Raw genomic sequence first — 69197 nt, 5'->3', positions numbered from 1 at the left:
GTGAGGCCTGAAGAGAGAGGAGGCAGAAAGACCAGCTCCCACAGTGCTATCAAATGTCATGCAGGCAAGACCCAACCAGGGTGGCCCTCTTGGGGTGTCTGCAGGAGCGGAGCACCTGGGCTGAGAAACTGGAGCGCCCCTTGGAGAACTAGTAAACACCGGGACCGGCACCGGAGCAGCCGGGGGAGTTTGTTCTAGTCTAGTCCTGCAAGGGGCCGGGGCTGGGCCTCGAACTCGCGACCTCCCACCGGTGCCGCGCTTCCTCCTGCGGCCGCCAGGGGCCGCTGCGTCCCCGCGCGCGAGTGACGCTCCGGGGCGGGGCGGGGCGGGCGGGTGCGCGCGCATGCGCCGTGCGCCCCGGCTGTCCTCCCGGCCTGGAGTCCCGGTTCCGCATCCCCGCGGCCCGGCCTGATGTACCGAGCACTGTACGCCTTCCGCTCGGCGGAGCCCAACGCGCTGGGGTTCGCCGCGGGCGAGACCTTCCTGGTGCTGGAGCGCAGCAGCACGCACTGGTGGCTGGCGGCGAGGGCGCGCAGTGGGGAGACGGGCTACGTGCCCCCCGCCTACCTGCACCGCCTGCAGGTGAGTCCGGCCCTCCCCTGATCCCCTGGGTCTGGGCTGAACCCCATGACAAGGCCGCAGGACCCCCCACCTCCAAGCTCCAGACCTCTCAGGGGTCTTCATTGCATGGGGGGCTGGAGTCCAGGACATCCCCAGACCCCCCAGATCCAAGAGCATTGGGTTCCCCAGAGCCCAAAATGTCACAGGAGATGGAAAGCCCTTGACAGCCAGGGCTGTCAGACTTAGCAGAAGAGGGAACTCTGGCACTGACACTTCTGGGAGCCCAGATTCTTGGGGGATCTAATAGCTGTGAATCCTCATCTGAGTGGAATTCAGGAATTCAGCCCAGAGAGTACGGATACCCCAATTTCCAGACCCCCTAATGGGCCCCATCCTTAGACTAAACCCTCCACCCTGATCCCTGAGCTCCATGGACACCACCTGTTTCAAACCGTCCTATATGTCCTCCCTTCCCCCCTGAGGCTCCTGGGGCTCTAGTCACCCTCATTCCCAATCACTGTCTCAGCCACCCTCTTACTAAGAGCTCTTACTAAGCTCTCCTCCTTTGTTTGGGATCAAACCCAAGGACTCACACATGCCCGCAAGGATGGTGCCACTGCATCTTCAGCACCCCACCCCCAGACTCCAGGCTCCCCACCTCTGCTTGGCACTGCTTGGAACTTGCGGTCCTCCTCCTAACATCTTCTCCCAAGCCTCTGACCCTGACTTTGCAGCCTTGCTTTTTCTGAAAGCGAGGAGGCACTCACTGTGTCCCGTCTCTGAATTGTGGGAGGGGGGGTCTGCTCCCATTGTGAAAAAGTGAGGCCTCCCCCTCCCGCTAACTCTGCCTCTTTCCAGGAGTGGAGGCCACTGCGGTGCCGGTGCCTGTTCCCCAAGAATAGCCCTGCTGTGGGGACTGGCTGGGGTGCCGGGCTCCAGCTGGTCTATTCTGACCACAGGGAAGCAGGGTCTGGAGCCTCCCGATGGGTGCCAGACACCCCCGTCCCGTCCTGATCCCAACCCAGCTCTGGACAAAAATAACAGGATAAATCTGGAGTCGTCATCTGGCCTCACCAGAAGTGGACCATAGCCCCCAGGGGTAGCCCAGTGGGGTAGGAGTGTGTCAAACCTGGCTTCTCTGGGGCCTCTTGGTGGCCTGTAAGGAAAATTCTGCCTCTTCTCTGTGCCCCTCCCCTGCTGGCTGGGAGCCCCTTCTTTTGCCACCAGACTGGGTATCTGGTGGGCATCTTTGGCTCTTGGCTTTGCTCTGCCTGTCCCCCTGTCTCTTCCTCCCCATGTGACATCTAGGTACATCCCTGCTCGGTCTCTTCATTTCTTTCTGCGTGGTCTCCCTCTCTCTTTTCCATCTTGCTTTCTCCTCTTGCCCTGCATGTCTCCTGTCTCTGCCAGTCCCTGTGCTACCTGGAGGTTGTCATTGAACTGGGCATCCATCTGTCCGTTCTTGTCGGGGAAGCTTTGCAAGTCTGTTTTGGAGTGACGTCACCTCGGTTCTGAGGCTTCTGTGTAGCCTGATGGGCCAAGTATGCCAGTGACAGGGAGGGATGGGCCTGGCTGGTTCCACAGCTGGCACCGCCTACTCCCCACCCATGTCATTGGAGCTGAGATTGGACCCCAGAGTCGTAGGGGATGGCACCGCAGAATCTGGGGCAGGGACCAGGTTGTTCTCTCAGGGCTCCCTTTGCCACAGACACAGAACTGAGCTGCTGCTTCCCAGGAATCTTCCAGGCCTGGAAGGAACACTCCTCAGACAGTTTGGAAAGGCTGAGGGATGTGGGCAGCAGAGAGAATGGAAAGAAGACCCCTTTTTTTGCCCATCCACGGCTTCCCGGACCTGTGAGGAGCTGCAGGAGGACAGAGTGGTTCTGGAGCCTGACCTTGGCTTCATGAAGGACCGGCAGGCTGCAGAGATTTTTCCAAGGCTTTTAGACATTCTAGGCTCCCTGCTTAGCATCTCAATCTGGACGCTGAACCCTGCCGAGACTGGCTGTGTTTGCCCGCCGCCTGGCGCTGGGCTGGTGCTTCTTGTGTTGTTTTGGCTCGAAACTCCCGATTTTTTGACAAGACCTGTTAGCAGAGGGCCTCGATTTTATTGGCATAATAAAATCCCAAGTGGGGGCCCCCATCTGTGGAGCAACTCCATGAGTGCCCCCCTACCTAGCTCTCTGCTTAGCCCACTTTGAAAAGCCCATTTCCTGGCCCTGTCAGCCATCAGCCTCTAGCCACAGTACTGCAGACTGCAGGGATGTGGGTCTTCTCTGCCCCAGCTTCCATCCAGGGCCGAATAACTGGTCTCCAGGGCTAACTGCCTCCCTCTGCCACCTCAGGGCCTGGACCATGATGTCCTCCAAGCCATTGATCGGGCCATCGAGGCTGTGCACAATGCTGCCATGCGGGATGGGGGCAAGTACAGCCTGGAGCAGCGAGGGGTCCTCCAGTGAGTGTTTTGGGGACCCAGTTCCCAGGGATAGGGTGGGGAGTTCCAATGATGCCTGGGGAAAGAGTGAATGGTGGACTGGGCTGGGAGTGACAGAGTTGGGAGCGGGTAGGCTGGCTTTGGACTATGTGGCCAACACACGAAGGCCTTGGGAGCTGTGAGGTAGGTAGCCCAGTCCTCATTCGCCTCCCCATCCCGCCATCAGGAAGCTGATCCACCACCGGAAGGAGACATTGTCCCGCAGAGGCCCCACGGCTGCCACCAACCCAGCAGCTCTGCCCCCGTCCACCAGTGACCATCACCTGGACGCTGCCAGGCAGCCCAATGGGGTCTGTCGAACGGGCTTCGAGAGACAGCACAGCCTGCCTAGTTCTGAGTTCCTCGGCGGGGCCGATGGTGGGCTCTACCAGGTAGGGTGGAGGAGGAAGGGAGGTGGATGAGGCCGAAGGCTTGAACGGGCTACCCAGAGTCAGTCTGGCCTGTGCCCTCCCTGGCCGGGGAGCTCAGGCCCTGATTACTGGTTAGGCTGGCACCTCAGAAGGCAGCTTGCCCCCCCCCCACAGATCCCACCACAGCCTCGCCGAGCAGCACCCACGACACCACCGCCACCCGTGAAGCGTCGCGACCGTGATGCCCTGGTGATATCAGGGAGCGGTAAGACTGAAAACAGCGGATGCGGGAGAGATAGCACAGCGGTAGGGCGTATGCCTTGCATGCGGCCAACCCAGGATGGACAGTGGTTCAAATCCCAGCGTCCAATATGGTCCCCTGTGCCCTGTGCCTGCCAGGAGTGATTTCTGAATGCAGAGCCAGGAATAACCCCTGAGTGCCGCCGCTGGGTGTGACCCAAAAACCAAAAAAAACAGGGAGCAGGGAATGTGGGTGTCCTGTGCTGGGAATGGTTATTGGGAAGGCTGGATTGGGGAGCACTTGGGGGTTCTGGCCTTGGTGAGAGGCTCTACCAGAGGAACTGGCTCCAGTGTGGACCTGGAACAGGAGGGCAGGGAGCCCGTGGCTGCCAGGACAGCATCTTCTCTCTGCCTGCAGGTAGCCGCAATGCCACGACCTCAGGGGGCAGCTCTGTGTGCAGTGGCTCCTCGGTCAGCAGCACGTCCCTGGACACGCTCTACACGGGCTGCAGCTCCACTGAGTCGGGGTCTAGCTGCTCACCCACGCCCCCTCCTGTGCCCCGCCGCGGCGCCCATACCACCATGTCCCAAACTCCATCTTCCAAGGAGCCTGTCCCGGAGTCCTCTACTGAGGAAGAAGCAGTAGCAGCCCCAGAGGCACCGGAGGCGGTGGCTGCTCCAAGCCCAGAGACCACCGAGGAAAAGGCAGCGGGCGAGACAGTCGTGCCCAGGACCATCGGTGCAGAACTGATGGAGCTGGTGCGGAGAAACACAGGCCTGAGCCATGACCTTTGCCGTGTGGCCATAGGCGTCGTGGTGGGCCACATCCAGGCCTCTGTGCCGGCCAGCTCCCCGGTTATGGAGCAGGTCCTCCTCTCGCTGGTGGAAGGCAAGGTGAGGGTGGACAGCAAAGCCATGTTCCTCTCTATCCTCAGCTGCCCCACCATCCCCAGCCCATTTTGTCCCTCTCATGCCTCCAGCCTGTCACTGACTGGTATTTGCTGGGCTCTAGTTCTGGGCTTTTACTGTGCAGGGTGCTAGAAATATGGAGGTGGGACCAGAGAGATAGCTTGGGGGTAGGGCATTCGCCTTTCATGCAGAAGATCCCCTACAGAATGGTGATGGGTGCCTCTCTGGGTCTGGGAATGAGGCAGTTTTCAGAGGTCTCCCCACCAGTGTGTCACATGCAGAAATTAACTGGAAGGCTGTAAAAACAGGGTGCAGGGGCTAGAGATAGCACAGCAGTAGAGCTTGTATGCGGCCAACCCAGGACAGACAGTGGTTCAATTCCTGGCACACCATATGGTCCCCCTGAGCCTGCCAGGAGCAATTTCTGAGCTCAAAGCCAAGAATAACCCCTAAGCACCTCCAGGTGTGACCCAAAAACAAAATAAAAAAAAAAAACAAAACCAGGGTGCAGAGGGGTGGAATGGGACTGATTTCTGGGCATGTTGAAGGCTGTGCCATGGGAACGCTCTTTGTTTGTTTGTTTGTTTTTGAGTCATACCCAAGATGCTCAGGGGTTACTCCTGGCTCTGCACTCAGAAATCACTCCTGGCAGGCTCGGGGGACCATATGGGATGCCAGGGATCGAATCTGGGTCTGTCCAGGGTCAGCAGCATGCAAGACAAATCCCTACCACTGTGCTATCACTCCAGCCTTTTTGGGAACACTTCTTTTGTGGGAGAGCAATAGGGCTCAGGCCCTCTCACGTCTAGGCTAGACACTGAGATGGCTGTGGTAGGGAGGGGACAGGGGGTGCTTGTCTGTCGCATCTTGGGGCTCATACCCTTAACCTATGGTTGGGGTTGACTGCTGGACTTGGGAGCCCTAGGAAGCCAGCTGGACCCTAGTGTGCTGAGCCCCTGGCTTACTCTCACCCTAGGACATGAACAGTGCCCTGCCCTCAGGGCAAGTGTGCCATGACCAGCAGCGGCTTGAAGTGATCTTTGCCGACCTGGCCCGCCATAAGGACGATGCCCAGCAGCGGAGCTGGGCCCTGTACGAGGACGAGAGTGTCATCCGCTGCTACCTGGAAGAGCTGCTACACATTCTGGTGCGGGGGCCACTCAAGGCATCCTCCAGTCCTGTGCCATCCCTCCCCTCACCAGGGCTCAGGACATTCTCCCACGTAAGTGGCCTGTGCCCACGGGGCCCCACAACTCATGCCCAGTCTGTTGCCCTGCTTCCCGTAGACCGATGCATACCCTGAAGTGTGCAAGAAAATGTGCAAGAGGAATGAGTTCGAGTCTGTGCTGGCCTTGGTAGCCTATTATCAAATGGTGAGTGGCAGCAGGGAAGCACTGGGGGACCGGGTGGAGGTGGGCACTCTTGGCACGGAGCTCATGGTTGGCCCTGCCAGGAGCACCGGGTGTCTCTGAGACTGCTGCTCCTTAAGTGCTTCGGCGCCATGTGCAGCCTGGATGCAGCCATCATCTCTACACTGTTGTCATCTGTGCTGCCGGTGGAGCTGGCACGGGACATGCAGACGGACACGCAGGGTGAGGCGAGAGTGAGGGAAGGGAGGAGGGGTGCCCGCCATTTCTCCAGGCTCTGACGTTGTGGTCTGACTCCCCGTAGACCACCAGAAGCTCTGTTACTCTGCCCTCATCTTGGCCATGGTCTTCTCCATGGGCGAGGCAATACCCTACGCGCACTACGGTAAGAAGCCGTTCATTGGGCTGGAGGGATGGTACAGTAGTTAGGGCAGTTTTTGCCCTGCATGCAGTAGTCCTGGGTTCCATCCCCGCCGTCCTTATATGATTCTCCCAGCACTACCCGGAGTGACTCCTGCGTTCAGAGTCAGGAGTAACCCTTGAGCATTGCTGGATGTGACCTATCCTCTAACCTCACCCCCACCCCACAAAAAACAACCTATTCATTGGCCTTTTCTTGGAAAGCCTCCCTAACCACAGCAGCAGGAACCAAGCCCCAAGGACCTCCTGAGCAGAGTCTGAAGGGATCAGTTTTCCCCCTGGGAGATTGGGTGTCTGGGAGGAAGCACAGGGTTTCAGCCTCCCGTGTGGCCTCTCTCAGATCACCTTGGCACACCCTTTGCCCAATTTTTGCTGAGCATTGTTGAGGATGGGCTGCCCCTGGACACCACAGAGCAGCTGCCGGATCTCTGCGTGAACCTGCTTCTGGCCCTCAACCTGCACCTACAAGGTGGGTGTGAGCGTAGTCAAGATTGGGGTGGGCTTGGAGTCAGAGAGATAGCATGGAAGTACGGCATTTGCCTTGCATGCAGAAGGACGGTGATTCGAATCCCGGCATCCCATATGGTCCCCTGAGCTGGCCAGGAGCGATTTCTGAGCGTAGAGCCAGAAGGAACCCCTGAGTGCAGCTGGATGTGACCCAGAAACCAAAAACAAACAAAAAAACAAGACTGGGGGCTTGGGGCCGGAGCCATGGTGCTAGTGGTAGGGCATTTGCCTTGAATGCACTAATCTAGGATGGACTGAGGTTCGATGGTCCCCCAAGCCAGTAGCGATTTCTGAGCACATAGCCAGGAGTTACCTCTGAGCATCACTGGGTGTGGCCCAAAAAACAAAAAACAAACAAAAAAAAGACTGGGAGGACTTTGGTGGGTTTTGGCAGGGGGGTGGCCCTGCAAGTTCAGCCTCTAGACACGCCTACACCCATGTACTTCTGCTTGCCTACAGCCCCTGACCAGAACGTCATCATGACTGCCCTGAGCAAGCATGCCAATGTCAAGATCTTCTCTGAGAAGCTGCTACTGCTGGTGAACAGAGGGGGTGAGGACCCCGGAGCCCTCGTGGCTCCGCCTCAAGGTCCTGTGACTCCGTCGGGTGACTCCAGGACCCCCGTGAAGACACCATCCCGACCCAGCTTCTCCCTACTGCCTAGATGACCCGGTGCGCATCTTCAAGCACGAGCCCCAGCCGCCTCACTCCGTTCTCAAGTTCCTGCAGGACGTGTTCGCCAGCCCCGACACTGCGACCATCTTCTACCACACCGACATGATGGCTCTCATCGACATCATCGTGAGGCACATCTCGGACCTGTCCCCCGGAGAAAAGGTGCCAGGCAGGGACCTTTGTGCAGATGGGAGTCATGTAGGCATGAAAGCAAAATGGGGGGAGGGCAGAATGGGGCGCCATGACCCTGACTTACCAGAAGCCAGAAACAGGACTGCAGCAGAGCTGGATAAGTCCAGGATGCTGCTCAGAAGCCATGGTGGGGCCTTGTGCTGAAGGAGCTGCCAGTGAGGTGAGCTGGTGGGCACCATGAGGAGAAGGCTGGCATTGGAGGAGGTGAGACAGGAAGTGGAGTGGACCCCCACTGTGACCTTGGAGAAAGGTCTATGACCTTAACAACTGACCAGGCAGAAACTGGGCTGGTCCATGGCTGCAGGCTCAGATGTGGTCTGGCCCAGAATGGCAACGGGCAGAGGAGGTTCAGGTGTTGACTAGAGGAAGAAAACCGTGGGGTCAGTTAGTGGGTTGAGGGGTCTCTGAGGATATGGAGAAGCTTAGGTATCTGATTGGAGGGGATGAGGGAACCATCTAGGCCAGGGGAAGGGGATTAGGAACACATCAGGGCCTATGGAGAAGGAAAGATGATGAAGGTTGGCTGTTCGGAATAGATAGGAAGGAAAGAATTAAAAAAAAAAAAACCTGCGTTTGGCGGGCAGGGACCATTCTTGGTGTTTGGGGAGATCAAACCCAATGCCAGGAATTGAAGCAAGTGCTTCCCCACTGAATCACATCTATAGATTTTTGTTTTAGGGCTATACCACGCTGTGCTTCAGGATCACTCTTGGTGGGCTTGGGGACCAAATTGGGTACAGGAATTAAACTGGGTCAGCTGCCTGCAAAACAAGCGCCCTTACCCATGGTATTCCGTCCCCTGGACCTCTGTACTTTTATTTGTCTTGTTTGGTTTTTTGGGACACACCCGGCAGTGCTCAGGGGCTACTCCTGGCTCTACACTCAGAAGTTGCCCCCGGCAGGCTCGGGGGACCATATGGGATGCTGGGATTTGAACCACCATCCTGCAAGCAAGACAAATGCCCTATTGCTGTGCTAATTCTTCGGCCCCCAGACCTCTGCACTTTTGACCAGAACACCTGGATAGACATTCAATTTTCTTTTCTGTTTTTTGTTTTTTTGTTTTTGGGTCACACCCGGCAGTGCTCAGGCATTACTCCTGGCTCTACACTCAGAAATCACTCCTGGCAAGCTCAGGGAACCATGTGGGATGCTGGAATTTGAACCACCGTCCTTCTGCATGCAAGGCAAATGCTCTTACCTCCATGCCATTTCTCCGGCTCCCAATTCCTTTTTTTATTTTTCCAACCCCCTCCCCGACATCCATGTTCTTTGCTGTTGTTTATTTGGTGCTTAGAATCAGCCCAGAGCTTCCTATATGGGAGGCATACACTCTGCTGAGCACCTTTTCCAGCCTGGACAGCAGTTTCCTTCGTTGAGATAAATAAGATGAGAAAGGGGCTGGGCAACTGGCTCAGAGGACTAGATAGCATGTTTTGTATGTGGAATCCCCAGGTTTGATCCCTAGCATTGCATGATCCCCCAACCACACACAGTCCCCAAAAGAAAGAACAAAAGAACTGGAGAGATTGTGTAGCAGATAAGACGATATTATCTTTTTTTTTTTTTTTTTTTTGTGGTTTTTGGGTCACACCCGGCAGTGCTCAGGGGTTACTCCTGGCTCCATGCTCAGAAATTGCTCCTAGCAGGCACGGGGGACCATATGGGACGCTGGGATTCGAACTGATGACCTCTTGCATGAAAGGCAAACACCTTACCTCCATGCTATCTCTCCAGCCCAAGACGATATTATCTTGCATGTGCCTGATCCAAGGTCAGTTCCCAGCACTCTGTCCAGGAGCTCTGCCAGGAGTGATGTGAGTGCAGAGCCGGGAGTAAGCCCTGAGCACCTGATGACCAGAGGAAAATAATAACAATAACAACAACAACAATAATAATAATAAACCATGAGTATATCTCCAGCTTTGGGAAGGGGGTGTGGAGATTTTAGTGTGGCGTGTGGACAGATCAACCACAGGGCTCCCTGAGAAGCCCAAGCAAGCCTGCTGGAAGCTGAGGGGATGAGCGGGGTCCTCCAGGAAGAGGATGAAGTGGGTAGAGACAGCTTGCAACTTGCAGCAGGTGGCAGCACAAGCATGGGAGTGGCTCCCACGGCCTCTCTGAGCCAGGACTCCCTTGGCCTGCCTCAGACAGTCGCTGTCTGGGATGACTCACTTTTATCCTCCTTTGTCAGCTACCAAAGATGGCTATGGCAGGTTCTTTTCGGAGATGGGAGATGGGGGTGCAGTCAGCATTGGTACTTCTGCCCTCAGCCCTGAGGCTCCCTAAGACTACAAGGCGGTTGCTGCCTGTCCCTCCCTGGGGTCCCTGAGCCTGCCTGCTCTTCCCCTCAGCTGCGGATGGAATACCTCTCCCTGATGCATGCCGTGGTCCGCTCCACGCCCTACCTGCAGCACCGCCACCGACTTCCCGACCTGCAAGCTACCCTGCGGCGCATCCTGGCCGAGGAAGACGCCTCGCCCCAGTGCCAGATGGATCGCATGATTGTCCAGGAGATGTGCAAGGAATTCCCTGAGCTGGGCGAGGCCCCCAGCTAGCACCCGCTTGCTTGCTGCCCCTCTGCGGCCCGGGCAGGGTGCAGGGGACCCTAAGCTGGACCCTGAGAGTATTTTGCACTGACAGTGTGAGGGGAGATGGTGGTGGTGGAAGGGACTAGAAACAGGGCCCCCTCACACCCTAGGGAGCGCGAATGTGAAGGGCCAAGTACGGGATTGGGAACCATATTCTGGGAGCTGCACTGGAATGGGGGACGTGTGAGCCGAAACCCCCGCCATCTCCCAGCAGGCTACACCTTCAGCATGCCCCCCTCCCTGCCTTCCATGCGTGCACACACACAGTTCTGTGGCTATTCCGGGTGGGCTTGAGCCCGAAGCCCCCCCACCCACACTCGACCCCCTGGCCTGGTCCATATCTGGGCCTGATGAGGCCTGGCCTTGGGGTGAGGGAAGACCCACCCACCAGCTCTGTTCTTTGCCTTAGCTTTGCAGTGAGTGCTGCTTGTGCGCCCCACCCCAAGGGGGTGCTGTTCTTGCCCCCCCTCCCAGGGACCCTGGTCAAGCTACTGCCAGGGAGCAGAGCCCTGCCTGGGTCCAGGCCATTTCTGGAACCTCACTGAAGTAGGGGGGGGGGGCACTCGGAGCCAACGACAGAATCTATTTTCTCTGTAAAGATATAGATTGAAAAGCCATGTGTATTTTCCTATGTGCTGCGACTCACCTTTGAAAATAAATGACAGACCTCTAGAAACAGGCTTCTCTTCTGGCCTGAGGGGGCGGGGCACCTGGGCAGAGTTTCAGAGATCCCCAACTCCAGTCTGAAGAGGTAAGAATGTCCCTGCAGGGGCCGGAGAGATAGCATGGAGGTAAGGCATTTGCCTTGCATGCAGAAGGATGGTGGTTCGAACCCCTGCATCCCACATGGTCCCCTGAGCCTGCTGGGAGTCATTTCTGAGCGTAGAGCCAGGAGTAACCCCTGAGCTACCAAGTGTGACTCAAAAACCAAAAAAAAAAAAAAAAAAAAAAGAATGTCCCTGCAAGGCTTGCTCCTCAAGGTCCCCTGTGTCCTGGACCAGCCCTCTTCCCTGAGTGCTCCTGTGCCCTGTTACCACCACAGCCAGAAGTGCCCTTCCAGGCTCCAGCTGTCATTTTCTTTGTCTCAAATGCCCCTGCTCTCTGGAAGCTTGATCTTCAGATCTGGTCTCACCAGAAGTGGCCCCTGCACGTCTCTGTTCCCAATGATCTTTGGGTTGGGAAGCTCACATCAGACAATAGGGCAAAAAGCATCTTCAAAAGTATATGGCTAGGGGCTGGAGAGATAGCACAGTGGTAGGGTGTTTGCTTTGCATGCAGCCAACCTGGGACGGATCCGGGTTTGATTACCGGCATCCCATACAATCCCCGAGCCTTCCAGGGGCAATTTTTGAGTGCAGAGCCAGGAGTAACCCCTGAGCACCACTGGGTGTGACCCAGAAACTCAGAAATCAATCAATAAATAAAGTTTAATAAAAAGTATATGGCTAGGGGCCGGGGAGATAGCACAGCAATAGGGCGTTTGCCTTGCATGCAGCTGACTCAGGATGGACCCAGGTTCGATTCCCAGCATCCATATGGTCCCCTGAGCCTGCTAGGAGCAATTTCAGGGCACAGAGCCAGGAATAATCTTTGAGTGCTGCCAAGTGTGGCCCCCACAAAAAAAGTATATGGCTAGATTTACTATTAGAGGGGAATAAAAATTTACTTTTTCTATTCCCCCAAAGAAGCAAAGAGGCTCACCATCTATGGGGAAGAGTCAGGAAGCCACAAAAAGATGCCAGTGAGAATTGTTTTCATCCATTCCTTCAGGGTTTTTTATTTCCCATATGGTCCCTTGAGCACCTCCAGATGTGCCCCCCACAATTAATTTTTTATTGCATAGTAGATGATGTAATTTGTTAAAATAGAAATTTGACATTTAATCAATATAAAATTATTTAGGGGGCCGGAGAGATAGCATGGAGGTAAGGCGTTTGCCTTTCATGCAGAAGGTCATCAGTTTGAATCCGGCTTCCCATATGGTCCCCTGTGCCTGCCAGGAGCAATTTCTGAGCATGGAGCCAGGAGTTTCCCCTGAGCACTGCTGGGTGTGACCCCCCCAGAAAAAACACACAAAATAAATAAATAAATAAAATTATTTAAATTATAGCTTAAATATGATACCTTCAAACTATTTTGACATGCATTCTTTTTTTTTGGGGGGGGGTTTCATACCCGGCAGCGCTCAGGGATTACTCCTGGCTCTATGCTCAGAAATCTCTCCTGGCAGGCTCGGGGGACCATATGGGATCCCGGGATTCAAACCACTGACCTTCTGCAAGGAAAACACCTTACCTTCATGCTATCTCTCCGGCCCCAATATGCATTCTTTTGTATTCATAGTTCTCGTCTGTCTTGCCCAGAAAGGGGGGGGGGATGGACAGTATAGCGAGTAAAGTATTTGCCTTGTATGTGGCTTTAGGGGATTTGGGGGGGGGGTTGGGATATACTGGTAGTGTAGCCTGTCAGGGGTCAGCCTAGGGCATCACATGCATTGTTGGGGTCAGCTGCCTACAAGGCAAGTGTGTTAACCTCTGTACTATCTCTCCAGACTAGTCCGTTAATTTTTACCCAAGGTAGCTCTCATGCAGTGATTCTGCACATCCAGTCACTGATCCTGTGACTTGTGGTCACAACCTTCTTTTGTCATTGGGATTCTGAGGCTAATGGGCTCTTACTTTACCAGTAAAACCTGGTGTGGTAAAATGCAGGCCTGGGAACATAGCTCAGCAACCAACCAAGATTGAACCCCAGCATCATGTAGACCCTCCAGAACAATAGGGTGTAGCCCAGGAGCTTCCATGCACTCCTCCTTGCTTTGGTGGTCCCTGGCACCACAGGGCACAGGCAGTGCCCCTAGTTAGCCAAATATGGCTGGGAATGGTCCCAGGAATTGCTGAACATACATGGAAGACCATAATAATAATAATAATAATAAATAAATAAATAAATCAGTAAGTGCAGAGCCAAGAACAGGTCTTCAGGAAGTTGAAGCAGGATCACCCATGATAGGACACTCATGGGAACATAACAGGATTCTATGGGGGAAATATCCTTAACTTTTGTTATTTGGGGTTTGGGGCCACACCTGGCAGTGCTCAGGAATCACTCTTGGTGGGTTAGGGGATAATAATCAATGCCAGGGATGGAACCTGGATTGGCTACATGAAAGGAAAGTACTCTATCCACTATGCTATCCTCTGGTCCACTCTTAACATTTAACTTCTAGAAAATGAGGCCTGCAAGCCCCCTGGACCTGTTTTTGGGCTAACCAATGGTCCCAGGAAAGTTGTTAGACACAACCTATTACTGCCCTGTCACAGAAGATGTTCTGCTTACTTTTTTTTTTCCAACTAGAATTGATTACATTGACTTCTACTCATTACGCCTTTCTTATTGGAGTGCCAAAGGCCGGGAACTTTGGATATTAAAGTTCGGAGACTAAAGTGCTCAGTGAAAAGCATAGACTGTGGGTGGAGAAACAGGAAAGGGTAAAGGAACTTGCCCGTGTGCCACCAAGCTGGGTTTGATTCCTATCCCTGTATAAGGTCCCACATGGTTCACCAGGAGTAATCCCGAACACAGAGCCAGGAATAGTCCCCGAACAATGCAGGGTGTGACCCAACCCCCTCCTGTCAAAAGGAAAAGTGGAGCATAGGTAGGTTTCATGCAAGGCCATAGCCTTAACTCCTGTACTCTCTCTGCAGCCCCTCAAATAGTCTTTCATATTCTTTTGTTGTTGTTTGGCCACACCCGGCAGTGCTCGGGTTTACTCCTGGCTCTGTGCTCAGAAATCACTCCTGGCTGGGGGGGCCATATGGGATGCCGGGGATTGAACTGAGGTCTGTCCTGGGTCAGCTGAGTGCAAGGCAAACGCCCTACTGCTGCGCTATCGCTCCGGCCCCAAGAAAAGTTGAATTTTATAAGGCTAGTGATGGGGCCAGAAATAATGCAGTGGGTAGGACAATATAGCCCACCTTAGTTCAGTTCCCAGCACTCCATATGGTCCCCTGTCAGGAATGGTCCTTGATCACAGAGCCAGGAGTAAGCCTCCAACCACTGCTGGATGTAAAAAAATAAAAGGCTAGGGGCCGGCGTGGTGGCGCTAGAGGTATGGTGTCTGCCTTGCAAGCGCTAGCCTAGGACGGACTGTGGTTTGATTCCCCGGCATCCCATATGGTCCCCCAAGCCAGGAGCGACTTCTGAACGCATAGCCAGGAGTAACCCCTGAGCGTCACCGGGTGTGACCCAAAAACCAAAAAATAAATAAATAAAAATAAAATAAAATAAAAGACTAGTTTTAAAGGTAAGGAGCTGAAGAAGGTAAGAATGATAGACTGGGGCCCGGAGAGATAGCACAGTGGTGTTTGCCTTGCAAACAGCCGATCCAGGACCAAAGGTGGTTGGTTCGAATCCCAGTGTCCCATATGGTCCCCTGTGCCTGCCAGGAGCTATTTCTGAGCAGACAGCCAGGAGTAACCCCTGAGCAAAGCTGGGTGTGGCCCAAAAAAAAAAAAAAAAAAAGAATGATAGACTGGAGACCTCGGTAAGAATAAAGAATTGTGGGGCCGGAGAGATAGCAGAAGGTAAGGCGTTTGCCTTTCATGCAGAAGGACTGTGGTTCGACTCCTGGCACCCCATATGGTCCCCCCCCTTGCCTGCCAGGGGCGATTTCTGAGCATAGAGCCAGGAGTAACCCCTGAGCGCTGCCGGGTGTGACCCCCCCCCAAAAAAAAAAAAGAATAAAGAATTGTTTGACACGGAAGAGAGCTGGATGGATCGGTTAGGTCTTTTGTCATGTGTTTCCAGTGATAAAGGTTTGAGAGGGCATATTGGGGCAGGGAGATACGGAGACACCAAGTGAGAAGCCAAGGTATATATCGAGGCTCATTCTACCCAGTCTTTCTTTGCCTTCTGATCTCCTGACCTACTTTTCATCTGTTCCACAGAAGCCTCAATTTCAGGTCTCTGGGCCCCGGGTGGACTCTAACTTGAAGTTGATGAGGAAAGACCAAGAACGAATCACATGGGGCGGGAGGGGGAGAGGGGAAGGGGTCGTCCTTGCTGTGTTTGGAATTTCTGGGCCAGACTGGACTTGGGGAAAATTATAATCAATAATTGATTTTTAAACTTTACAGGGGGTATTAGCAACTGCCATAGGAGCAGAGTAACTAGTTTACATGGGAATTTGGGAGAAAAGGGAGAAAAACTATGGAGATGGGAGCAGCAGGATCTGCTTGAAAAGACCCCAGTAGTCGCCTCTATATCCAAGGAAAGGCGTTCCACAAAATTGTAGCAGCTGAGACCAGTTAAAGAATTGGGATCCTTAAAGCTTTTCGCGGCCCACATAACCTCTAAGGTTTAGCATCACATTTTCCCTTCCAGCTGCGACCACCGACCACCACCACCACCTCATATTGCAAGATCCGTTCAGGCTTCTTTTTTCGCCTGCAGGCATCTTCCCCCGATAGCTAAAGTCGGTGCAGGCATCTCCCAGATAACCCAGCCCTCCTCTCCCCACAACCTTGCTCCAGTCTCCCTCCCTCATTGAGGTAACCATTAGCTAGACTGCGGATCCCCCAGGGCGGCTGTACTACGTGCTTGGCTTGCTTTCCCACAGCTCCTACACCGACACCCCAATCCCATCCGGCGGATTCCTCCAAAGGGCGTCGCTGCAGATGCTCCATGCTCACACGCAGGAACCCAAGATCACGCCTCGATCGTGGATGGACTTACAACACGACGGCGGCCCCAGGATGACAGGCGCTTGTCAATTTCTCGGCCGACACGTGGGGGCGCCGGGAGGCGGGACTTGCGGAAGCCCCGCCTCCGTCCCGGAAGTGAAACTGACAAGTGAAACTGACACGTGAAGCTGACGAACGCCTGATTGGCTGGTGGTGATGTCATCGGGACCCTCTGGGGCCGGCCTGAGGTTCTAACTTCGCCCGCCCGGAGTTCTCGGTGGGTTTCGAAGCAGCAGCCCCACCCTTGAAGCGTTTCCAGCCCACCCACCCACCACTTAGGGGACGGGACGCCTTCTTCGCAGGACGTCCACGCCCTTCTGCGATTGGACGCCGGAGCTCTTTGTCGCTGCTGCCTTTAGGCATTTGCAGGCTCTGGTCCACATTGGAGCATCATCTCCGGCGTCCTCTCCCCCGCTATCCTGGAATCCGCAGAGTTCCCTCCCTTCCTCCCCACCAGACAATGAGTCTGCCTTGCCTTGGGGTGGTGGAGGGCGGAGCCTCCCGTTAGGCCTACGGAAATCGCGGCTTCTTAATTGGAATGATCCCAGTTTTCACTCCACCCCGCCCCCACCCCGCTCTTCTGCGTCTCTTCCGTTGTGTCAGCCCATTGGCCAGCCGGGACCAGTTTGCTCTAGGAATTGCACTGCTCTTGGGGAACAGCTGGATTGAATCGCGAGAAGACCGAGCTTCCGTCGGTCCCTTCAAGGGGTTAAGGGACGTGGTCGTCGCGGGCAAGGGGCGGGATTCCGAGGACGCCAAGCCTGCAGCTGGGCAGCCGCGCCAGGCTTCACTTGGTATCCCAGAGCAATCGAGACCCGCGGCCTGGGAGACTTGGGCAGGAAAGCGTGGCCTTTGATCCCTCCTCAAGGGTGTCACCTCCCATTCGTTCTCTGAAAGGGCGCTTCCTAAAAAAAAAACAAAAACGGTTGCAACCTGTTTTTAGTCTTTGTAACATTAAAACTCGCTGGCCAAACAATCAAAGCTATTGTTCGGACTCCTGACGCCTCGAGAAATCCCGTGCAGCCTGCCTAGCTTCTTCCTCCTTTCCTAGGATTTCACGATTCCTGAAGAATGCTCATTCTGCCTATCACGACATCCTCTTTTTATTTTTATTTTTTATTTTTTTTTTTTTGGTTTTTGGGCCACACTCGGCGGCTCTCAGGGGTTACTCCTGGCTCTACGCTCAGGAATCACCCCTGGCAGGCACTGGGGATCATATGGGATGCCGGGACTCGAACCACCGACCTTCTGCATGCAAGGCAAATGCCTTACTTCCATGCTATCTCTCCGGCCCCCACTTTTATTTTTTTTAAGGCCAAAATCCAGGACAAGGGACCGAAGAGCTAGATAGCAACAGCGGTAGGGCATTTGCCTTGCATGCAGCCGATCCAGGACGAACACTGGTTCGAATCCCGGCATCCCATATGATCTCCAGCGCTTGCTAGGAGCGATTTCTGAGCATAGAGCCAGGAGTAACCCCTGAAAGCCCCCGGGTGTGGCCCAAAACCCAAAAAACAAAAAAACCAAAATAAACACCACCCCCCAAAAAAAAGACAAATTCCAGGACAAGATGCCAAGATCCAGAAAGAGGGACAGGGCAAAAAAGCCAAGCGACGAAGGGAAGGAAGCGGGTGAGAGCGAATCCAGGAGGGGTGTGTGAATGGGGGAGACACACACAAACGCCCGGGCTCTCCGTTCAGCACCAGGGACAGCGACGCTCCCGCCTTGCCCTCACTCAAGATGGCGCGCGCGGCTTCCGGAAGCCGGAAGTGCCATGCGCCGCGGGCCGTACCACCGGCCGGGGACTTCGGGGCGAGGCGGGCCGAACCATCGCGGCGGCCGGAAGCCCATCGGCGCGGCGGGAGGCGGCCGCGGCGTCGGGGATGGGGCCGGAGCGGAGGCCGCGTGCCGGAGGGGCCCTGGCGGCGGCGTAGATGGTGCCCGGAGGCCGGCGGCGGCGGCGGAGCGGGGCGATCGAGCGCGCGGCGGGGGCCAGGGGCGGCGGCGGGGGGCCGGGCGGGGGCGGCCGGAGCGGCGGGGCGGGCCCGAGGCCCGGAGCGGGGCGGAGGGCGGCGGAGGCCGCGGCGGGCGTCGAGGGGTGATGGCGAGGCGGCCGCCGCCGTGCCGGGGCCCCCGGGGCCCGAGGCTCCCGGGGCCGCTGCTCCTGCTCCTGCTCCTCTCTTTGTTCCCCCGGAGCCGGGGGGAGCCGAGGGGCGGCGGGGGTCCGGGTTGGCACCCGGGGGTCGCCGCTGCCGCCGCCGCCGCCGCTGCCGCTCCGGGTCCGGGAGCGCGGGGCCCCGATCGCGGCTCAGCCCTTTGTCCCGACCTCCTCGGGGTCCGGGAGGATGGAGAACCGGGGCTGCGCGTCCGAGATCCTGCTCCCGGGGGGCTCCGGCGCGAGGACCAAGGTCCCCGAGGCGATCGAGGGCCCTCTGATGAGCCTCCGGAAGCGAGAGCCCCGCCAGAACCCGGGTCCGAGGCTCTAGGCAGTCGCCCGACAGAGGGAGGACGCGGATCGGGGTCTCTGCCGTGCCGGCGTCCCGAGATCTCCTTCTGCGGGCGGCCCGGACACTCGCCAAGAGGGACCGAGTCGCCCCCCCGAGGCTCTGTTCCCGCAGGCGCCAGCATCGGAGATCAACTCGGCCTCCTCTGCGGGCCTTCTGGCTCGGACCCGGGGTGCCAACAAGGCCTGGTCCTTCCCCGGGACTGCTGGCCGAGGAGGCTCCTTGCAAAAAGTGGGGACCACGCGGCGCTGTGAGGACGCGTGGCCGGCAGGGACTAAGGCCCAGGCAGAGAGGATGGGGACATCCCAAATGGAGAGGACAAGGACGCTTGCCCGGCCCGAATGCGCTTTCCCCGGGCCCGGAGATGATTCAGCACCACGCAGGGCGAGGACAGCTCCCGGGCCGGGTTCAGCACCCCGCAAGTCCCGGACAGTTCCCGAGCCTGTGCCCGAGCTGGCTCGCTGCTGTCATTTGCTCCAGGAGCAAGGCCCATCGCCAATGCGCGCTGCTTCTTCATCTCCGGCTCCTGCTACAGCTCCAGGGGCAACTCTGGTTTTGCTGCAACATCCTCATCCTCTTCGGAGACTGTCCCGAGACAGCCGGGTCCGTGCCCGTCGTGCCACCAACCGCCACCCTCAGTTCTCCCAGTACAACTACCAGGTCCTGGTACCCGAGAACCAGGCGGCGGGCACCTCGGTGCTGCGCGTCGTGGCGCAGGACCCGGACACGGGCGAGGCCGGGCGCCTCGTGTACTCCCTGGCCGCCCTCATGAACAGCCGCTCCTTGGAACTCTTCAGCATCGACCCCCAGAGCGGCCTCATTCGCACCCAAGCCTCCCTGGACCGCGAGAGCATCGAGCGCCACTACCTGCGCGTCACGGCGCATGACCACGGCTCTCCACGCCTCTCCGCCACCACCATGGTGGCCGTGACCGTGGCGGATCGCAACGACCATGCACCCGTCTTCGAGCAGGCCCAGTACCGGGAGACCCTCCGGGAGAACGTCGAGGAAGGCTACCCCATCCTCCAGCTGCGTGCCACCGATGGCGACGCACCCCCCAATGCCAACTTGCGTTACCGCTTTGTGGGGCCCCAAGCCGGGCGCAGCGCCCACGCCGCCTTCGAAATCGACCCACGCTCCGGCCTCATCAGTACCAGCGGCCGCGTGGACCGGGAGCACAAGGAGAGCTACGAGCTGGTGGTGGAGGCCAGCGACCAGGGCCTGGAGCCCGGGCCACGCTCGGCCACCGTGCGGGTGCATATCACCGTGCTGGATGAGAATGACAACACGCCTCAGTTCAGCGAGAAACGCTACGTGGCCCAAGTGCGGGAGGACGTGCGGCCTCACACGGTGGTGCTGACCGTCACCGCCACCGACCTGGACAAGGATGCCAACGGGCTGGTCCACTACAACATCATCAGCGGGAACAGCCGTGGCCACTTTACCATCGACAGCCTCACCGGGGAGATCCAGGTGGTGGCACCCCTGGACTTCGAGGCCGAGCGAGAGTACGCCTTGCGCATCCGGGCTCAGGACGCAGGCCGGCCACCGCTGTCCAACAACACGGGCCTGGCCAGCATCCAGGTGGTGGACATCAATGACCACGCGCCTATCTTTGTCAGCACACCCTTCCAGGTTTCCGTCCTGGAGAATGCCCCTCTGGGACACTCCGTGATCCACATCCAAGCAGTGGACGCAGACCACGGGGAGAATGCCAGGTTGGAGTACTCTCTGACTGGGGTGGCACCGGATACACCCTTTGTGATCAACAGCGCCACCGGTTGGGTCTCTGTGAGTGGCCCCCTGGACCGTGAATCTGTGGAACACTACTACTTTGGCGTGGAGGCGAGGGACCACGGCTCCCCCCCCACTCTCAGCCTCAGCTAGCGTCACGGTGACGGTTCTGGATGTTAATGACAATCGACCCGAGTTCACGATGAAGGAATACCACCTCCGGCTGAACGAGGATGCAGCTGTGGGCACCAGCGTGGTCAGCGTGACTGCGGTCGACCGCGATGCCAACAGTGCCATCAGCTACCAGATCACAGGTGGCAACACTCGTAATCGCTTCGCCATCAGCACCCAGGGGGGTGTGGGTCTGGTAACACTGGCTCTGCCCCTGGACTACAAGCAGGAGCGCTACTTCAAGCTGGTGCTGACAGCGTCGGACCGTGCCCTTCAGGACCACTGCTACGTGCATATCAATATCACCGATGCAAACACTCACCGGCCTGTCTTCCAAAGTGCCCACTACTCAGTCAGTGTGAATGAGGACCAGCCGGTGGGCAGCACGGTGGTGGTCATCAGTGCCTCTGACGATGATGTGGGGGAGAATGCTCGGATCACTTATATCCTTGAGGATAATCTGCCCCAGTTCCGCATCGACGCAGATTCAGGAGCCATTACACTGCAGGCTCCGCTGGACTATGAGGACCAGGTGACCTACACTCTGGCTATCACAGCGAGGGACAACGGCATCCCGCAGAAGTCAGATACCACGTACGTGGAAATAATGGTCAACGACGTGAATGATAATGCACCCCAGTTCGTGGCCTCTCACTACACTGGATTGGTTTCTGAGGATGCCCCGCCTTTTACCAGCGTCCTTCAGATCTCGGCCACGGACCGTGACGCTCACGCCAATGGCCGAGTCCAGTACACTTTCCAGAATGGGGAAGATGGGGATGGAGATTTTACCATCGAGCCCACCTCCGGCATTGTCCGCACGGTGAGGCGGCTGGATCGTGAGGCAGTGCCAGTATATGAGCTGACGGCCTATGCAGTAGATCGGGGTGTGCCCCCCTTGCGGACTCCAGTTAGTATCCAGGTGACCGTGCAGGATGTGAACGACAATGCCCCTATCTTCCCGGCTGAGGAGTTTGAGGTGCGGGTGAAGGAGAATAGCATTGTGGGCTCTGTGGTGGCGCAGATCACGGCAGTGGACCCCGATGAAGGTCCCAACGCCCATATAATGTACCAGATTGTGGAGGGGAACATCCCAGAGCTGTTCCAAATGGATATCTTCTCTGGAGAGTTGACAGCGCTCATTGACCTAGACTACGAGACTCGCCAAGAGTATGTGATTGTGGTACAAGCCACCTCTGCCACTCTGGTCAGTCGGGCCACTGTGCACGTCCGCCTGGTTGACCAGAATGACAACAGTCCAGTGCTCAACAACTTCCAAATCCTCTTCAACAATTATGTCTCCAACCGCTCCGACACCTTCCCCTCAGGCATCATTGGACGCATCCCAGCCTATGACCCTGATGTCTCTGACCACCTCTTTTACTCCTTTGACCGGGGCAATGAGCTGCAGCTGCTGGTGGTCAACCAGACCAGCGGGGAACTTCGACTCAGCCGCAAGCTTGACAACAACCGCCCACTGGTGGCTTCCATGTTGGTGACTGTCTCAGGTGAGGGGTAAAGAGGAAGCGAGTGACCTAGTGATTTCTATTTATCAGGGTCTAGAGACTCCACAGGGTACGTCACACCAGGGGAGGAGTCCCATGCCTTTCCAGAAGTCCTTGTTTCTGTGTTCCATAACATCTGCCATACGCCTCAACTGGTTGGGTTTACATAGACATTTAGGTTCTTGGAAAGTTTCCACACATCAGTTACCAGAGGGGGATCCAAAAAGGTCTTATAATGAGGATAAAGAACTACCCTTCAGGGGCCGGGCGGTGGCGCTGGAGGTAAGGTGCCTGCCTTGCCTGCGCTAGCCTAGGACGGACCGCGGTTCGATCCCCCGGCCTCCCATATGGTCCCCCAAGAAGCCAGGAGCAACTTCTGAGCGCATAGCCAGGAGTAATCCCTGAGCGTCACAGGGTGTGGCCCAAAAACCAAAAAAAAAAAAAAAAAAAAAAAAAAAAAACTACCCTTCAAAGACAACCCCTAAAGGGAGTTTCAAGAATAGCCAGCCCACACACCACACCCCTGTTTAGTTGAAGGCTCCTTTAAACTCAGTGTAACACTCACCCCAGTCTGTACAGAAGAGGGAAGTTAATAATCTAGTAATTAGGAACACCAGTATGCTTTGGCATCCTCAGGCAGAGTTGGCCCACATATTCTGGCTGCTCCCCAAGGGTCGAAGACCTTGTCTTTTAAAAAAAATGCCCAGAGGTACATTTGCTGCTTTTCTGCCCCCACAGTTCAGGCTTTCACCCTGATTAGAGGATACAGATGGTAAAAGCTCATGCTGTCCTCCTGCCTGCTAGAGGTTGCAGAGGTTGGGACTCTCCTAATGTTTTTATTTTGAGCCACACCTTGCTGTGATCAGAAGTTTATCCTGGCTCTGTATTCATGAACCACTCCTGACAGGCTCAGAGGACCATTTGGGATGCTGGGGATTGAACCCGGGTTGGCCACATACAAGGAAAGCACCCTACTCACTGTACTATCACTCCAGCCCTCCACTCCTAATTCTATAGCCTGTACTTCCAGCACTGCCAGAGAAACCACAACCTTCAGTGTTCTCTCCCTTTACTCACTAACTTATTATTGGCTCACTGTGTGTGTGTGTGTTGGTCTAGGGACAAGGCCTATAAAAATATCTCATTTGTGAAGATAGCTGTTGAAATGAAGAGCTTGTTCTGGGGTGGTGGCAGCTTCCTGACTGAAGAATAGGGTCCAAGACTCTCCCGTTGAGAGGAGCATGCTGACCCAGCTCTGGGGGATGAAGTTGCATGATCGCAGGATTTGGGGCCCTTCTAATGACATGGGAAAGCAGTTTTCTGGCCCCTGTTTATTGATGAGAATGAATTGCTAGTTCTGCAATTCTGGGTGGCCTGTAACTGGCTCCCTTTACTATCCTAAGGAGGAATGCCCTGCTGACTGTGGTAACCTGGGGGAAAGGATAGGCTATTGGCCACTAAGGGATTTTCTCATATGCTGCTGGGGGAATGATTTGGCCCATGAGCCCTGTGGGGGTAACTGGTTGATCCTCGTTGGACCCCTTGTGTTAGCGGGGGGAGAGAACAAAAAGCAACTTTTTGGCTGGAGAGATAGCATGGAGGTAAGGCGTTTGCCCTGCATGCAGAAGGACGGTGGTTCCGATTCCGACATCCCTCATGGTCCCCCTGAGCCTGCCAGGAGCAATTTCTGAGTGTAGAGCCAAGACTAACTCCAAGACCCAAAAACAAACAAACAAACAAAAAAGCAATTTGTTGACACCTTGCTGCTGGGATGGGAACCGAGGGCCTCCATCCTCTTGTGCCCTAGGGGTTCAGACACTGACCTCTGCCTTCTCCCTGCCAACAGACGGACTGCACAGCGTGACGGCCCAGTGTGTGCTGCGCGTGGTCATCATCACCGAGGAGCTGCTGGCCAACAGCCTGACGGTGCGCCTGGAGAACATGTGGCAGGAGCGCTTCCTGTCGCCGCTGCTGGGCCACTTCTTGGAAGGGGTGGCCGCCGTGCTGGCCACCCCCGCTGAGGACGTCTTCATCTTCAACATCCAGAACGACACGGACGTGGGAGGCACCGTGCTGAACGTGAGCTTCTCGGCGCTGGCTCCGCGTGGGGCCGGGCCCAGTGCCACCGGGCCCTGGTTCAGCTCCGAGGAGCTCCAGGAGCAGCTGTACGTGCGCCGGGCCGCCCTGGCCGCCCGCTCGCTGCTGGACGTGCTGCCCTTCGACGACAACGTGTGCCTGCGGGAGCCCTGCGAGAACTACATGAAGTGCGTGTCCGTGCTGCGCTTCGACTCCTCGGCGCCCTTCCTGGCCTCGGCCTCCACGCTCTTCAGACCCATTCAGCCCATCGCCGGCCTCCGCTGCCGCTGCCCGCCCGGCTTCACCGGCGACTTTTGTGAGATCGAGCTGGACCTCTGCTACTCCAACCCGTGCCGGAACGGGGGTGCCTGCGCACGGCGCGAGGGGGGCTACACCTGTGTGTGTCGACCACGCTTCACCGGTGAGCAGGGCTCGGGCTGTGGGCCACGGATGCTCTAGCAGAGCAGGGTGACCAGGAACTGACCCCCCAGCAAGAATTGAGCATCACTTAACGGTGTCTTTGAGGGGAGGTATGGGATCCATCTCAGGACCTCACATATGGCAGGCATGTGTTCTACCACTGAGCTTAACTCTCCAACCTAGTCCTCACTTTTTTCTTTTACTATTTATTTATTTATTTGGTTTTTGGGCCACGTCTGGCAGTGCTCAAAGGTTCCTCCTGGCTCTGCGCTCAGAAATCGCCCCTGGCAGGTTCTGGGGGACTCTATGGGATGCTGGGAATCGAACCTTGTCCGTCCCCAGTCAGCGTGTGCAAGGCAAACTTCTTACCACTGTGCTATTGCTCTGGCCCTCTAGCCATCACTTTTGAGTTGTCTTGGGTACCATTACATCAAAACTTTGGTCAAGACGCCACTAAGGGCCAGAAAGCACAGAGACATCCAGAAGATTAGAGGCCAGGGTGGTGATGTGCTGGTCTGGTAGGGCGGGCTGTGGGATGGTGAGACTGGTGGGACGATGGAGTGGTGGGCCAGGCGGGTAGGGGCCTGTCCACAGAGGAGCTGCACAGGGGGCTTGGAACAGTTCCATGCCAGCAGGGGTGCTTCTAAGGCGCCGGTTCCTTTCTCTGACCCCGACTTGACTCCTAGGAGAAGACTGCGAGCTGGACACGGAGGCTGGACGCTGTGCGCCTGGCATCTGCCGTAACGGGGGCACCTGTGCAGATGGCCCCGACGGTGGCTTCCGCTGCCAGTGCCCAGCAGGTGGAGCCTTCGAAGGCCCACGCTGTGAGGTGGCAGCACGTTCCTTCCCGCCCAGTTCCTTCGTCATGTTCCGTGGCCTGAGGCAGCGCTTCCACCTCACGCTGTCCCTCTCGTAGGTGCCCGCAGTATATCTCAGCCCCAGCTACATAACCCTGGCTCAGATTCCTGAGGTCCCGCAGGACTCTGATCCCCTTCTTCCTCTCCTTTGCCGAGGTGTCTCAGCACATCACTGCTCCCAGTGCCTGCTCCCACTTCCACCCCTCGCATCTCCTTTCTCCTCCACGCTGGGAGATTGCCCCGAGAACGTGCTTGTTGCTTGTCTGTGGCAGGGGTGGTGTGTGTGAAGAGGTGTCTGGCCGCTGACACCCACCCTACTCCTTCTCCCCAGGTTCGCCACAGTGCATTCAAGCGGGCTTCTCTTCTACAACGGGCGCCTGAATGAGAAGCACGACTTCCTGGCCCTGGAGCTGGTGACTGGGCAGGTTCGCCTCACCTACTCCACAGGTGTGCATGTGGTTGTGTGGGAGTGGATGTGGGTCAGGGACTGGGGGAGGCAGACCCCCAGACCCCCTGGGTTTGCCTCCCAACAAACCTGGAGGTGCTGTCACCCCAAGGTAATTTCCTACAAAGTATATGCTCCCTTTCTGGGCAGTGGTACGTGCTGCTGTCTGGCCAGACCACTCTGGGTGAGCCCACGTGGTCATCAATGGGAGAATGATGACCACACTGGGGACCACGTTGGCTGAAAGAATGACTGATCGATCTATCGATCGAGGGCCACTTGGGGAGGAGCTGTGCCTGCTTAGCAGCTTCAGGCAGCCCTCCACATATTTCCTCCCCATAGGCGAGTCCAACACCGTAGTCAGCCCCACGGTTCCAGGGGGCCTGAGTGACGGACAGTGGCATACAGTGCATCTGAGATACTACAACAAGGTGGGCACTACCCTCACCTGGGAGTGTGGTGGGGAGCTGGGATGCCAGGTTCCACCCCTCAGAGATTTTTCTGGGGGGGTCCTGTTGAGTGGTGTGCCTGGATCTCTAGCCCCGGACAGATGCCCTAGGAAGTGTGCAGGGCCCCTCCAAGGACAAGGTGGCGGTGCTGAGCGTGGACGATTGTGATGTAGCTGTGGCTCTGCGATTTGGTGCCGAGATTGGCAACTACTCCTGTGCGGCCGCTGGCATGCAAACGAGCTCCAAGAAGTGAGACCCTAAAACTCCTGCTCTCCCTGTCCTGTACCCACCAAAGCTCCTCCAACCCTCTACATGCTTCACCTCAGCCTGCCCAGTCTTCCAGCTCTCCCCCTTCCCATCTCCCTCAAGCCCCTGCCTCCAATTCTGTTTAACACTCTACATCCCTCTCCTAGATTCTTTTGTTTGTTTGTTTGTTTTTTGAGTCACACCCAGCAGTGCTCAGGGGCTATTCCTGGCTCTACACTCAGAAATTGCCCCCAGCAGGCTCGGGGGACCCTATGGGATGCCGGGATTCGAACCGTCGTCCTTCTGCATGCAAGGCAAATGCTTTACCTCCATGCTATCTCTCCAGCCCCTATCCTAGATTCTTTATTTACTTTTCCATTCCCTATCCCAGCTACCTTATCCTTCAATCCTAGGCTTTAGTCTGCCCCCCCAGACAAGCTACTTATTTTGAGCTCTCCTTTGTACCCCGAAACTGAAGTAAGGGTTCAGCTTCTTCCCTAGCATGACCTTCCTCTTCAGTCATCTCACTGTCTGAGTCCTACTCCCATACTTCCTAGGAGCAACCCTACCCTGCCCAAGTTCCACCACTGACCCAGACTCCTGACCCCCAGGTCCCTGGACCTGACAGGCCCTCTGCTCCTGGGTGGTGTCCCCAACCTTCCCGAGAACTTCCCCGTGTCCCACAAGGACTTTGTTGGCTGCATGCGGGACCTACACATCGATGGCCGCCGAGTGGACATGGCGGCCTTTGTTGCGAACAACGGTACTACAGCAGGTAGGCCAGGGCTCCTTTACAGGGAGGGTAAAGAGCTCTGTGAAATGACCCCTGATCTAACCTCATCCTTGTCTCTTGATGTGTACCATGTCACAGTCTGGCTGACTTTTAATTTTATCGGGTTTTGTTTTCTTTTGGGTTACAGCTGGTGATGATCATGGGACCACGTGCAATGCCATGGTCTACCAGTGATCCTCAAACTATGGCCCGCGAGCCACATATTGTATTTGTATCTGTTTTGTTTCTTCATTGCAAAATAAGATCTATGCAGTGTGCATAAGAATTCGTTCATAAGTTTTGTTTTTACTATAGTCAGACCCTCCAATGGTCTGAGGGACAGTGAACTGGCCCCCTGTTTAAAAAGTTTGAGGACCCCTGGACTATACTACACACCCTGTATATCTCTACTATCTCCTCAGCTTAGCTTGGCCTTCAGGGCCTGACTCCTACTAAACCACCTTTTTTTTTTTTTTTGGGCCACACCCGACCTTGCGCAGGGGTTACTCCTGGCTGTCTGCTCAGAAATAGCTCCTGGCAGGCACGGGGGACCATATGGGACACCGGGATTCGAACCAACCACCTTTGGTCCTGGATCGGCTGCTTGCAAGGCAAACACCGCTGTGCTATCTCTCCGGGCCCACTAAACCACCTTTTGAGGAATGCATAATTCAAGACCTAACTGCTCTGGGCCCTCTGAACAATGGTGTTATATCCAGCTCCCACATTCCTCCTATGTCGTAATCTTCCATGTACCCCCCTCTTCCAGGCTGCCAGGCCAAGCTGCACTTTTGCGACTCAAACCCGTGCAAGAACAAAGGCTTCTGCTCAGAGCGCTGGGGCGGCTTCAGCTGTGACTGCCCCGTGGGCTTCGGGGGCAAAGACTGTCGGCTCAGTGAGTGGGCAGCACAGGGCGGGGGCGGACCTTTTGGGAAAATCTGCTTCCTGGAATATTGACTTTGACCCTTTTTCCTTCCCCCCCCCCCCCACAGCCATGGCCCATCCCCACCACTTCCATGGCAATGGCTCACTCAGCTGGGACTTTGGAAATGACATCGTTATATCTGTGCCATGGTACCTAGGCCTGGCATTTCGGACACGGGCGACACAGGGCGTCCTGATGCAAGTGCTGGCTGGGTCACATAGCACGCTCCTCTGTCAGGTGTGTGTGACCTCCTGGCCCCTTCCTCCATCCTCTGTTCCTAATCTCTGATGCCACCAGCAACCGTAACATGGTTGTGGATTCTGTCCTGTCAGATACTGGATTAATGGCCTTCTTCCCACCACAGTGGTGTTGTAGGCAAAGATGGAGCTCCTTCTGCCACTTGTACCAATTGATGATCCTTAGGCCTTTTATTTACTGCCTCCAACCTGAATTTCAACTATGCTTTATCCCTGACACAACAGTCTATGTTCCAGTTATGGTTTTCCCAGCTTCTGAACTCTGCTTTTTCTTTTTTTGTGTATGTGTGTGTATGTGAGAGAGAGAAAGAGAGAGAGAGAGAGAGAGAGAGAGAGAGAGAGAGAGAAAGAGAGAGAGAGAGAGGATGAGAAAGAGAGAGAGACCAGGGCCTCATCTTTGCTCTTCTACTAAACTATATCCCTACTCCCTCATGTTTTTATCTCTGAGCCCTGATCTCAACTCCTGACACCCCTAGACCTTTCCTAATTTAGAGGTCCGACTCTAGTGTTCTGCCATTCCTTCCGCAGCTGAATCGGGGGTTGCTATCCGTGACAGTGACCAGGGGCTCAGGCCGCACTGCCCACCTCCTTCTGGACCAGGTGACTGTCAGTGATGGCCGGTGGCATGATCTACGGCTGGAGTTGCAGGAGGAGCCAGGTGGCAGGCACAACCACCATGTCCTCATGGTTTCACTGGACTTTAGCCTCTTCCAGGTCTGACCTCTGAATGTCCATTCTCAGTTTTACAACCCGACTCATCTCATTGATCCCATGTCTAATCTAACAACTCCTCTCAATTCCCTCTATCACTTGCTCCCTCCAGCTCTTCTTAATAGCCTTGCTCTGAGCTCAGAACCTATCCCACCTGCCAAATTGGTCTGCTATCTTGCCCTACTCATTATCAGAGAGGTCACCCAGATTTCTCAACTGCCTTTAGTATATACTTCTGTAGCCAGTACTTAGATTAACACCTGGAAACCCCTTCTTGTCTGTGTCCCAATCTCTCAGGTCAAAATCATGTCATTTTAGGGTTGGATTTGGGTCCCAGAGAGAAGTTGCTCCTCTGAAAGCTTTCTCATGGCCATTCCTGTGCTCCAGATGATCTGTCCCTAGGAGCAACTCCTTCCTGAGTCTTTCCTTAGTACAGAGAGACAAAGCATGATTGTATAGGGTGAGGATAAGAGTTCACCAACTCAACGCTATCTATCCCCCTCCTCCAGGACACCATGGCAATAGGGAATGAGCTGCAGGGCCTGAAGGTAAAGCGACTCCATGTGGGAGGCGTCCCCCCCAGCAATGACGAGGTTCCTCAGGGTCTGGTTGGCTGTATCCAGGTAAGGATCAACATGAGACTATGATATGGAGATTCAGAGTCAGTGATCAGAGATCTGGGGTGTCTGGGGACCTCAAAATCTTCATCTATGGGGAGGGATGTTGCCCAGAGCTGTCCTACAGGTATAGGCATTCTGTGATGTTAGAGGTGTCTCATCTGTGATTCTCAGGGACCATGGTCTAGACAGCTTGGTTGGGGTCATTTGGGTATACTGCACTAGGAGAGCCAGGTCAGGGTTTGGGTTTCAAGTGTTCCAAGGGAAATTGCATGTCAGGGTAGCTGGCTTTTACAGGAGTTGGGGCTAAGGTGCTTTGACATGGGTTTCACCCATTACTGGCTGTGTCAATAGGGGGTATGGCTCGGCTCCACGCCTTCCGGGTCCCCGGCCCTGCTTCCCCCCAGCCACCGAGTGAATGTGGAACCTGGCTGTGCTGTGACCAACACCTGTGCATCTGGGCCCTGCCCACCCCACGCTGACTGCCGAGACCTCTGGCAGACCTTCTCATGCACCTGCTGGCCAGGTGGGGTGTGGAGTGTGTGGGAGAGGGTTAGTCGGGGTGGAGTAAGTGGGAACTGAGGGCAGGTGTCTGCTTCCTCCTGTGCTTATGGCCAGTCTCCTGAGTTCCCTGACCCCGACCTACAGGTTACTATGGCCCAGGCTGTGTGGATGCCTGCCTTCTGAATCCATGTCAGAACCAGGGCTCCTGCCGGCACCTTCCGGGGGCACCCCATGGCTATACCTGTGACTGTGCAGATGGCTATTTCGGTCACCACTGTGAGCACAGGTAATGAGCTGGTGGGGTTGAGATGATGGGGAAAGTGGATGGCAGAGAGAGAAAAGAGGGTCACTGAGGTATTATCACCTGGCTCTCTACCCTCAGGATGGACCAACAGTGCCCCAGGGGCTGGTGGGGGAGTCCCAGCTGTGGTCCCTGCAACTGTGATGTTCACAAAGGCTTTGACCCCAACTGCAACAAGACAAATGGGCAGTGTCACTGTAAGGTGGGCCTGACCCTTGACCTTTTATCGCTTTCCTAGACATAATTTATCATTCTTATCCATCTCACTGACCTCTGTCACCTCAGCCACACCCTCCCCTCTTACCCTTGTTCTGTGACCTGACTACTCTTGTCCTCCATAGCAAACCTTTCCCTTTCATTTCACCTGAGGTCCAGCTTGCCTCTGCCCTCTGGGCCCTCTATGGCTCCACTTTATTCTATACCCTGACCTCTGACCTCAGGACCCCCGACCCATTCTTGAACAGGAGTTTCACTACCGACCCCGGGGCAGTGATTCTTGCCTGCCATGTGATTGCTACCCCGTGGGCTCCACTTCGCGTTCGTGTGCACCCCACAGTGGGCAGTGCCCCTGCCGCCCTGGAGCTCTTGGTCGCCAGTGCAACAGTTGTGACAGTCCTTTTGCAGAGGTGACAGCCAGCGGCTGCCGGGGTGAGCCAGCCCTGCCCAGGTTCACGTGTAGAAGCCCCCACTGCCTTGGCATGCTTGGACCCCTGACTATGGAAGGCTTCTAAGGGGGCAGATCAGTCACTATACCTAGTTTTCTGATGGTCTGTTACAGAACGTGACCGGCCAGTTCTCAAGACCAACAAGACTAGTGCTGGGTGGGGATGGGGCAATGGCGGATCTCACTTGTCCCAGACCTGGATCCTCTGGCTCAGTAGTACTTTCTCTCCATAGTGCTTTATAATGCCTGCCCCAAGTCCCTGAGATCTGGTGTGTGGTGGCCCCAAACCAAGTTTGGCATCTTGGCCTCAGTGCCCTGTCCTCGGGGAGCCCTTGGTGAGTACCTCAGGGGCAAAGGCATTCATTGCTAAGGATGAGGGTGGGCTTGTCCTCTCTTTGCCAGGACCACTTCTTTTTTTTTTTTTAATTGGGTCATCTCATTCCTACAAAGATGTGGGAGAGGGGTGGGGATTTATGTGGGTCTTGCACTACCTCTTAGGAACTCGGGGTCCCTCCTTATACCCTCACTGTGCCTCCATCTGTTTCTCTTGGCTTCTGGGCAGGATTGCGGGGTGCAGGTAAGGGGGTACGTGTTTGCTCAGATGCGCTGTGCCCTCCCACTGCCAGAGCTTTTGCACCCCCCTCCTGCTGCTGCTTGAGGTCTCCGCAGATCTCTCCCTACTGCCTGAGGCTTTTCATTGCCCTTCCCACTGCCTGAAGTCCCCAAGACCCCTTCTGACTGTTTGAGGACCCCCGAGGCCCTACTCTGGTACCTGAGGCCCTCAGGCATACCTCCTCACTGTCTGAGAACGCTGCAGATCCTGCCTCACTTCCTGAGATCCTACAGCCTCTCTTCAATTCTTGCCCTACTGCCTGAGAGTACTAAAGCCCCCCTCCTTTCTGGGGACCCCAGAGGTTCCTCCCACTGCCCGAGTTCCCCACAGATCCTTGCCTCCTCTGCTCTGGGCCCTGCAGTGGCTGCACAGATCATCTTTGTGTGCATGCTTGTGGTCTCTCTCAGCCTGTGCACGTGTCTGCGAGTTTGTATCGGAGGGAAGGGGGGGTCCGTGTTTAAGTGAGGGTTCTTATTGGTCATGGCCGAAAATCCCCTTAAGACCTAGGTCATTTCTCATATAATCGCATCCCAATCCACAGACCAGGAAGAAGTGGTAGTTAATTCAACACCATGGGAGTTATAACTTGTATAAGAGCCCACCCCCACCACATTTTGGCTCCAAAGATTCTCCTGGTGTGTTTTCTCGTGTGTGTGTGTGTGTGTGTGTGTGTGTGTGTGTGTGTGTGTGTGTGTGTGTGTATGAGAGAGAGAGAGAGAGAGGCAGACAGACAAACACAGAGACAGAGTGAGCACATTGTGTAAATGCTTGTCCTAGCCCATGAATATATGTGTGTAGAAGTGATGAAGTCTGTGTGTATATATGGTACATGTGCGCCCAACCTTTGTGCTCTCCTTTTTATAGTTGATGGTTCAAAATGTTATACAGAGGGGCTGGAGAGCTGTATAGGAGGTAGTGTTTGCCTTGAATTCTGCTGACTCAAATTTGATACCCTGCTCCCCACTTAGTCCCCTAGGCATTACTATGAGTAATTCCTAAGTGCAGAGCCATGAGTAAATCTTGAATATCCCTGGGTGTGGCCCCCAAACAAAAACAAACACACACAAGTAGTTTAGAGGGCTGGAGAGAGAGCTCAAAGGACCGAAGTATGTAATTTGTATGCGGGAGCCTTGGGTTTAATCCCCAGCACTGCCTGGTCCCCTAAGGACCACTGTGAGTGATCCCTGGGCACCGCTGGGAATGACCCCTGGCACCCTAAGCAGTATTGAGAGCGGCCACTAAGGCATTGCTGGGTGTGGTCCCAAAATTTAAAAAAACTGGACAAAACTGAAATGGCTCATAGAAGGGCTCAGGGACGTAACTTAGGAGTAGTACCTCCCTATTTGAGGCACTGGGTTTGGTCCTCTGCACTGCAAAAAAAACAAATTGGGTGGGGGTTTCACAGAGCCCTCAGAAATTTGATAAGCATGTATCAGATCTGGGGACTTGGAATACATTACTCAGGATTCATCCACACAGATATCAACTTTCTGGTCTCTGTCTAGAAAAGAGGGGATACTGTGATCCCCCTCAGTGAGGGTCCCAGACCCCAAATCTGACAGGATTTGCCTGCCCTAAGGTGCTGCCGTGCGGCTCTGTGATGAGGACCGGGGGTGGCTGGAGCCTGATCTGTTCAACTGTACTTCCCCCATCTTTCGAGACCTCAATCTGCTGGTGAGACTCCCCAGATGCCCACCACATTTGCAGCCTCTGCTGTCCCTGCTTTGGCGCCCCCAATCTGTGCTGGGCCAGCATTGAGCATCAACACTTTGCCTCCTGGGCTTCCCCAGTGCTTTTATTGTACTTAATTCTACCCCCTAAGACTTTGAGGCCCCATGTATTCCAGAGAAGCTCACATCCCCATCTTTGTCTGGGCAGCTGGATGGCCTGGAGCTGAACAAGACAGCACTGGATACTATGGAGGCCAAGAAGCTGGCACAGAGGCTTCGGGAGGTGACTGGCCACACTGACCACTACTTCAGCCAAGATATCAGGGTCACAGCCCGCCTGCTGGCCCACCTGCTGGCCTTTGAGAGCCACCAGCAGGGCTTTGGGCTAACAGCCACTCAGGACGCCCACTTCAATGAGGTAGGTGCCCTTTGTTCTGGCTCCCGACCCAGGCTTCCAGCTCAGGTCTCTGCTCTCCCAGAGAGGGAAAGACCTTGGGTTTCCCCTCTTCCCTGGTCCTCCTCACATCCACTCCTCCTTGCTAAAACCGCAATCGGGCACCCATCAGATTCCTTCCACTTCTCCTTCTTTCCCAACCCTCCCTGCACTGAGTTCCCTTCACTCTTTCCTTCCAGAATCTGCTGTGGGCTGGCTCCTCACTGCTTGCTCCAGAGACGGGGGCCTTGTGGGAAGCACTGGGACAGCGGGCACCTGGGGGTTCCCCCGGCAGTGCGGGGCTGGTACAGCATCTTGAGGAATATGCCGCCACTCTTGCCAAGAACATGGAGCTTACGTACCTGAACCCTGTGGGGCTGGTGACGCCAAATATCAGTACGTGGCAGGAGGGCATAGGAGACTGGGAAAGGGCACAGGGTGGCAGCCCCAGGTCCTGGGAGGCGGGAGGTGAGCCTGGCCCCTCAGTGCTTTGCTGAGGGGCTCTGCTAAGGCCCAGACTCCCGGGTGAGATGTGGGAAGGAGATGATGCCTGCCGAGGGTGGGGAAAAGAGCGTGCTGAGGGGCCAGGCGGTGGCGCTGGAGGTAAGGTGCCTGCCTTGCCTGCGCTAGCCTAGGACGGACCGCGGTTCGATACCCCCGGCGTCCCATATGGTCCCCCAAGCCAGGAGCGACTTCTGAGCGCATAGCCAGGAGTAACCCCTGAGCGTCACCGGGTGTGGCCCAAAAACCAAAAAAAAAAAAAAACAAAAACAAAAGAGCGTGCTGAGTCTCCTCTTCTTTCCCCTTGGCAGTGCTCAGCATTGATCGTATGGAGCATCCCAACCCAACCCGAGGGACTCGGCGTTATCCTCGTTATCACAGCAACCTCTTCCGGGGCCAGGATGCCTGGGACCCTCACACACACGTGCTGCTGCCTCCCCAATCCCGCCAGCCATTCTCTTCTCAAGGTGAGGTACCCTGTCACTCCTCTCAGTTCTCCCCACGCCAGCCCCTCCTGCATCTATGACACCCCGGTATCTGCCCTCCAGTCCAACTTTAGTCCCTTTCTCTCCCCAGTCACAGATATCGTACCTCAGCTCTCTGATTTTTATTTATTTATTTATTTTGGATTTTGGGTCACACCTGGCGGCGCTCAGGAGTTACTCCTGGTTCTGTGCTCAGAAATTGCTCCTGGCATGCTCAGGGGACCATATGGGATGCCGGGAATCAAACCAGGGTCTGTTCTCTGTTGGCTGCGTGCAAGGCAAATGCCCTAATGCTGTGCTATCGTTCCAGCTCAACCCCAGAACTCTGAACCCCATGTTTTAGCTGGCTTGGGTTTGTGGATATTTGGGTTAAGGGTCACTGACAGTTGCTCCTCCCCCCCCCCCACCGACAGTTCAGCCCACAAGCAGCAGTGGCCCAGAAAACATCACCTCCAGTGCGACGCCCCCAGCCCCTCCAGAGCTGGAACTTGAACCTGGGCTCTCCATCGTCATCCTCCTAGTTTACCGAACCTTGGGGGGGACTGCTTCCTGCCCAGTTCCAGGCTGAGCGCCGGGGTGCCAGGTATCACGGGGGTCTTCTGGGCCCCTCCACCCTGAGGATCTTTCTTTCTTTCTTTCTTTCTTTCTTTCTTTCTTTCTTCTTTCTTTCTTTCTTTCTTTCTTCTCTTTCTTTCTTTCTTTCTTTCTTTCTTCTTTCTTTCTTTCTTTCTTTCTTTCCTTTCTTTCTTCTTTCTTTCTTTCTTTCTTTCTCTTCTTCTTTCTTTCCTCTCTCTCTTCTCTCTCTCCTCTTTCTCTTTCTTTCTTTTTTTTTTTTTGGGCCACACCGGTGACACTCAAGGGTTACTCCTGGCTATGCGCTCAGAAGTCGCTCCTGGCTTGGGGGACCATATGGGATGCCGGGGATCGAACCGCGGTCCGTCCTAGGGCTAGCGCAGGCAAGCAGGCACCTTAACCTCCAGCGCCACCGCCCGGCCCCTCTTTCTTTCTTTCTTTCTTTCTTTCTTTCTTTCTTTCTTTCTTTCTATCTTCTTTCTTTCTTTCTTTCTTTCTTTCTTTCTTTCTTTCTTTCTTTCTTTCTTTCTTCTTCCTTCTTCCTTCCTTCCTTCCTTCCTTCCTTCCTTCCTTCCTTCCTTCCTTCCTTCCTTCCCTCCCTCCCTCCCTCCCTCCCTCCCTCCCTCCCTCCCTCCCTCCCTCCCTCCCTCCCTCCCTTCCTTCCTTCCTTCCGGGGGGGGGGGGCCCACACCTGGTGGTGCTCAGGGGTTACTCCTGGCTATCTGCTCAGAAATAGCTCCTGGCAGGGTCGGGGGACCATATGGGACGCCAGGATTCGAACCAACAATCTTAGATCCCGGATTGGCTGCTTGCAAGGCAAATGCCACTGTGCTATCTCTCCGGCCCCAGTTCCTGCTATTTTCTACCTAACCTCTCACTTTCTGGTGGAAAATTGAGCAGGTTGCCATTAGATTAGGATGCACCAAATTCCAGAGAACCCTGCCTGGTTCTAGGGTCCATATGAACCATGTTTTTTGGAGCTGAGCAGAGTTGTGGCAGCACATAAAGGAAAGGAATGGCCCAGAGAGGCTGCCTGCCAGGGTTCAGTGAAGGTGGCAGGGGCAGCTAGAGGCAAAATGAGCTGTGCTGCCTCGTGCCTTGGCACATACTGGGTTGGAAGCCACTCAGTGGTGGAGAACCTACGGCTGGTCTGGAACTTACTCTCCAGTTAGGCTCTAGACCTGGAGATATTTTTTTGTTTTTGCTGGTTTTTGGGGGTCACACCCGGCAGTGCTCAGAGGTTACTCCTGGCTCTAAGCTCAGAAATTGCTCCTGGCAGGCTCGGGGGACCATATGGGATGCTGGGATTCAAACCACCGTCCTTCTGCATGCAAGGCAAATGCCTTACCTCCATGCTATCTCTCTGGCCCAGACCTGGAGGTCTTGAAGCAGCCTGTCCCTGCAATGACTCAGTGGCACCCCAAGCCGCATGCCAGCCAAGTGGTAGCAGAGGATACATGAGGAGGGCGCTGGGTCAGGTTTAGCTGGGGTGTCTCCTCAGGCTTCCTCAGAACCCAGTGATGAACTCTCCGGTGGTCAGTGTGGCGGTGTTCCACGGACGCAACTTCCTGAGGGGGGTCCTGGAGTCCCCGATCAGCCTGGAGTTCCGCCTACTGCAGACAGCCAATCGAAGCAAGGCAATCTGCGTGCAGTGGGACGCACCTGGCCCGTGAGGACCTCTGCCCTGAATCCCTGGGCCCCATCATCCCCCGGGAGGCCTGGCCTGGCCCTGTAGGCACTGACCAGGGGTCTTCAAACTATGGCCCGCGGGCCACATATTGTATTTATTCCCATTTTGTTTCTTCACTTCTAAATAAGATATATGCAGTGTGCATAGAAATTTGTTCATAATTTTTGTTTTTACTATAATCTGGCCCTCCAACAGTCTGAAGGACAGTGAACTGGCCCCGTTTCAAAAGTTTGAGGACCCCTGCGGGCTAGCCCATGATGAGTGCTGCTCCCCAATTTCAGTTCTCCTCACCCTCCCATCTCTCACCACCCCCTCCTAGTCCTGGGCTGCATCTGCAGTGGGGGTAGCAACTCTTAACAGTCCTGTGGCCACAGGGCAGACCAGCACGGCATGTGGACAGCACGGGACTGCGAGCTGGTGCACAGGAACGGGTCCCACGCACGGTGTCGCTGCAGCCGGACAGGCACCTTTGGGGTCCTCATGGATGCTTCACCCCGAGAGGTGGGGCTGTGTTAAGAGTCCCGAGGAAGTGGGCCTGGGTCAAAGAGAAGCGGCGCTCACAACCTGACATCCTCTCCTGTCCCCGCAGCGGCTGGAGGGGGATTTGGAGCTGCTGGCTGTATTCACGCACGTCGTGGTGGCCGTGTCTGTGGCTGCTCTGTTGCTAACTGCAGCCATCCTGCTGAGCCTGCGCAGCCTGAAGTCCAACACGCGCGGCATCCATGCGAATGTGTCAGCTGCTTTGGGGGTGGCGGAGCTCCTCTTCCTGCTGGGAATCCACAGGACCCACAACCAGGTGCGGGGCAGGGCCTGGGGACACGTGTCCTCGTGGCCTCAGCTGGGGCCAGAGATCAGGGATGTGCCAAGTGGGACCAGGGCTTGGGAGGGTCCAGAGCCCCGGGGTGCTGTGGCTTAGGGCTCAGAGGCGAGCAGCTGATGCCTGGGGTGGGGCCGGAAGTGGGGAAGCAATCCTGATGCCCTTTGCTGCCTCCAGCTGCTGTGCACTGCCGTGGCCATCCTCCTGCACTACTTCTTCCTCAGCACCATCGCGTGGCTTCTGGTACAGGGGCTGCACCTCTACCGCATGCAGGTGGAGCCACGCAACGTGGACCGCGGTGCCATGCGCTTCTACCACGCTCTGGGCTGGGGTGTCCCTGCTATCTTGCTGGGTGAGGGCCCTGCTCATTGGCCATTCCAGACCCAACATCCGTCCATCCCATGGTCTCTTCCATCCCCACCTCTTCCCCCAATCCTAATCTTGACTCCCAGTCTCTACCTCCCACTTCCTCCCCTGTGCCCTCTGGTCAGGAATGAGCCTGCTCTGACTCCCCATCTCTCCCCTTCTAAGTGAGGGTCCACGGTTCTAGGACACATCCCTTAGGCCTATCCTTTATTCTTCCCAGGCCTTGCTGTTGGCTTGGATCCTGAGGGTTATGGGAACCCTGACTTCTGCTGGATCTCCATTCATGATCCCCTTATCTGGACCTTTGCAGGCCCTGTTGTCCTTGTTATCATGGTGAGTGCCTCCGAATCAGTAGCAGCTGTGTGTTGCTGGATGTGGGGGTGGTAACTGGGGGGACCCGGGCGCAGCCTACAGGCTTCCTGGGCTGGGCTTTCTTTTTTGTTTTCCAGGCAGTGACCATAACCACTCCCCCTGCACAGAAATGGGAGGCAAAGGGTGGCGGAGTCCCCTTCTGGCCTTGCCTCTGTCTTCCTTTTCTATCCCTCGTCCACTCTCTGTCTCTGGTGCTCTCTAGGATGCTTCTATTTCTTTTTTTGTTTTCTGGAGGTTGTGTTTTGGGCTGTTCTTATGTGCAGGGGTCTTTCCTGGTGGTGCTGTTGTGACCCTATATGGTGCAGGGATTGGAGCCGGGTAGCTGCATGCAAAGCAAGTGCCTTACCCTATTGCTTTATCGCTCTGGCCTATTTTTAACTTTGCTCTCTTTGAGTGTGTTTGTGTCTCCCTGGCTCTGTGCATCCCCCCACCTCACAGTTCTGGGTCTCTCTATTTCTCACTTTCTCTCTTTCTCTGCCCTGATCCACTCCACATTGTCTGGTCATGGGTCCAGATGAATGGAACCATGTTTCTCCTTGCTGCCCGCATGTCCTGCTCTACGGGGCAAAGGGAAGCCAAGAAGACCTCTGTGCTGTGAGTTAGCTAGGCCTGGGGTTTCTTTCTGCTGCATCCTTTCCAAACTCTGGTCCTATTCATGCTATCTCCCTGTTCTTGCTCCTGGTCTCCTGGGTGTCCCACATCTCTGGTGGCCTAACTGGTTCATCTTGTCACCTGCATGTACGCCCCACCCAGCTTCCATGCTTCTGTGCTCCCACTCCTGCCTGATCCTCCCTGTCTTGCCCTGGCCTCCTGACTGTTCTCCTGTTTCTTGTTGTCACCTTCCATCTCCCTTCACTCATGGCATGTTTCAGTTCATTTCTTTACTTCCATGTGTCCCTATGACACATGCATGTCCTCCCATGTCTTCCCATGTTCCCTCGGCAGAACCCTTCGCAGCTCCTTTCTGCTCCTTCTACTGGTCAGTGCCTCCTGGCTTTTTGGCCTCCTGGCAGTCAACCACAGCGTCCTGGCCTTCCACTACCTCCACGCCGGACTCTGTGGACTCCAGGTAAATCTGGCTACCTCCCTCACCTTGCGCTTCACACCGAGAGGGCTTCAGAAGAGTGGGATCAGTCTGAGCAGGGCACGGACCCTGCCTGAAGCTTATTTTTCTGGATGACAAACTTGGGCATGAACCCACACATTGAAATCCAGAGACCCTGGGCCCGGAGAGAATAGCACAGCGGCATTTGCCTTGCAAGCAGCCGATCCAGGACCAAAGGTGGTTGGTTCGAATCCCGGCGTCCCATATGGTCCCCCGTGCCTGTCAGGAGCTATTTCTGAGCAGACAGCCAGGAGTAACCCCTGAGCACAGCCGGGTGTGGCCCAAAAACTAAAAAAAAAAAAAAAAAAAAAAGAAAGAAATCCAGAGACCCTGAGGTTTTGGATGCTTATTGGTCCAACTGCCTTTCATCACTGTCGCCACCCTGCCCTGACTCCCTCTGGGCCCCCCGGAGCTCCTTGCTGATGCCCTCACTCTCGCCAGGATTAACACCCCCTTGCTGATCCCATTACTTATACTGTCCCTGACTGACCTATTGGCAGTCCTGCTCTACCTGATTCTGGCATATTTTTTCTCCTCCTGACTATTGATCCCTCACTGCCCCCCACAGGGCCTGGCAGTACTGCTGCTCTTCTGTGTCCTGAATGCCGAGGCCCGCGCCGCCTGGACCCCAGCCTGTCTGGGCAGGAAGGCAGTGCCTGAGGAAGCAAGGCCAGCGCCTGGGACGGTGAGGGGGTCTCAGGGCTGGGGAGTCAGGCTGGAAGCCCCAGAAGATGCCGATCTGAGGCTTCTCTGGGCTGGCTCACCCTTCATCTCCTCCCTGCCACTCTCAGGGCCCTGCAGCATATAACAACACAGCCCTGTTTGAAGAGAGTGGGCTCATCCGCATCACCCTGGGTGCCTCCACCGTCTCCTCCGTGAGCAGTGCTCGCTCCGGCCGGAACCAGGACCAAGACAGCCAGCGGGGCCGCAGCTACCTCAGGTGACTAAAGGGGCCCGGTGGGGATGGGCTGCCCAGCTAGAGGAAATCAATAGTTAGAAGGGCATCAGGAAGTCCTAGGATCAAGGCTTCACCCAACCTGGCTTCAGGGCTGCTGTCACCATGTGTAAGGAGGCGCTTCTACCCACATTTACACCCACCCCAGCCATCAGCGTGCCCCTCCACTCTGTCTGAATCAGGGGTCCTCTATTCTAGGGACAATGTCCTGGCTCGACACGGTTCAGCTGCTGACCACACGGACCACAGCCTCCAGGCTCATGCTGGCCCCACTGACCTGGATGTGGCCATGTTCCATCGAGATGCGGGTAGAGGTGGGGACCTGGGCAGGGAGGAGGGAGGCAGAGCTTCTCCCCCATTGTCCTTCCTTCTGCATCAGACTGGGCAGAGCAGCTTACCCGTGGGAATGACCCACCCCTTCCCCACCCAGCCCTGCTTCTCCTGTGTCCTGGCTAGTCCTAACCTTCCAGCTCCCTGCTCACCCTGGCCCTGCGCCCGGGCCTCAGTCACAGCAGCCCCTCAGCTCTGGCCTCTTTCCTCGTCCTCACTGTCCTGCTGCTTCCCAAGCCATGGCCATACACCTTTCTCCTCCCGAACTCCCTACTCCAGGTGCTGACTCCGACTCTGACAGTGATCTGTCCTTGGAAGAGGAGCGGAGCCTGTCTATCCCCTCCTCAGAAAGTGAGGACAATGGCCGCAGCCGAGGGCGTTTCCAGCGTCCACTCCGCCGTGCTGCCCAGAGTGAGCGGCTCCTCGCCCACCCCAAAGGTGAGGGCCACCAGGACTCCATCTTCCAAACCAGGCAGGATAGGACCTGTTCTCCCAGGGGTAGCCCTGTGGGAAAACTGAGTTAATTACTGGGTCCCCTACCCTTCCCCTCGCCAACCCCCCCAGAAGCTCTGCAATAGAATGAGAAGGTTAGCTGGAAGGTTACAGGATGACACTCATTCCTTCTCTGTCTTCCCTGAGGGTTGGGATCCATTCAGGGCTCCCTGGCCAGTCAGCCATCAAAGTGCCCCAACCCCAGTCCAGACAGAGGGGCTTATCAGGACCCTGGGTGCTCTCTGGGAGACCCTTACCCATTCTGTCTCTGCTTTACAATAGCCAGGGCATTGGGAGCCACTAGAGTGGGGGGTTCCTGAGTTTGAACCACAGGGTTCAGTCCAGAACCAAACCTGCCCTGGCCCTGCAGATGTGGATGGCAACGATCTCCTGTCCTACTGGCCAGCCCTGGGGGAGTGTGAGGCGACTCCCTGTGCATTACAGACATGGGGCTCAGAACGGCGCCTAGGACTAGATGCCAGCAAGGATGCGGCCAACAATAACGCCCCTGACCTGGCCCTGACCAGTGGAGATGAGACCTCACTGGGTCAGACTCAGCGCCAGAGGAAGGGTACGACCACAACCTCTCCCACCCTCTCAGACCCCTCCCTCCTGTCCTTGACACCCAGTGATGCTCAGGGGTTACTCCTAGCTATCCACTCCGAAATCGCTCCTGGCTTGGGGGACCATATGGGATGCCGGGGATCCAACCCAGGTCTGTCCTGGATCAGCAGCATGCAAGGCAAATGCCCTACTGCTGTGCTATTGCTCTGGCCCCTCCTTGACTCTTTCTGGGGAGCCTGAGCATGCTCAGTCCTGTCCTCCTCTGGCCCTAGGAATTTCCTGCTCCAGCCCAGGGGACTTCTCCTGAGCCAATGTAGTGGGATACCCAGGAGCTGCTTCAAATCTATCAAATCTATCCCCAGTGTGCTGTACAGGGATCCCAAGAAGGCCGTGCCCCAGCTCAGGGTGTGGGGTCCTGCCTTCATCATTCTTGCATCACAGGGACCCTGCTCAGGGTGCCCAGCTCAGGGTGGGGGGGGTCCTGCCCTTATCATCCCTGCATCAGAGGGACCCTACTCAGGGAACCACCCCCTCCTACCTCCCTACCCCATCCTGAATCTCTCTAGAGTTTCCAGGTACTGCCTCACCTCCTCCCCAACGAATCTCTGCCCAAGGCTCCCTTGGGCACCCCTTAACTTCGGGCACTTGCTCCCCCACTGTTTCTTCCCACAGGCATCCTGAAGAACCGACTGCAGTGCTCAATGGTGCCACAGACCCGCGGAGTCCCTGAGTTGTCCTGGTGCCGAGCCGCCACCTTGGGCCACCGTGCTGTGCCTGCTGCCTCCTACGGGCGCATCTGTGCTGGAGCGGGGACGGGCAGCCTTTCGCAGCCCGCCAGTCGCTATTCCTCCCGGGAACAGCTGGACCTTCTTCTTCGGCGGCAGCTGAGTCGGGAGCGGTTGGAGGCTGCCACGGCCCCAAGCCTACGCCCTCTGAGTCGGCTAGGCTCTCAGGAACACCTGGACTCTGTGCCAGGCCACCTGGAGCCCAGGGACCGGGGCAGCACCCTCCCAAGAAGGCAGCCCCCCAGGGAGCACCCTGGCACTCTGGCCGGCCGCTTCGGGTCACGGGATGCCCTGGACCGAAGTGCCCCCTGTGAGTGGCTGAGCACACTGCCCCCACCCCACAGAGCCCAGGATCTGGACTCACAGCCCCCCGCTCTGCCCCTATCTCCTCAGCGGCAACTTTCAAGGGACCCTCTTTTGCCATCCCGGCCCCCAGACTCTCTGTGCAGGAGATGGAACTCAGGGGAGCAACTAGACCTTGTGCCTAGCCAGCACCCCTCACGAGAAGGCCTCGGGCCACCCCCACCGCTGCTCAAGGTTAAGGAGGATGCGGCGAGTGGCCCGAGCCACGGGCCCTCCACAGAGCAGCTGGACATTCTCTCCTCTATCCTCGCCTCTTTCAACTCCTCAGCTCTCTCCTCTTCTGTGCAGTCCCTGAGCACTCCCACTCCCTCGAGCCCTCACACCACGGCCACAGCCTCTGCGCTTGGGCACTCCACGCCTCGCTCTGCCACCTCCCACAGCATCTCGGAGTTGTCGCCAGACTCAGAGTAAGCAGTGGCCAGTCACCTGCTCAGACCCCTGTCAGCTCAGGGATGCTTCCTGTGTGTTCTTCCCTGTCTTCAACCAAAAATGGGGTGGTGGTTGGCAGGCATCTGCAAACAATCCCAGGCTCAGCACAGAGAATTAGGAGTTGGAGCATGGGCCCTGTGCTCTGTTTGTTGGTGGATGTAGTCTTGGTAGCCCCAAGCATCATAGGACCCAAACAACTTACTGTTGAGGCTAGCATTGCCAGGACAAATAGCACCAAATAGAGCCCCCAAGTTCTCAAATTCTCTTAGAAAGACTCATCTTTTGGGCTGGAGCGATAATATATTGGGTTGGGTAGGCACACAGCCAACCTGTGTTCCGTCCTCAGCATCCTATGTGGTCCCCTTAGCCTGCCAGGAGTGATTTCTGCACACAGTCAGGAGTAACCCCTGAACACTGCTGGGTGTGCCCCCCCAAAAAAACCCTCATTTTTTGTTTTATTTTTGTTTTGGGGATATTCACAACGATGCTCAGGAATTACTCCTGGCTCTGCAGTCAGGAATCACTCCTGGAGGGCCCAGGGGCCATATAGGATGCCAGGGATCAAACTCAGATTAGCAAGTGCAACACAAATGCCCTACCCACTGTACTATCATTCTAACACCTCATCGTTTTTGGGGAGGTCACACCCGGTGGCACCAGGGGTTACTCCTGGCTCTGCACTCAGATATCACTCCTGCCAGGCTCAAGGGACCATATGGGGTGCCAGGGATCTAACCTGGGTTGGTCCTGGGTTGGCCACATGCAAAGCAAGCATTCTACTGCTGTGCTATTGCTCTGGTCCCTTCATCATTTTTTTGTTTGTTTTTGGGTTTTTTTTTTTTGTTGTTGTTGTTTTTTTGGTTTTCGGGTCACACCCGGCAGCACTCAGGGGTTACTCCTGGCTCTATGCTCAGAAATCGCTCCTGGCAAGCTCAGGGGACCATATGGGATGCTGGGATTCGAACCACCGACCTCCTACATGAAAGGCAAACGCCTTAAGTCCATACTATCTCTCGGCCCCACCCTTCATTTTTTTTTTAAAGAAGAGTTACTACCGGGCCGGAGAGATAGCACAGCAGTATTTGCCTTGCAAGCAGCCGATCCATCACCTAAGGTGGTTGGTTCGAATCCCGGTGTCCCATATGGTCCCCCGTGCCTGCCAGGAGCTATTTCTGAGCAGACAGCCAGGAGTAACCCCTGAGCACCGCCAGGTGTGGCCCCCCCCACCAAAAAAAAAAAAAAAAGAGTTACTACCTCTTAATCCTTCGCACCCTATCTTGTCCCTGAAGCCCCACCAGGAGTGATCCCTGAGTGCAGAGCTAGAAATAAGCCCCAAACACCACCAGGTGTGTCCCCCCAAATACATAAAAGGTAAAAGAAAAAGTTAGCCAGGGAAGGGGTGTGACTAGCAGGGACTTTCAGTCTGTGGTTGGGGTCAGCTACCCAGAACCTCCTGAGCTAGAGGGAAGGGAGTGATTTTCAAAGGGAAGGGCAGCAGTCAACCTGGAAGTAGGAGGTATGTGGAAGTGGCAAGAAAGAGAGGGGTGTCTGCCTCACTTTGCTCAGGGAGTAAAATGAGATTAAAAAAAAAAAAAAAAAAAAAGGTTCCAGGGCCCGGAGAGATAGCACAGCGGCGTTTGCCTTGCAAGCAGCCGATCCAGGACCAAAGGTGGTTGGTTCGAATCCTGGTGTCCCATATGGTCCCTCCTGCCTGCCAGGAGCTATTTCTGAGCAGACAGCCAGGAGTAACCCCTGAGCAACGCCGGGTGTGCCCCCCCCCAAAAAAATGGTTCCAGATATGAGACTGGAAAGATAAAACAGCAGGTGAGGTCCTTGAATGTAAGAGAAGGATTTGAGGACAAAGACACCCTGTGAGAACGTGGGCAGATATTGGGAAGAACAAAAGTGGGGGAAATCATGAGATTTGAGGGCATGGTGTCCAGGACTTTGAAGGGAGAAGGGTGGGAAGGAGCTTGGCCCTCCTGCCACCTAGATTGGATTTCTAGCTGTTGGGAGGGGTTCTGGGATTTTTCCTTGAAAGGATCAAACCCAGGGCCTCATACATGTTAGGTAGGCAATCTAGCAGTGAGCTCTATCCCCAGTCTACACTTCACCTTTTTATTATTATTATTATTATTTTATTTTATTTTATTTTTTTGGTTTTTGGGTCACACCCAGCGTTGCTCATGGGTTACTCCTGGCTGTCTGCTCAGAACTAGCTCCTGGCAGGCATGGGGGACCATATGGGACACCGGGATTTGAACCAACCACCTTTTGTTCCTGAATCGGCTGCTTGCAAGGCAAACACCGCTGTGCTATCTCTCCGGGCCCTATTATTATTATTATTTTTAATAACTTTATTTGAATCACCGTGAGTTACAAAGTTGTTCATGATTGAATTTCAGTTATATAATGTTCCATCCCCATCCCTTCACCTGTGCACATTTCCCACCACCAGTGTCCCCAGTTTCCCTCCCGCCTGACTTCTCTTTTTTTTTTTTTTTTTTTGGTTTTTGGGCCACACCCGGCATTGCTCAGGGGTTACTCCTGGCTGTCTGCTCAGAAATAGCTCCTGGCAGGCACGGGGGACCATATGGGACACCGGGATTCGAACCAACCACCTTTGGTCCTGGATCGGCTGCTTGCAAGGCAAACGCCGCTGTGCTATCTCTCTGGGCCCGAATTTCCTTATCTGAAAATGTATCTATAGTAACAAATTATGTGTTTGTGTGGGCTGGAGGTGTGGGACTGGCCGTACTCAGCTATGCTTGGGCAAGTCCTGGCTCTGTGTTCAGGGGTGACCCTGTTCAATGTCTGAGGGACCAGTTAAAGTTCCAGGGTCAGTGGGAGGCAAGGCAAACACCTGAACTCCTGTTTTATCATTCTGGTTCTAGGTGTAGAGATTTTATAAGCAATATCTGCTTAATATGACAGCTGTCATTGTTGGTGCTGACTTAGTGTTTAAAAGTTTAAAGACAACAAAAAAAAAGACAAGGCTATGAGCCTCTGATATGTTTTTATTGCGGGGGAAGGGCCTTTGTTTTGTTTTGTTTTGTTTTTTGGGATCCAGGGTAGGTGAAGAGTTCTGAAAACTTGGGGATGGGCATAAGGACGTTGATGTCAAGATGGGTAGGGAAATGACTTATGTAAGGAAGAATCTGCTGCCACCCCCAATTTTGACATCAATGTCTTGGATCTCCCCATTCACCCTTGCAGAGTTCCCAGAAGTGAGGGTCACTCCTGAGGGACAGTTGGCCAGCCGGATGGAGAGCAGAGGAGGGCGATGGAGGACGGATTGGGCGAGCAGAAGAGACTCCAGGAATCAGGCTGGCACCCGGGCAGCCTCCTGCCTGCTTCCCACGCGCCGCTTGTCTATGGGCATATGAATATGCATGGAATAGGTGCAGGGCAGGGGACTGAGGGGAGGACTTTTATATCTTTTGTACCTTTGTAACCAGAGAGAGATGCCTATGTTATTTTTCAGCTTTTGTCTCCCAGGTTCTAAGGCTGGGCTAGGAGGGATAGGGCGAGAGAGGGAAGGAGGTGTGGAGTTTGGCTCCATACGGGTATCTGGCCGACATGGTGTTCCTTCTCTCCTCTTACTGGGGAGAGTCCTATAGGAGGGGCAGATCTCCATCTCATTCACCTGAGTACTGTCCGGTCTCCCCAGTGCAGACTTGATCTTCGCTTTTTCTTGGATACCCTAAGGACCAAACTTTTGGAACTGGGGACTGGTCTTGGAAATGGGTCTACCCAGGCCCCCTCCCCATGTATGTGTGTTTCTTTTGGAATCCCTGCCACTTACTGCCTTATACCTAGGACTAATGCTGTGGGCTGCGCCTCGGGGAGCAGCAGAGGTCATGTTTACAGAGTACAGCTCCCCTTTCTCCCGTGGAGAGGGGCTCAGGCCTCTAATCCCATGAGCCCCAGCGGGTGAATGCCAGCCCCTGACCTGCTATGAGCAGTGGTCTGTGGTGCCACTCACTCCTCTGACACTGGCCCCTGCTAGCATACTTTGCAGGGTGGAGTCAGCAGGGACTGAGGGGGTAGGCAGAAGGGAATGGAAGACACAGAATGTAGGTGTCACCACCTCCCATGTTTACAAGGATCTCCCTGCTCCAGCAGGAAGTGACTCATCTCACCCTCTTCATTCCCTCATAGTGACTGTTAGGACCTTGGTCACAAGATTCATTTTTGGTTACTTTGATGTCCACAACCAGGAATTTTTTATATTAAGTTACTTTGTTTACAGGCCAAGAGCATTTTGCATCTTTGTTTACAACTTCCAAACTTTTGTACTTTGTTTACTGTTGAGAATGTTTTCTCCCCCATTGTTTCCAAGTGAAAGATAAAGTGGAGAGGGACTTGACAGGGTCACCCCAGGAGAAGCCTGGCCCCCCGGTTTCTTTTCACTCCTCGGTGCTCCCTCAGTCCTCTGCGAACACAGACCCAGAAGGCGTCCTCTTACCAAAAGAGCAGTGGTTTTGCGGGATGGGCATGGGGTACAGGCGCCCCTTCCCTCCCTGCACGCTTGGGAGACAGTTTCCAAGATGGAAAAATTCTACTTTTCTGACTGGTGCCAAATCCCACCAGCCAGGACCCCAGCTCTCCTTACCCAGAACAGCGTCAACCCTTGGAGGTTGAGGGGGTCTGTGTGGGGAGAGAAGCGTCGTCCTCGCTATGTCCTAGGTTCTGTAGATGTCCCTTCTAGTGGGGGTGCCCCCACCTCCAGCCCAGTGGCCCCCTTTCCTGTCTGTGTAAATTGTTCCGTGAAGCCGCGCTCTGTTTTGGGAATAAACTTCTATAGAAAATGCTTCTTGATTCTTTTCTCTTTGAAGTGGAGGTAGCAGTAGTATTGATTCTATGAAAGCCAGGCTGATCTTGGGGAGAAATCTAAGTACCGGAGCCAGTTCCCAAATATTCAGCTACTTTTAGCCCATTCCTCGGAAATGTCCAAGTTTCTGACCCCCCAACCACCCAGAATTCTAACCCCACCTGAGGGGGATGGCAGTGGGGGTGGGTTGTTAAGACCCCCAGTTATGCAGGCATGTACTTTTTATTTATTTATTTTTGGTTTTGAGACCACACCCAGTGGCGCTCAGGTTACTCCTGGCTCTGTGCTCAGAAATTGCTCCGGGCAGGCTAGGGGGCCACTAAATGGGATGCTGGGGATCGAAGCAGGGTGCAGCCTGGGTTGGCTGCGTGCAAAACAAACATCCCACCTCTGTGCTCTCTCCAGCCCCAGACGTGCACTTTTTTGTTTTTTTAGAAGTCTTCCTAATCCTTTAAGACCAGCAGCACTGAGACAGCATTTGCCTAGCCCAGGGCCAAAGCAACCGTGGGAACTTCTCAGTCCATCCTCAGCTTGCTGACAGTTCTGACTCCAGACTATTTTGAGCTTTGGAGTTGGCCTGTAAGGACACTGCGTTCCTTCTGTCTTCAGACACTGGCCTGGGGGAGTACATTTGGGGGGGGTGTGGTAGGGCCTAGGAGAGCAGAGCTCAGTCTCCAAAATTGAAACCCAAAATGTCCTCCCTCTGGGGCCAGAGAGATAGCATGGAGGTAGGGCAAAAGTTTGCCTTGCATGCAGAAGGATGATGGTTCAAATCCCAGATGGCATCCCATAGGATCCCCTGCCCAGAGCCTACCAGGGGGGATTTCTGAGTATAGAGCCAAGAGTGACCCTTGAGCACAGCCGGGTGTGACCCCAAAACAAACAAACAAAAATTCCCTCCCTCTCCAGGGCTAAGAAAGTTGGGGTCCTCCTCCAAGACCTCAGGCACCAGCCATTCCCCCGTCCCAGGGCTCCCTACTCCACTGGGGGACACCATTGAGCAAGAAAGTGGGGTCAGCAGCGCCTTCCATCCCACTCAGGGGCAGAGGGGGTGTGTGGCTACAACTACCCGAGCCGGGGCTCGAACTTGTGTCGCCTCGACTCGACCCGAGCAGGTCGACCCCGCTTAGGAGAGAAAATCACGCGTGAACTGGCACGCCGGGCGGGACTTGGGGCGAGAAGCGGGTCCAAAAAAAAAAAAGCTTTCCTCTCGAGGGGGGTTGGCCACGCCCACAAATCTGCATCGAGATCCCGCCCCGAGCTCTGATTGGCCCGTTACTGTCATCTCCTGCCCGCTGATTGGCTCTTGGGAGCGCGCTGCCTCCGCCTCGGGCCCCGGCCCCGCCCTCCGCTGTCTGTCTGGCTCTGAGGCGCTGAGGGAGCAGCCAGCCAATCGGCCATGGGGCTCTCTGAAGCGTCGGGGTGAGTGTCTTCGCCTGCATGTCCTCCTCAGGTCGCCCTGAGGAGTCGCCTCAGGGTCCTCAACCGAAGCCCGGCTGTGGAGAAAGGTTGAGAGCAGCCTAGTATGGAGGAGGAGACATTTCACGCTTCTTGCAGACGCCTCCTTGCTTTCACCTCAGGGCCATTCTCCTGAGCTTGCAACAGCGCTGGGAGAGAGAGAGAGAGAATTCGGGGCCTGGTGACATCTGGGCCCCTGGAGGATGATCGCAAAAAAGTCGCCACCTGAGATTTAGGGGAGGTCTCAGGAACCCCAGTGTTGGAGGAGATGCGACCTGTCAGATCTGGGTGGGTTGGGGGCCTGGACACCCCGAGCCTGCCTGCTTGGGAATGCACGATCTGATCTGTCTGTCACACGCTCAGGCCCTTTGGTAGCACCCTAAGAGGGAGGAGCCGTCCCTGGGAACCCGCCCTCCAAGCAAGGGTCCAGTGAGCCCTTTAAGAAGGCCCAGAGAGGCTTGGCTGCCTCAGAGGAGGAGCCAGAGGAGGCCTCAAAGGTCTTCCTGAGACACCCCGATGCCCAGTGTCTGAGGAGCTTCCTCGCACACACAGTCCCTCCCAGCAGGGACATCCAGGTTAGAGGACTTAAGTCGCCCAGGTGAGTTCCAGCTTCTCCAGGAGGTCCCTTGCCTCTAGGGGAGAGCTTCTCACAGATCAGAACTTTCTTGACAGGGGGCGAAAAGCTTTCTCCAGCAGGAGAGCACTTTTCCCCAGGTAAGATTCCTCCACCCCCCCCCCAATCCAGATCTCTTCTGGGGGAGCTCTTTTTTCATATCATTTCTCTGGGCACCTCCTTCATAGTCCTCAGCTGCCCCCGAGCTGGCAGTGAGGATCCTTAGATTTTCTCACTCACCAGAACTTTCTCTAAGGGGTGGCATCTTCTTCAGTGAGAGCTTCTAGCCCTACAGGCAAGCAAAGTCTGTGTCCAGGATCACTTCCTCATAGATCCCTCCCCATAGGTCCCCCCTATACCTGCCCTCTCTTGCGTGGATTCGGAATCTCTGGGCAGTCAAGATGTGTCTCCCACCCTAAGCCAGAACTATACTGACAGATAAAACTGTCCTGAAACCCTCACTCATTACACTCACCTCCAGGTGGGAGCCTTACCCTGCAGGTAAGACCCTTTTTCTCCCTGGGGAAAGAGCCAGCCAGCCCCAGACTGTCCCAGATTAGTTCTGAGTTGAGATAGTTTATAGGATTTGAGCCTAGAGGCTCAGGGTTTATCTTGGCCCCAACACTGAACTTGCCCTAGAGGGAAAGGTCTCTTGTGAAGATAGATTGGCTCCAAGTACCAGACTGTGCGGCTGGGATCCTCCCTTCTTGGAACATGTTTTCAGACCACCGGTACTGGACTCTTCGTAGCAGCTGGAGAAGGACCAGGATTGACGGGGGGAGGGAGGGTACAGGCCAGGGCATTCACCCGAGATCAAGACACAGAACTTTCAGGGATGGTCAGCCACACCTAATTCAAAGTGTGGATTCTGCTCATCCCGCTGTCTCTTGGTGGGGACTTTGTCCCAGCAAGAGTCGTCCACCAGCCAAAGTTCAGGTAGTGCCCTGGCTTGGGTGTGAGATCTGCAAAGGCAGCTGGGAGTTGGATCTTCCTACAAACTGGGGACTGGAAGAGACAGTGGGTTACTTGTCTCCGGTGGAGATGTGGGTGGGATTTGGCTAGAGGTGCCCTGACTGTGTCTATGGCTTCACACCCCAGACAGAGGGACACACAGACCTTGCTGTCTCCCACTCATGCAATGGAGCTGAGGAGACGAGATTACCATGTGGAGCGGCCTCTGCTGAATCAGGAAGAGCTTGATGAAGTGGGGCATTGGCACCCAGTAAAGAAAACCCTCCAGTGGAAAACCTGGTTCCAGTACGTCTGGGGTGGGGAGGAAGGACCAGGGCATTGGCGAAGCTGAGGAAGCCCGTCCTAAGATCTGCTTTCTGTGCTTTCAGGTGCTCGCAGGCTCGAGCCCGAGCTCTTCTCTTCCGACGCCTCCCCATTTTGACCTGGCTGCCCCGTTATTCTTTGCGTGAATGTCTCCCAGGAGACCTGCTGTCTGGTTTGAGTGTGGGCATTATGCAGCTGCCACAGGGTGAGCCACCTCTGACCCATCGGAGCCTAGCTCCTCAACCTTTGTGGATGGAATGACCCTACCCAAGGCCTGGGCCTAGTAGGCCTGTGGTCTGTGACTACTTCCCCCCAAACTGCAACCAGGGTCTTTGGCCATGGAACATAATGGCTTGTGTGCTAGTGCTGAGATCCCCTCATCCTTTCAAGGTTTTGACCCCTTGACCTCTAACTATGCTTGCCACCATTCTACCTCCAGGTCTGGCCTATGCTCTCCTGGCTGGCCTGCCCCCTGTGTATGGCCTCTACAGCTCCTTCTACCCTGTCTTCATCTACTTCCTATTTGGCACGTCCCAACACATCTCTGTGGGTGAGTGAAGCAGACCAAGCCTGGTGGAAGTGTCTGCAACTCCTGTGAAAGTGAGAGACATCTGAACAGGGCAAGGGGACTTAGGGAGAGGCAGCTTTGCTGTGGGACTGATAGGATATCAGCCTTGGGCTTGTCCTCTTATTATTGAGCCTCAAATTTGGGTCTCATGTGCCTTGTCTTCCGGAGAATGAGATTGTTTGAAGGACCCAGAGGCAGGCCATGCCCTCATCATTCTGCCTTGCACAGGGCAAGGGGTCCGGAGTTAGTGGACACAAGTGGGACAGCACAGATGATATGGAGGTCCCCATTTGTAGTCACCTCAAGAGCTCTGGATTTGGGGCCAGAGAGATAGCACAATAGTAGGGCATTTGCCTTGCACGCAGCCGACCCAGGTTGGATGGTTGTTTGAATCCCGGCACCCCATATAGTCCCCTGAGCCAGCCAGGAGCAATTTCTGAGAGCAGAGCCAGGAGTAATCCCTGAGCACCGCCAGGTGTGATCCAAAAATAAACAAACAGAAATCAAGAGCTCTGGAGTCAAGACTGGCCGGTAGAGCCTGTATTTGTATTGTCTAGTCTGAAGTTATTTGTTTAGAGCTGGGAGTCTAGGGGTAGAGCCGGGCAAGGTAGGATCTGCCTTCTGTGAAGTCCAGGGTACAATCCCCAGCGATGCTTGCATTCCCAGCATTGCGGTTCTGACTCCCATGACAATAAGAACAGAAATAGAAATAGGGAAACCCCAAGACCTGGGTCTCTCTAGCCATTGCCTTGAGAACAGGGCTCCAGGGTGGGGCAGGTCTTCCCCACTTTAGACCTGCCTCACTCTGCAGGAACCTTTGCCGTCATGTCGGTGATGGTGGGCAGCCTGACAGAGTCCCTGGCTCCTGAGGACAGTGTCAACAAGACCATCAGTGAAAATGTGGAAATGAAGCGGGTACAAATAGCCTACACACTCAGCTTCCTAGTGGGCTGCTTTCAGGTATGTGTTCCATACACACACCTCTTCCCATGCCTCTGAGGAGCTTCCTCACCCTTTTTGTTTGTTTGGGGCCACACCCAGTGATACTGAAGGGTTACTCCTGGCTCTGTGCTCTGGAATTGTTCCTGGAGGGCTTAGAGAACCATCTGGGATGTTAGGGACAGAACTCGGTTGTGTAAGGCAAACACTTCTCTACTATACTATTGCTCCAGCCCAGAGCCTCCTCCCTCTTTCTGTTCAGTCCCCCTGCACCCCTGACTATCTGGCTTACCCCCCACAGCTTGTGCTGGGCTTGGTCCACTTTGGCTTCGTGGTCACCTACCTGTCCGAGCCTCTCGTCCGAGGTTATACTACGGCAGCAGCCCTGCACGTCTTTGTCTCACAGCTCAAGTATGTATTCGGCATCCATCTGAGCAGCCATTCTGGACCCTTGTCCCTCATCTATGTAAGTAATGGTGGGAGGAGGGACAGCTGGGGTTGTCCTGAGCCTTGAGTGCAGCCTGTCACCCCAACTCTCCTCAGACAGTGATCGAGGTCTTCCAGAAACTACCCCAGAGCGTGCCTGGCACCTTGATCACCGCTGCTGTGTCGGGGCTGGTGCTCATACTGGTGAAGCTGCTGAACAACTATCTGAGTGGAAGGCTGCCTGTGCCCATTCCTGGGGAGCTGCTCACGGTCTGCCTAGGGACGGCCGGGTGGGGAGATGGGCCAGGGAGGCAGAGAGGATCCATCCCTGCCATGTGGGCATCCCTGAATATTGGAGACCTGTGAGAGTTCCCAGGGATGAGGGGGGGTCACTGTGGAAGAAAGCATTCATGTTGATATCTTCCTGCCCCCTGAAATGGGGGTGTGTCCATTTCTTAATCTAAGGGTTCATTTCCCCTTTAGTCCTCTGAAAATTTTGCTTCAGGCCTCCCTCTTCATCCCAAAAGTGGTTTGTCTATCCCTTCTGACTCTGTCCTTTCCCCTCAGCTCATCGGGGCCACAGGCATCTCCTATGGATTTAACCTGACAGGCAGATTTAATGTGGACACTGTGGGCGAAATACCTACAGGGTGAGTTTGTCCTCTGTTAGGCCTGGAGGACTGGGGTACCAGGGCCATGACTGCTTTTGGCGTCACAGATGTTCCTTGCAGGCTGGTAGAGCCAGCGGTCCCCGAAGTCGATTTATTCATGACGCTCATGGGAAATGCCTTCACCATCGCTGTGGTGGGGTTTGCCATTGCCATCTCCCTGGGGAAGATCTTCGCCCTGAAGCATGGCTACCGTGTGGACAGCAACCAGGTCTGGACATGGCAAGAGGAACACATAGATACCAGATCTTGGAGGGGGTGCATTGACTGGGGAAGGAGGCTCATTGCAGTACCACTACAGAGGTCTTTTCATGTCCCTCCACTCTCCCCTGCAATCCCCAGGAGCTGGTGGCCCTAGGCCTCTCGAACCTCTTTGGAGGCATCTTCCAATGCTTCCCCATCAGCTGTTCCATGTCTCGGAGCCTGGTTCAGGAGAGCACCGGGGGCAACACACAGGTAGGTGGATGTCAGCTGTGGCACATGGATACGTCTGTGCATCCCTTACTTCTTGTCCACCCCATCCCTCATTCCACACTCTCCCTGCTCACCCTGCAGATTGCTGGAGCCGTGTCCTCTCTCTTCATCCTCATTATCATTCTCCAACTTGGGAAACTCTTCCGTGATCTACCCAAGGTGAGCCTCTCCCCCTCCACCCCTGCACCCTTCTGGGCCAGATCTCAGAGCAAGTCAGGTCCCCTCCCCAGTCATGGCCTTTCTCCTTCCCTTCCTCCTTCCCTCCCTCCCTCCCCTTCTCCCTCCCCCTCTCCTTCCTTTCCTCCCTCCCTCCCTCCCTCCCTCCCTCCCTCCCTTCCTTCCTTCCTTCCTTCCTTCCTTCCTTCCTTCCTTCCTTCCTTCCTTCCTTCCTTCCTTCCTTCTTCCCTTCCTTCCTTCCTTCCTTCCTTCCTTCCTTCCTTCCTTCCTTCCTTCCTCCTTCCTCCTTCCTCCTTCCTCCTTCCTTTCCTCCATCCCTTGTTGTTTTGGGTCACATCCAGAGATGCTTAGGTGTTACTCCTAGTGGTACTCAGGGAACCATATGAGATGCCAGGGATGTTGGCTGCATGCAAAGCAAGCACTCTACCCACTGTACTATTGCTCTAGACCCTCTGTCGTTTTCTTTTCTTTTTTTTTTTATAAATTATCTTTATTTAAACACTGTGATTACAAATATGGTTGTAGTTGTATGATTACAGTCATGTAAAAAACACCCTCCTTCACCAGTGCAAGATTCCTACCACCAATTTCCCAGATCTCCCTCCTCCCCACCCCACCCACACCTGTACTTGAGACAGGCTTTCTATTTCCCTCATTCATTCACATTGTTATGACAGTTTTCAGTGTAGTTATTTCTCTAACTGTACTCATCACTCTATGTGATGAGCTTCATGTCATGAGCTGGCCCTACATGGGTAAATGGGGGGAAATAATGGTTGGGACTGAGGTAGTAAAAGATTAGAAATGAGCTTTGTAGGGCAGTATCAAGGTCACAATGCAAGATGGATATTATGCATATATAAACTATATGCATATAATACTATCAATATATATTGTACATGTGGGGGCACTAGCCCCCGTATGGTTTTTGAAATGGAGACCAAGGAGAAAAAATTTCCAGTGACTGTCCCAACATAAACCAGTGCTGCAACGGCCCGCCCTCCTCCCAAAGCGCATTCCCATTACTGTAGGGAGAGGTAGGGGGAAAGCCTGTTGACCCCTATAGAGTCTACCTGGACCAGTGCCCAGGGAAGGCCTGGAGTCCAGGGGAGAAAGAGGGGGATGGCTGGGGGCCTACCAAGCCACCCAGCACTCCCCAGGCTAGGGAGAAGGCCTCTGGCATGGGGACTCTCCAAACCCTATACCTGGCAAGAGCTGGCCTCCAGAATCAAAGAGGAAACTGGGAGCTAGATATCTGCCCACCCTCCTCCCTGTGCACCTCCCCCCTGGAGTACAGAGGGAGGGGGGAAGCCTGAGGACCCCTAAGAGTCCACCTGAATCCACTTCTGGCCATCTGGGCCGGCACCCAGGGAAGGCCTGGAGTCCAGGGGAGAAAGAGGGGGACAGCTGGGGGTCTGTCAAGCCTCCCAGCACTCCCCAGGCTAGGGAGAAGGCCTCTGGCATGGGGCCTTCCCAAACCCTATACCTGACAAGAGCTGGCCTCCAGAATCAAAGGGGGAAACCGGAAGCCAGATATCTGGTTTTTTTTTCTGTTTGTTTGTTTTGTTATTGTTATTTTGGGGCTACACCTGGCGGTGCTCAGGGGTTACTCCTGGCTCTGCGCTCAGAAATCGCTTCTGGCAGGCTCTGGGGACCATGTGGGATGCCAGTAACCAAACCTGTGTCTGTCCTAGTGGTGTCTTGGCCGAGTGCAAGGCAAATGCTTTGCCTCTATGCTATCACTCCGGCTCCTTGCTTTTGTTTTGTTTTTTGTTTTTTTGTTTTTTTTTTTTGGTTTTTGGGCCACACCCGGCAATGCTCAGGGGTGACTCCTGGCTGTCTGCTCAGAAATAGCTCCTGGCAGGCATGGGGGACCCTATGGGACACCGGGATTCGAACCAACCACTTTTGGTCCTGGATCGGCTGCTTGCAAGGCAAATGCTGCTGTGCTATCTTTCCGGGCCCGTTGCTTTTGTTTTTTACTTTATTTAAAATCATGTTTTGGGGCCAGAGAGATAGCATGGAGGTAAGGCGGTTGCCTTTCATGCAGAAGGTCATCGGTTCGAATCCCGGCGTCCTATATGGTCCCCCGTGCCTGCCAGGAGCAATTTCTGAGCATGGAGCCAGGAGTAACCCCTGAGCACTGCCGGGTGTGACCCAAAAACCACAAAAAAAATAAATAAATAAATAAATAAAATAAAATAAAATAAAATCATGTTTTACTGGGCTGGAGAGATAGCATGGAGGTAAGGCGTTTGCCTTTCATGCAGAAGGTCATTAGTTCGAATCCCAGCATCCCATATGGTCCCCCAAGCCTGCCTGGAGTGATTTCTGAGCGTGGAGCCAGGAATAACCCCTGAGCGATGCCGGATGTGACCCCCCCCAAAAAAAAATAATGTTTTACAAAGGTGTTTCGAATACATTTGTTTCTGGCCTTCAGTGTTCCAGCATCACCAATTCCACCACCAATGTAACTTTCCTCCACCATTTTCCCCAGTTTCCCCTGCCCTCCAAGCCCGGCCCTTTGTCTGGCACAAAATTGTTTAGTAAACTTGTTACAAGTATATGGTAATGGAATTATTTAAAAAAAAAAAAGCTTGAGTAACAGAAAGTTTTTGTTATATTTCACAAATGGGTCATTAAGTCATTGTCTGAGGTCTACTAAACTTCTTTGCTTGGTTGTGTTTGTGTTGCTATTTTTATTTGTTGAGCTTAGGTGGCTTCTATGCTGCTTTCATGTCTAATTTGGTAGTTGTGCTCTTATGGAGTATCAGTATGGAAGAACATGGAGGTGTTGTGTATCCACATATGTGCTCCAGGATTTCTAGGATTTATGGAATTCTAGGTTAACATAGTGGAAGCTGTGGGAGGCATCTGCGGCCGCTGGGCCTTCCAGAAGGACAGAGGGGCAGGGGGATACTGCCTGCCCCCACTTCAAGAAAACCCCAGAGTTTTTAGCTCCAAAACCAGCATACTTGAAGGTTTTGTCAGTTGCATGTCTCTGCAGAGATCAGTGGTGGAGCAGTAAAGGTTTGACATTGGCATGGCGGCAACTGTGGGGTGTGAGCATGGTGCTGGAGCTTCAGTAGGCTTCAGTAGGCTGGGATTCAGCCTGCCCCACATACTAGCAACAGAGTACAGGGGTTTAGATATTTGTCTTGCCCACTGATGACCAATTTCTGTTCAACTTCTGGCACCACATATGGTCTCTCCAGTTACAGGTTATGGCCCTAACTCCCCCCCAATTAAAAATAAGAACTTTGGGCCGGCAAGGTGGCGCTAGAGGTAAGGTGTCTGCCTTGCAAGCGCTAGCCAAGGAAAGGACCACGGTTCGATTCCCCGGCGTCCCATATGGTCCCCCCAAGCCAGGGGCAATTTCTGAGCGCATAGCCAGGAGTAACCCCTGAGCATCTAACGGGTGTGGCCCGAAAAACCAAAAATAAAAAATAAAAAAAAATAAGAACTTTGGGGCCGGAGTGGTGGCACAGTGGTAGAGTATTTGTCTTGCACATGGCTGACCTAGGATGGACTGCGGTTCGATCCCCTGGCATCCTATATGGTCTCCCAAGCCAGGAGCAATTTCTGGACACATAGCCAGGAGTAACCCCTGAGAGTCACTGGGTGTGGCCCCTCCCCCCAAAAAAAATCAGAACTCAGAGATAGGTTCAAGCTTCATTCAGGGATGAATAGCATTTCCCATGAGTCAGGGTTATTCTAGGATTCTGGGGCATCTCATGTTCTTAAGTGAGGTTGTGGCTGGCAGTCTCTGGGCACCTTTAGCAGTCTCTAGTGGCCCTCTCCCCAACCCTTTCCAGGCTGTGCTGGCAGCTGCCATCATCGTGAACCTGAAGGGTATGTGGCTGCAGTTCAGGGACATCTGCTTGCTTTGGAAGACGAACCGAGTGGACCTGGTGAGCAACCTGGGGCTGTGGTGGGAGGCAGCCTTGGTCCCGGAGTCCCTTTGGATCCCATGGACTCTTTTGTTTGCAGATGATCTGGGTGGTGACCTTTGTCGCCACCACCTTGCTGAACTTGGACCTCGGGCTGGCAGTGGCTGTCGTCTTCGCCTTAATGCTCATGGTGGTCCGCACACAGTTGTGAGTCTTCCCTTTGGGTACTCCATGCTTCCTGCTCTCCATCTTGGGAGTCACTCAAGGCCACTAAGTGCCCCCTCTTCTCACACTTATACTTCCTCCCAGGCCTCACTACTCTGTCCTGGGGAAGGTGGCGGACACGGATATTTACAGAGACACAATTGAGTACTCAGAGGTGAGAGGTGCATCTGGCCAGAAGGAACGCCCCAAGAGGAGGGCAGAGGCAGGGGGCCCTTTCCCACCAGGCATGGACCCTAAAATCTGGGGATTTTAAGGGTGGAGGAGGGGTGTACAGGGAGGGATTTGTTGGGAGCTAGAGTGCCCCAATATCCCCACAGAGTAGATCTGTGTCCTGAGTGCAGCAGGGCCCCTGGGCTATGGACTCAGGGGAGATGGTTTCTGGATCCCTTTACATCAGAGATCCTAGATCCCTGATCATTTTCTTCCTGATGGGCACAGAGGTAGGGTCTGGACTAAAACAAGTCCCCTGTTTAGGCAAGGTTGGCTAGAAGGAAGTCAGAAGAGGAGCAGCCCAGTCTCCGGACTCTGCTGAGTGTCCTGGGAGCTGGGGGTGGGCTTGGTGAGGGTGATGGCTCAAGTGAGTTTCTGCCTGAGGAAAACATACTCTAGTACAGACATTCAGGACCCAGGAGGAGTCCTGAGAACCCAAAACCAGGCCTGGAAGGCAGCAAATGGAAGAAAAATAGGAGGAAACTATAGGCCTAGCTGAGGCCCTGGGGGGAATTGGGCAGGCAGGACACAGAGTCCATGAGCTGGGGAGCAGAGGGTGACCAGGTGGATACTGAACACACTCAGCAGGAAAGGAGGGCTCAGCCCCACCACCCTGATCTGTTTGCAGGCCAAGGAGGTCCCAGGTGTGAAGATTTTCCGCTCCTCCGTCACCATGTACTTCGCCAATGCTGAGCTCTATTGTGATGCTCTGAAGAAGAGGGTGAGGCAGGGGTGTCCTCGGAGTGTCCTTCAGAGTGTCACAGGGTCCCTCACTTCCTGTGGTTAACTCCCTTCCCTTATTCTCTCCCAGTGCGGTGTGGATGTCGACCACCTCATCTACCGGAAGAAGAAGCTGCTCAAGAAGGAGAAGCGGAAGCTGAAACAACTACAGAAGAAGCAGAAGCTGCAGAAGCAGGCAGGGCCCTGTCCTACCACATGTCCCCCTTCCCCAGCCCTGGACATCCCCTTCTCGCTCTCAGTCTTTCTCCCTGCCCCTTCCCCCTGGGGCCCCTAGTTTTTTCCTCCTGGCAGGTTACTCCCACGCCAGTGGTCACACGTGACCTTTTCTGTCCATTTGTGTCTATTCTCAGAGCAAGTCTAAACCTCTGCCGCCTCCAGCCTGGCTGTCCTGGGGCCCCCAGCTGCAGTGCCTGGCCCAGTGGGGTTGCTGGGAGGGTAAAAGGTCATTTGGCAACTGGGCCAGTTGTTTATGCCTCTTTCCTCTCTGACTCTCAGGGCACTCCTGTTCCCATTAATACCAACACCGACAGTGAAGACATTGAGCGCAACAGTGTGGAGATTGCCAAGGCCCAGGTGAGGCTGGAGGTGGGAGAGGGAGCACTGGTGGGCATTCGCATGACTTGTGGGGAAGGCCATGGCTTCCAGCTGCCATGACAGCAGTAGGTGTGGGGTGACAGAGCAGACACCCTGTGGGGAAAACTCTGACTATATGCCAGAAAATCCTGCATGTAGCTCTTATCTGTGATCTAGATGAGGACTTTGAATCTAGTCAAGGGGAGAGGAGGAATTGGTTGTGTGTTGGGGGAAATCTACTATCAAATTGAGGCACCAGGGGCCAGAGAGATAGCATGGAGGTAAGGCATTTGCCTCTCATGCAGAAGGTCGATGGTTCAAATCTCGGCGTCCCATTTGGTCCCCTGAGCCCGTCAGGAGCGATTTCTGAGTATAGAGCCAGGAGTACCTCCTAAGCGCTGCCAGGTGTGACCCAAAAAATGACAACAAAAAAATTGAGGCACCAAGTTTAGTAAGAGATGCAGGCAAGGGGACTGATGTGTGTGTGTGCGCGCGCCACCTCTGCATGCAAGTTACTGTCTTTCTGAGGCCAGCTGAAGGGAGAGTGCAGGCCTGGCACTCTCCTTTTTTCCTTCCTTTGCTTTGTCTTTGGGCCACACCCAAAGCCAGAAGCACTCAGAGCCAGTAGGAATCATTTCTGGCAGGTTAAAAGGGACCATAGAAATGTCAGGGATTCAAGCCAGGTTGGCCATGTTGCAAGGCAAGAACCCTAACAACTATACTCTCACTCCAGCCCTCTTTATTTTTCCTTTCCTACCCTGAGTTGAACTGAGGGTGTCTCCTGAACAAGACAAGTGCCCCGCGGCTGAACCCCATCCCTGTGCAACTCCTCCCTGCTCAAATTCCCTGTGAGTCTTAGGAAAGCAGGAGCTGCATCTGTATGACTGGCTGTGTCCTGGACAGGAATCACTCTCTCCTTGGTGGTCATGAGTTTCCAGTGTCACATCCGGGAGCTTCCCTGTGCCTGTGGCCTCATGTGCCCCTTTATGCCCGATTTATATGGGCATTAATCTGCCTGCATATACGATTGTCCCCACTTGCCCCGCCCTCTGCTGTGCCCCCCGTGGGCAGTCCTGGCAGCATGTTTGCTTCCTCAGGAGATGCACTCTGAGGTGGAAGACCCAAAGCCTTCGGATCCAGTGGACTCAGAGGCTAGCAGTCCCAAAGCTAAGGAGGCTCTGGCTGTCTCTACCCTGAGGTCGCTGGGACTGCCTCAGCCAGGTTTCCACAGCCTCATTCTGGACATGAGCACCCTCTCCTTTGTGGACACTGTGTGCCTTAAGAGCCTAAAGAATGTAAGGGTCAAAGGGTAACCCCTAAGGGTCGGGAGGAGGTCAAGATCCCTTCACCATGGGCCTTCACCATGACCCCAACAGCTGAGAAGCCACTGACCTGCCATCACCCTGTCCAAGTCCACCTCTAAATCCCCTTCCTCACCCTGCCCCTGAGAGGATCCTCCCTCTGAGTCTGACCCTCTTTCCTCTGCAGATTATCCGTGACTTCCGGGAGATCGAGGTGGAGGTGTACTTGGCTGCCTGCCACTGTGCGTGAGCTGGGGACTGGCAGGGGGGTGGGACCCCTCTAGTGGTCTGCCAGGCCACATATGAAAGCTGCTTTCCCTAAAGTGGGGAGGTGGGGGTCAGGTGTCGGAGCGACTGGGGCTCTAGCTTAAGAGTGACAGGTCAGAGCCTTCTTTGTGCTGGTCCCTGGCATTCCCGTTACTGTGGTTCCTGAGTCAGGGAGTCTGCCTGCAGCTCCGGTGGTGGCCCAGCTGGAGGCTGGACACTTTTTTGATGGCCTCATCACGAAGAAGCACCTCTTTGCTTCTATTCACGATGCCGTCGTCTTTGCCCTCCAACACTCACCAGCCCATTCTGCCACCCCAGTTATGGTAAGCTGACCTTGGGCCCTCGGAGCTGTTATCTCTACCTGTGATCTCACCCTGGGAAGCCCACACGGTCCTCTTGGCTACCTTGTCCCCTTCCTGCCTTTCCCTGAAGGGCTCCCTAGGGAGGGAGTGATCTATGGGGCTTAACAGGATCCTCCTCTCCTCCACCCACTCAGGCCACCAAATTATGACCGTGCTTCTGCCTGGCTGAGACTACTGCCTTCTGGAGGATGGGATGGGGCACCAGCGAGAGCCCCTCAGCCCTCGGCTGCCTCCAGAGAGTCACTGAGGAGTCCCCTCCTTACACAACTCAACTCAGGGATGGAGGTGCTGGGACTTGAGTTTGGTGTCCTGGCCCAGGAAGGGCTGGAGCCAAGGCCAGCACTGTTCGAGACAGGGGCGGATTCTGTATTTTCAACCTCAGGAATAAAGATTTGTTTTTCGAATGCCAGACTCCATTGGGGCTGGGGCAGGGACCTGGGCAGGGTTGTTGGCACAGACTTAACTGGTTTTGTTTTCTTGTTTTTGTGTTTGGGTGTTGTACCCAGCAGTGTTCAGGACTATCCCCAACCCTGGCTTTGTGCTCAGGGACAGGGGACCATGCTTTGCTGGAGATTAAACCGGAGTTGACCACATGCAAGGGGAACACCTTAATCTTTATATTTCCAGCCCTTAGACCTGGCTTCTGTCCCTAATACAGAACCCAGAAGACAGAAATTTGGGGAAAGTTTGAAGGTTGGGGGAAAGAAAGCACAGAACAGAAAGGAGAGCTACACAGTCTAGGCCTGGAGGGGACATCTGGATTCATGGCTCCTGGGTCCTCAGATGGAAAACAGTTGGAGCAGGAGCTACTGCTCAGGAAGATTCCTCCAAGGGGTATGGTAGGGTGGACAATGGAACATCAGCCTGAGCTAATGAAGCAGCTATGCTTGATGCAGTGAGTGTGGGTCCTGCTTTACCTGAGAAGACCTCATGTATTCTACCATCTCTAAGGGCCAAGAAATAGCACAGTGGGGAAGGCACTCTTGCCTTGCATGTGGCCAATTTGGGTTCAGTCCCCAGAACTCCATATGGCCCCCCAAATTGCCAGGAGTGACCCATGAGGACAGAGCCAGGAGTAAGCCCTGAGCACCCCTGGCTGTGACCCCCAAAATCTAGGAGCTGGAGTGATGTACAGTAGGTAGTATGTTACATGCCAACCCAAATTTGATCCCCGGTACTGCATATGGTCTCTTGAGCCCTGCCAGGGGTGGCCACTGAGTAAAGATAAAGGAGTAAGCCCTCAGCACCACCTGGTATGGCCCCTTCTCTTCTCCCTAAACAAGAACCCTGATACCTGAGCATGTGGCCAATGGACAGTAGTGCGTCCACAGGCCAGCTTTTGGCTGAGTGGATCAGTGACCAGAGTCTGAGGTCTGAGCATGCTCCACCTACAGAATTGAGCAGTGGAACAGCAGTTGTGCCCACCATAGCTGCTTGGAACACTGGAGGAGTCAAGGCCAGAAATGCAGAGCCTGTAGGATCATCACTGGATAGGGTCCAAAAGACCTGAAACTGGGGCTGATGTGTAGCAATAATACAGCAGATAGGATGCATGCCTTGCAGGTGACCCAAAAGGCTTTGATCCCTGACATCCCATATAGTCCTTGAGCACTGAGTTACTCCTGAGTGCGGAGCCTAGAGTAACCCTTGAGCATCATTGGGTGTTGGCCCCAAAACAAAGCAAAAAGGACGAGCAGTGCTTGCGATTATTCTTGTTCAGCTCTGGTTTCATCGGGATCTGGTCAGTGCCCTGCACAGCTCTCCTCCCTCAGTCCCCAGACTTAGGAAGCTCAGGAAGTCAGTGCTTTCTGTGCCCGCCACCTCTATTTGTCTGTTGCCCCACCCTGCACTCAGGAATCAGTACGAGGAACGGTGCCTGGCATGAGGCTGTGCTTGGCAAATATTGATCCAACACTAGACAAGAGTGAAAAGCAGACCTCGGACAAAGGACTACACAAAAGTCAGGCACATTCTGAAAACGAAATGGAGTCAGAGGCCGAGAAGGGGCAGGATTGCCCTCAGTTGTCCTGGAAGACAGGTTCGGGGTTCAGGGGGACCTAGAACCATAACTCTAGTAGCACAAATGCCTGGGCCAGGGCTAGGAGCACCAGAGGGGTCTGTATGGGGCGCCAAGAGAACAAAGTTTATAAGACCTCACTGCCTGAGAGGAACCTTTACACTATTGGGAGACAGAGAGGCCCACCTTCAGAGCACCCCCCCTGGGCTGCCAGGAGGATTGTGAGGCTGAACCTGGACAGTTCAGGGTATTGTGCTGGGTCAGATGTGGATGATGCAGCTGCCAGTGGAGAGCTGCCTGGGGCTGTGGGCTGGTGTTTGGATTCCAGGGTTGATTGTGCCATTGGGCTTCCCCTCATGAAGGGCCCATCTGGAACCTGCAGTCTCGGAAGCCCCTATGGGGGAAGTGTTTGCCTGTTGCCAGGCACCCAGATTCCAGCAGTTCTTGCCACAGACATGCCACACGTGTACTTCTGCCTGTCTGTACTGCTCCTGCTGGCATTGCCTGGCCCCATCTCTAGCTGGTCTCGGCCCCCATGGTACCAAGTGGGGCTGGATTTGCAGCCCTGGGGGTGCCAGCCCAACAGTGTGGATGGCTGCGAGATCAGCCTGGGGTGTCCCGGCCGCTGGATGGGCCTGGGAATGAACCGCATCCACCCGGTGGCCTGGCTGATGGGGGGCACCATCGCGGTGCTCATGCTGGGGCACACAGCACTGCGGTGGCGGACACAGGCCCAGAGCGAGGTGAGACTGGGCCTTGGTCCCAACTGTCCTCTCAGTCCTGCCTGTACACTTCCTGCTGTCCACCTTCATCCCAGGTCCCTGCATTCCTTGTGGCCAGTACCATACCCTCTCATCTTCCCTCTGAGAGTTCGGCTACTAGTCGAGGCCCCACGAACCTCATGATCACGCGAGGCCTCAGAAGCTGGTCCTGTCCTCTGGAGTGCTTCTCTTCCCCTGCAGCTCGACTGTAGCTCCTCCTCACCTCGCCTTGGCTCTCAGGCCTGCCTCCTCTTCCTCTCCTCAGTTTCAAAAGATGACCAGGGATACACCTGCACTCGGTAAACGCCGGGTCCCTGCCTCGGACCGCGCGGTCCTCCTTCGGATCCTGCACATGCTGGATGCCCTCCTGATCCACATCGAGTGCCATCTGCACCAACTGGCCACTCAACAGCAGATTCAAATAAAGGTGATTCCTGTCCAGTGCGGGTAACTTAGTTCATGTGCCTGCCTGCTGGGGAGTAAGTACAGCAGGCAGGGTCAAGGTGGGCCTGTATGGGTGCTGAGCTCCACTAGGCCACCTGGCTTCTGTATCCCCTTCAGCCCTTAAAGGGGCCTTGGTTGCTGGGAGGGGAGGACAGGTAGGACCCTGGTTGCTTGCAGAGCACCACTGCTCCTCATCCAAACCCTCTCCCTAAGGTTTCTACCCACTAATAGAAATGTTCCTGGGGACTGCTGGGAGAAGGGCTGGCCAGAGGCCAGAGCCAATAGAGCCCCAGCTCGGGATCCTGGCTGGGCTGCTCGTCTTGAGTTGGGATTGGGGGAAGACAAGGGTGACTCTGGTTGTCTTTATCTTTGTGGCATCTTGTCAATACCTGGCACCTGAGTGGCCCTTGCACTGAGGTCACTAGAAGAGAGATGAGAGTAGTCCTCCCCAACCAGGCTCTCACCTCTTTCTTCCCTTGCTTTTACCATGAACCATTCAGGTTAAAGTTTACCTAGGGCCTGTGCATACTTAGGCTCTCTGTTTTAGGAAAAGAATGATGTCAAGTTGTTTTTTATTAAAATAAATAATAAAACAAGGGGCCAAAGCGATTGCAAAGTGGGTATGGCATTTGCCTTGCATGCAGCCAATCCAGGTTCAATCCTTGGCACCCCTTATGGTCCCCCGAGCCTGCCAGGAGTGATTTCTGACCACAGAGCCAGGAGTAACCCCTGAGTGCCACCAGGTATGGCCCAAAAACAAAGAAAGAAAAAGAAACAAAGAGGGGCCCGGAGAGATAGCATGGAGGTAAGGCATTTGCCTTGCATGCAGAAGGGCAGTGGTTCAAATCCCGGCATCCCATATGGGTTTCCTGAGCCTGTCAGGAGCGATTTCTGAGCATAGAGCCAGGAGTGACCCCTGAGCACTGCCGGGTGTGACCCAAAAACAAAAATAAAAACAAAAAAACCCCACAAAAACAAAGACATTCTAGTAACAAATAAGGACAAATGTTTTATATATATGTATATATTTTTTTTAATTTTATTTTTGGGGCACACCCGGTGATGCTCAGGGGTTACTCCTGGCTATGTACTCAGAAATTACTCCTAGCTTGGGAGACTATACAGGACGCCAGGGGATTGAACCACAGTCTGTCTTTGGCTCACACCGGCAAGGCAGATGCCTTACTGCTCCTCGCCACCACTCTGGCCCCAAATGTTATATATATATTTTTTATTTTATTTTTTTTTGTTTTGTTTTTGGGTCACACCCAGCAGCGGTCAGGGGTCACTCCTGGCTTTACGCTCAGGAATTGCCCCTGGCAGGCATGGGGGACTATATGGGACGCTGGGATTCGAACCACCGTCCTTCTGGATGCAAGGCAAAAGCCTTACCTCCATGCTATCTCTCCGGCCTCCTTTATTTATTTTTTTTCTTTTTTTGTGTTTTTTTTTTTTGGTTCATACCCGGCAGTGCTCAGGGGTTACTCTAGGCTCCATGCTCAGAAATCACTTCTAGCAGGCACGGGGGACCATATGGGATGCCGAGATTCAAACCGATGACCTTCTGCATGAAAGGCAAACGCCTTACCTCCATGCTATCTCTCCGGCCCCTCCTTTATTTATTTTTATTTATTTATTTATTTATTTTTTAAGTTATTATATCTTTAAGTTGCCAAATATGATGCAAAATTTGGAGGAATCTTCCAAATAAAACAGAATTTAAGAGGAGTTTAAAGGAAACTAAAAGATAATTTGGAACAGAAAAACATAATAACAGAAATTAAAAACTAATTACAAGGACCTGAGCAGGTAGGGTACTTGCCTTGAATGCAGCCAATTCAGGCTTAATCCCTGACAGTCCACATAATCCCCTGAGCACAACCAGGAGGGATCCCTGAGTGTAAACCAGGAGTAATCCCTGAGCATCACCCAGTGTGCTTCCAAAACAAGACCAAACCAAAATAAATGGTGATAAAAAGGAGATAAAAAAGGACTGCAGTAGGGGCAGGCGAGATAGCATGGAGGTAAGGCATATTTGCCTTCCATGCAGAAGAACGGTAGTTCGAATCCTGGCAGTTCGAATCGTGGCATCCCATATGGTCCCCTGTGCCTACCAGGGGCGATTTCTGAGCATAGAGCCAGGAATAACTTCTTTTCTTTTTTTTTTTTTTTTAGTTTTTGGGCCACACCCGGCATTGCTCAGGGTTACTCCTGGCTGTCTGCTCAATAGCTCCTGGCAGGCACGGGGGACCATATGGGACACGGGGATTTGAACCAACCACCTTTGGTCCTGGATCAGCTGCTTGCGAGGCAAACGCCGCTGTGCTATCTCTCCGGGCTCGAGCCAGGAATAACCTCTTAATGCTGCCGGGTGCGACCCAAAAACAAAATAAAATAAAATAAAATAAAATAAAATAAAATAAAAAGGGCGTCAATAGAGGCAGACAGGTGGGGGTGGCAGGGAAATTTGGGTGAAGGGATTGGAACATTGTACACCTAAGACTCAGCCATAAATAACTTTGTAATTTGCAGTGATTCGAAAAAGAAGAAAATAAAAAAGACATTATCAGGGTCTGAAGATGAAAATGAATAGCTACAGACGTCCTGGAAGAGGATAAAATGATTATACCATATCTTGAATGTATTTAATATCACTAAATTTCACAGTTAATAATAGTTAATAATATTTTTCATGTATATTTTACCTCAACACATAAAATATCTGAAAATGTCATAAACCTGTGATATGTGCTACAACACAGGTGAGTCTTCAAACCATTATGGTAAGTACAATAATCCAGAAATAGGCAAATATGCCATTGTTTCAATTATATGAAAAGAACCTGGGGCCGGTGAGGTGGCACTAGAGGTAAGGTGTTTGCCTTGCAAGTGCTAGCAAAGGAAGGACCAAGGTTCAAACCCCTGGCGTCCCATATGGTCCCCCCAAGCCAGGGGCAATTTCTGAGCACTTAGCCAGGAGTAACCCCTGAGCATCAAGCGGGTGTGGCCCAAAAACCAAAAAAAAAAAAAGAAAAAAAAAAGAAAAGAAAAGAACCTAGGATAGGCAAATTTATAAAACTGAGGAGCCAATACAGAAGTTAAGATAACTTGCCGTGCATGCTGCTGACCCTGGATCTAACCCCAGAACTGCATCTGGTCCCTGGAGCAGCAGGTGTGGTGCATGAGCACAGAGCTGGAAGTAAGCCCAGAGTAGTACTATATA

The 69197-nt window shown here is 54.5% G+C and overlaps 2 protein-coding genes across 3 annotated transcripts; both read left to right on the top strand.

Moving 5' to 3' along the window:
• Window positions 1–327: 327 nt before the first annotated feature.
• NCKIPSD (NCK interacting protein with SH3 domain) lies at window positions 328–10982 on the top strand. 2 transcript variants are annotated; one of them, XR_007497563.1, is made up of 13 exons: window positions 328–582; window positions 2907–3016; window positions 3222–3426; window positions 3580–3670; window positions 4064–4539; window positions 5531–5701; window positions 5841–5927; window positions 6008–6146; window positions 6226–6306; window positions 6682–6810; window positions 7308–7387; window positions 7513–7685; window positions 10070–10202. XR_007497563.1 is itself a non-coding variant. In XM_049777349.1 (13 exons), exons 1-13 carry the CDS (start codon window positions 412–414, stop codon window positions 10271–10273), a joined length of 2130 nt encoding a protein of 709 aa, XP_049633306.1. In that variant the 5' UTR covers window positions 328–411; the 3' UTR covers window positions 10274–10982. The 2 variants fall into 2 exon arrangements, 1 of the variants encoding a protein (XP_049633306.1); XM_049777349.1 differs by having other exon boundaries at window positions 7308–7400; window positions 10070–10982.
• A 7169-nt stretch (window positions 10983–18151) lies between these two features.
• Window positions 18152–63156, top strand: CELSR3 (cadherin EGF LAG seven-pass G-type receptor 3). The gene is given in 57 exon segments (XM_049777436.1): window positions 18152–18747; window positions 18749–20417; window positions 20419–21967; window positions 23811–24461; window positions 25147–25372; window positions 25649–25764; window positions 26105–26193; window positions 26303–26460; window positions 27069–27232; window positions 27999–28124; window positions 28222–28391; window positions 28940–29125; window positions 29632–29745; window positions 30094–30265; window positions 30388–30529; window positions 30626–30746; window positions 31009–31192; window positions 31442–31543; window positions 33401–33495; window positions 33700–33909; window positions 34125–34320; window positions 34737–34892; window positions 35324–35445; window positions 35447–35493; window positions 36985–37152; window positions 37548–37674; window positions 37763–37969; window positions 38168–38342; window positions 38577–38689; window positions 39243–39322; window positions 39674–39797; window positions 40402–40518; window positions 40625–40773; window positions 40987–41096; window positions 41398–41556; window positions 41981–42181; window positions 42847–43729; window positions 51755–51913; window positions 51997–52136; window positions 52371–52481; window positions 53311–53459; window positions 53740–53904; window positions 53982–54134; window positions 54432–54514; window positions 54596–54743; window positions 54875–54988; window positions 55088–55165; window positions 58999–59094; window positions 59174–59280; window positions 59383–59452; window positions 60137–60229; window positions 60320–60424; window positions 60745–60822; window positions 61920–62117; window positions 62311–62365; window positions 62577–62713; window positions 62887–63156. Coding segments are annotated over 57 exon segments (12228 nt in total). The 3' UTR covers window positions 62902–63156.
• Window positions 63157–69197: the final 6041 nt, after the last annotated feature.

Source organism: Suncus etruscus, chromosome 7, assembly GCF_024139225.1.
Source record: "Suncus etruscus isolate mSunEtr1 chromosome 7, mSunEtr1.pri.cur, whole genome shotgun sequence".
NCBI classification, from domain to species: domain Eukaryota; kingdom Metazoa; phylum Chordata; class Mammalia; order Eulipotyphla; family Soricidae; genus Suncus; species Suncus etruscus.
The sequence above is the reverse complement of the archived record's forward strand: the minus strand, read 5'-3'. Positions and strand labels throughout refer to the sequence as shown.

Excerpts from the sequence above, each read along its gene's own strand:
- NCKIPSD (XM_049777349.1), top strand. The coding sequence starts at position 412 with ATGTACCGAGCACTGTACGCCTTCCGCTCGGCGGAGCCCAACGCGCTG. Across the intron at positions 5,702-5,840 it reads AAGAGCTGCTACACATTCTG|ACCGATGCATACCCTGAAGT; the intron begins GTGCGGGGGCCA and ends TGCTTCCCGTAG. Across the intron at positions 6,307-6,681 it reads AATACCCTACGCGCACTACG|ATCACCTTGGCACACCCTTT; the intron begins GTAAGAAGCCGT and ends GGCCTCTCTCAG.